Genomic DNA, 72,089 nt, shown 5'->3' with positions numbered 1-72,089 from the left:
TTTAATCAAACACACAATATTCAATAAAATTATGACATAAACTATCGAATTTTGATGCGTTTATACTAAGTCAAGGGCAATAACTCAAATTCCGTTCATCGAGAGATCATCAAATTTGAACTTGTCCAAGAATTCATTATTATAAATGATCACACCGAATTTCATTAAAATCAGATAAAAAGCCAATTGTGGACCGACGGACTGACAGAGGTTACGACAATATATAAAAACCGTCCAACGAAACATCATGAATATCGAACTTGTCCAAAATCGCATCAATGTATAAATGATCACACCAAATTTCATTCGAATCAGATGAAAACTGTGGTCTATATCGCGCTCACAAGCCAATTTTGACGCATTTTGGCTAAGTCAAGGGCAATGACTCAAAAACCGTTATCGAAAAATCGCGAATATCGAACTTGTCCAAGATCTCATCGACATAAAGTGAAAAAAAACTTGGAAGTCGGAAGTGAAAAAAAAAAACTTGGAAGTCGGAAGTTGGAAGTCCTGACCCGGCTTTCGTAGGTTTATTATCTTATCAAAATGAACGAAAATATTTTTGAAACTTACTGTAGCAGGGCTCTAGGAAAGATTACCTGCGTTCCAAGAGTCTGTAGGCCAACTGCAATCCATCCATCTGAATAATGATCTGTGATGGAACGACATTTACTCCATTCTTCAACAAGCGAGTAGCATCTCAGTACAAATACTAATGCCTAGTTCACACCAACGGCGAATGCTGCGCTTTAAATCGGCGAGCAAAGCGCCATCATTTTTTGTTTACTTTTCCAAAAATATCACGATCTCCGAAGTAATGCTACGCTCTGATAAGCTCTGATACGAATTGGTTACGCTTTGGGGACGAATTATTTCCCGATTTGATCAGGCCTTGTTACGCTTTAAATCACGCTTTGATAAGCTTTATTAAGCTTTGATGCGGTTATGACGCTTTAAATCACGCTCTGATACGATTATCAAGCTCTGTTGTGCATTGCTAAGCTCTGTTACGCATTGGAAAATTTCGAAATGGCCGATTTCATGCCGCTTTTGATCAAGTGATGACAGACCGTGAAGACTGGGGTCCCCGCTTTGAATACAGCTATGTTAAGCTTTCCTATGCTTTGAGTCAAGCTTTGCTGAACTTTGTTACGCTTTGTTAAGCTTTGATACGTTCTCGGCGCTTTAATCAATTCGTGACAGAGCGCCCAAAATTTTTAAACAGTTTAAAATTTTTTGGCGCTCTTGCCGAATATCCAGCTTTGCTCAAAGCTTTCCAACGATCTATTAAGACCCTGGCGCTTTAGTCGAGCTTTGTTACGCTTTGGTCCCGCTTTTTACGCCGCTTTAAAGCGCGATCAAAGCGCCGTTGGTGTGAACTAAGCATAAGCAACATCTACTGCAATTTAATTCATACCTTATTTCTCTATCTGAATACAAAACTATAACCATCAAAGTACATTTGTAATTGATTGTTATACGCCCACATGAAATAGGGGGCGTATATTGTCGTCACCCATTTCCGTCCGTCGGTCTGTCGGTCCGTCCACAATTGCTCGTAAACACTCTAGAAAGGAAATTTCTTGACTGATTTTAACAAAACTTGGTATGATTGTTTGTAATCACCCAAGGATGAACCCTATTGAAAATCAGAAAAATCGAAAAATACTTTGTATATTTTATTGCCCTTGTTCTTGAAATGCTCATAAACACCCAAGAAGGTGGAAATCTTGACGGATTTTGGTGAAACTTGGTGTGAGTGATTGTTATCACCCAAGGATGAACCTAATCAAAACATCGAAAAATATTTCCCTTGTTCTTGAAAACACGTTCAATTTCCGCCTGTAATCACTCTAGAAGGTTAAATTATTGACAAATTTTGACAAAACTTGGTAATATTATACAGTATCGCTCCCAAAAGTTCAAAAGAAGTGTAAAGGAGGTTGAATATTTAATACTGGTGATTGTTACTGTATTGCAAAATACAGGGAACTTGATCTGTATTTACATCAGGGTGTCAATTCCCATATCACCGTCAAAGATAGGCGACTATGCTTGGGAGATTCCAGACACATGTAATAACATATTTTACGATTTAAGTATTGCTGAACTGTCTAAAACACAACAGTTGCATTGGAGATGAGAAACATCTGAACCATCTTGAATATAAAAACTATGGACTTTTTTCTTCTTATAAAACACGTCAATCAATCATCCCAGGACCACTTAAATTAACTTAAAGCAAGGACAATTATACTGTTATTTAGTCTATTTCCACAGAGTTACAAAAAAATCATGATAATACGAAGTGAGATAATAGACCGATCGTTCTAATTTAATGATATCCTACTACCACAATTTCCAATCTTCAATCAGCTAACCAGGTACAGAAATTGAGTCATTCGAGGATGATTGTAGATGGATGGGTTTGACTCCTTTTACCTACAAATATGCCAACTATTAACATTGAGATGACAGACTATTTTATTGAATATTTATGTATATTATGAATTGTAAATACTTCTTGTGTATTGTACTTCTTTTCTATGTGATGTAAACTAGTTACGAATAAATTGTATTATTATTATTATTATTATTATTATTGTTATTGTTTACAGTAAAAAAGATGATTGTTCATTGTCATTTGACCAATAAAACTTTTGAGTATTCTTTAAATTGATCTTGCTTTCATACTACCTCCTTCCACTCCGCAGTCTAAAATAGGACTTGCAATAACTACAATTACCACCACTATTGAAAGTACGTACAATAATTGTTCATCTCCAACACATCAACAAAAGTATCAATTTGCTGGACACAGAACAATAACCTATTTCCGTGTTACATTGACATTAAAGAAAATTATCGCGACAGAATGGATGAAGAAAAAGAGATAATATAAGATCTAAGATGGCAGCCAACTTATTCGAACCTTAAAATAAAATTTCAATTTTCTTGTACTTAATATGTTCATTTAATAAAGACATCTGTATGCAGAAGTACATATTTCTTAGTTACTTGCTGAAATGCAGCAAAACATTCCTTGATAGTCCAGTTATGGTGACCCTGTATGATAATTAAGAAGATAAGAACATAGCTTTTATTCTTATCTTACAGTCGTGAGAGATGTTTTAATACCTTATAGATTGAGTCTGCAACATTCTGATTTATATAAAGATCTTTTCTAACCAAATGTATGTAAATTACCAGGCCAGAGATACAAAATCCTGTTCATAGAAAGGTAACATATTCATATATTCTCAACATTAAAATCTAAACCTAGTGAAAGAAGAATTTTTATTAGTCTACTCGAACCGGTTAGTGTAATCTGTCGATCTGTCATGACGGGTTTCCGGTGTATTCAATCAAAATAAAACGAAAACAGAATCACCTTATGGAAGTGTGCTCTAGTAACTGATATAGATTAAAACACATACAAGATAGATTGTAATTCTGAGCTCTTAAATTAAAAGACAGATAGAGTAAACATAGCCATCTATTTCCATTAAAAGCAAGCGGGCGTTGACGGTTTGGGGTCAACTATGCATCTTTCACACGAAGGGTTAAAAATGAATGAAGATTTAGTTAGGGTATACGATGGAAAAGACTGACGATAACATTAAAATTGTTATGTGAAGTTCGAAAATGTAAAACTCAACCTGCGAATAACGACAGTGTAGGTCGGCAAATTCAAACATTCAAGCTCAACTCGATGACTTTTTAAACAAGAGAAAGTATTAAAAAGAAGAGCTATATAAAGATTCTTAAAGCTTATAACAGATTCACTCTTTATATTTAACAACTCAAATCTTTAAATAAATCACCGGTAAAGTCGTGAAAATACTGATACGTTTCGCTTCCTCCATAATAATGGTTCTCTTTGAGCGATTACATAAATATCCATCCTAATATCACTTTTATTCAAATATTTATATGCACTTTATTTGTCATACAATATATCTGCGCCCTTTTCTTAGTTAAAAAACATGCTTTACAAAACATACTCATGGTGTAGTACTAACAGACTGAACAGACTAACAGACTCAATGAAACGACCAGTCCTTCTCATAATTTTCAGTTCACATGATGCCACTTAGTTAGTTTGGTGGGTGGGACTTTGTGAATGTTGTTAGTCCTTCGATAGTCTAAGATGGCAACAAACTCCACTTTTTTATTAGGCTAGGGCGATGAATTATCAGATGATGCCAATCCGAGCTTGAAATTCGCCCCCACCAGTAAGACGAGTATGGTTCGGGGCTTTGTCGGTGACACTGGCTTTACGAAGCTTTCGTCAGTCATGGCTCTTTCAATCTGGTCTAGCATTGTACCTTGTTGGATGTGGCTGTGCCAGCTAGGGCGGTCTGCTGCAAGTGTCTCTCACTGTGTCTAAGCTGAAGTCTTTGAAAGACATTTTCAGACTGTCCTTGAAACGCTTTCTCTGTCCGCCAACTAGACGTTTACCTTGGCATAGTTCTCCATAGAGAGGATGCAAGAGTCTAGAATGCGAGTGATGTGGTTTGCCCAGCTATCTGTGCCTGGTAAATGGTGGTGATGACACTCAAAAACCGAGCCTGATTTAGAACCTCCATGTCGGATCTCGTCTTGACAGCGAATGTGTAACAGATTGCAGATTTCATGATCGTCAAGGGTCGCTCCCCTCTGATTATGTCAAAAGCCTTGGTCAGGTCAACCAAGGTGATATATAAATCTTGATGTTGCCCCATACACCTTTCTTTAAGTTTCCCGGTGGAAAAATCCGAGTAGAACACGGACCAAGATCTTTCCAGCTTTTGATGGAGAGAAGATTCCACGGTGGTTATCACATGATTGCTCATTGCCTTTGCGTTGGTAGCTATAGACTATAATGGCATCTGTAAACTCCTTTAGAAACTGTTCTTTATGCCACAATGTTTGGTAAGGATCTATGAGATGCAAGAAGAGTTGGGCCGCCAGAATTGAATACTTCATCCACTCAGATGGTTGTCAATCGTTAACAAGATTCCACTTACCAATAGCCATTAGGTGATGGTCTGATTGGTCTTTATCAATTCGGTTTTGTTTGAATTAAAAATTGTAGTGTCCCCGAATAATAACAAACAAATGGCACACTGAAGACTTAGGCTGTATGTGATATTTTAAATAATCGAATTCTTACCTTTGTTGAGCGCCCCGATGTGGAAGTTCAGAGTTAACAGATTTGAGAAGAAATCCAGCTATTCTTCTAAAATTATATCCAGAAAATATACAGTCATGTTTCTGAAACTTGGTGACTTTATTCTAAAAACATTGTACATATAAACTTCTATAGTATACTTGGTTAAACTTCCTATGACAACCTCGACATAAATATCCTGGCTATGTCACTTTTATAATGCATATTACTCGGGTTGTATATTAGTGAAAGGTATAATCTAATAAAGAGTATATTGTACTCAATAGTGTAAAGATTATATATATATATATATATATATATATAGATCTCGAACAATAATCAAACAATAGATATATATGTCAATTTTCCTTTCTACCAAGATTAAACCATTTATTCATGGCTTATTACTGGAGATTTGTAAGAAAACGCCCATGGTTTTAAACGTACAAGAAAAAAGTAAACATCTTAGCATGTTTAGAATGCAGACGACAAGTGTGGTAAAACTTTAACTTTTAAAAAACAGTTTTAAATTAACGCGCAGAGAGTGACATTTAGTTGAAGATATAAATAGCAAACGAATGTAAGAAAACACTAGACTGTACATAAAGTTAAATGAAAAAAGCTTGCCAATCATGATTACATACGCACGCTATATCAATTGCCAAATTTTAGTATATTTTCACAGCTAAATACAATATTTTATTAAAGGCAAGTCTGACATCTGTGTACAGGATTCTTTTAAAACGAGAATAAATTCTTACCTCAGATATTAGGGTAATAAGTCTCAGACTCGACTTGGATCCCATATAAACAAAATCACATTAAAACGTAACCCTTTATTGTACTAATAATTCTGTCTTCAACTATTATAATTTCAAACTTTTCATTGAATTGACGGAAACGAATATTCTTAGGATAATAACTTTATCCTAAAATTGGTTCACCAAAGAAGCTTATTTGTAGGTATGCAGACTTCCGTGAGTATGGTTGATCCTTGTTATTTTTAGATAATAAAATTGAAGTTATATATAACAGAGTAAAAGGATAGTATTAAACTTCTCCACAATGATGCACATGGCGACGTTAAATAATACATGCATTCAAAGGCATAGAAAGTCATTTGATATTATCATAACAATGGTATCAAAAATGTTCAATAGAACTTGCATCTAAAATCAGTTTTATGAGAACACTATTTGGAGAGAAATCTTTTATTAGAGCTCTCACACAATTTTGTAAAGAGAGGCATATATATTTAAGATGCCTTTACACCATTCTGAACTCCATTAGCTCGTCTAGAATGCTGTTAATTCCAAATAAATAAAATCGGATATAATTGGTTACATCGTGGTGTCTGAAACATGGTGTGAAGCAGATATTATCCATTCCATGAGAACACTTTTGTCAAGTTAATGCCATATTTGTCGTAAAAAAGAAAGAGAATCCGTTGTTTTGCCGTTCCAAACCGTATCAGATAAATATTACTAGGTAGATTTCTAGTCAAATCACACACCCATAAGTTTAGAGAGGATTTGATAATTGATTCAATAGAACTAAGTGATTGTGTTAATTATACAGATCTAACAGAACATTGTCGATTGATAAATCTCTAAAATATATGTTGTAGTATATCTGAAGAAGATAAAGTCGTAAACAGGTGTTCAATTTTGTTCATTTGTAGATCTCTCTGATACTGAAATTTCTATGGATCGAGAAGCGGGACTGATAATGGTATTCATCATCATCTGAACTTGAAAATTCTTTATATGTTTGTTTTTTCCATATATAATGACAGTCCCGAGATGCCAACAAGACGAAACCCCATTACATACTAGCAAGATAGCCCAAGCATGTATCAGAAGTGATCGTAAATATGTAAATCGATTCTAAATTAAGTAATTTTGTTATTATCACGACTTAAAATAGCTATAATATGAGCATTAACTATAACCTATACTAATTTCTGAAATTAAACGCTATTTCAAGTTATATAATAACGTCATTAAAAGAAGTCGATTCAATTCAAGGCGTAAGATTCTTTTTGATTTTATTTGGAAAATTCGAACCAAACATGAGTCGCTTCAAATGTTGTACCGGTTTCACAAATCAGTTTCATCTTAAGTCTATAAATCAAATCTTCTTTATTATAAAATTGTTTCAAATCTATCTGGGTCCATTAAAGAAATAATTCAGCAGTTCTGTTTCAGTTGACAAACCTTGAAAAAAATACAATGAGATATCCTACTTCTTTAGTACTCAACCGAAAACCCCCCAAGTATCTTTCTAGCATTCCTTACATTTTCTGAAAGGAATCTCGGAAATGTTAAGGAAATACCAAATCTACAATTTGCTACCAAGAAGGGATTTAAAGTTGATCGAGATCCAGAAATATTGACGCTTATAGATATTTGATGGTGGTCATTCTGAATTCATTGTATTCCTTGACCCCCAATTAGCTACCTAGACCGGGTTTATAGCTAACAGATTCATAAATATCGACAATTATATTATAATTTCCCTCGTTCATTAAATCAAGTTGTAATTGGATTAGTTGGACCGAAAACACAGGGACGTCAACCAGATCTACCAGATCAATTTAGATTTCCACAACCTATCAGACTATATATTACCATCTATTCTATAAGTCATTTAAGAATAGATCCTTGACACAAAAGATATCTTCCTCAATATACTATATAATTACCAGAAAATATTATCCTTCAAATCTAGTTTCCTACTCCTGTTTTGAAACATCAGTTCCTAATGACCACGTAGTACTAACCAGACTTCTGCTCTGCTACTATCATTGACTGGTAAATTACTAGTATTCACCGTCATTCCTTATCAGATAAAATTCTATATCCAGTATCTCGTTCTTCGTTTCCTTTACTCTATAAGTATTATTCATTGCTCATAAAAGATTTGTATTCTTACAGTTCGGTTAAATTTGAGCTCTGAAGATGCCAAATTCTGTAAAGAATGCATGAAATATCTTCGCTTATACTTTACTATTCTTTTAATCCTGTAACACAATATTGTTACTATTTATATAAGCCAAGTAATTTCAGTTTTTTTCAATATCTTTAAATATTAGCCCAAGAAGTTCTTTCTGTTGAACACAGTACTGTAGTTGGTAAGGGATTATGTGTTATAGTGTAAATAATCTATTGGTTTGGAGTACTAGAAGATACTACTAGATCAGTGTAATCTAAAGTTGAATGAATGAAGATATGCCTCTATTCTATACCATATCAAACCACTGATAACTATTGTTCAGATCAATGGCAACTACAGTATTTCGTATATTACTATTCATTACATTCTCCGTCTGAAGTTTTGTTTTCATCTAACAATTAATATAAACATCGCAATTATTTGTCAGACATGTCAAAATGCAGCATGTCAAAAGCCATTGCAGTTATCCGTAAACTGACAACGTTATTATCCTTTCATTACTCGTACTATACTTATTTTTTATTCACGTCAGAAGAGCAGCAATATACGTATCGCAATAATTAAGAATGCCAAGAAGTCAGCATGAAACAGAGAAGAGTAATAATCGTCAACAGATCTATGTCAATGCTTCATCATGTTTTATTCATCACCTACCAGACCAGACCCACCAGACAAGTCTTTACATGCAATGGTAACTATAACATTCTGTCCATCATTTATAAATTACGGTTCTACCATAGTTAATGCCCATCAAACGGTGCAATGATATGATAAAAAGTTATAATTGCTTTTTTCCGTATGATTTTCTCTTTCTATCATTCACGGTTTTGTCTCGTTTCTGATTATCATCAGTAGAGCATAGGCGGTCCTTATCCGTCAACTATAATATAAGCTTTTTTCTCTCTTAATAATGTGCAAAAAGATTTGATCAATTCACTAAAAATATTTTCGTATTCATCCTTTACTACAAGTGTTAATATATTTTGTTCAGAGAGAACCACATCTACATTACTTGGTGCGTGTTTCTTGCATGTAATTCATACATAATACTTCTCTCAGAACATATTCTAATTAATTTGGATCCTGATAATTTTATTTCTTACGGAAAATAACATAATCAATCTTCACAATAATCACTTAGTATATTATCATCTCCGTTAGTTCTGCTTTGTGAGTCTAATAGGATACGTATTGATCCGACCTCTATAATCTGTTGTACAACCTTAATTTCATTGTAAAGAAAACAACAACAACACGATCAGTTTATCCTCTTACTTCTTCGTCGGTTCGTCCGTCGGTTCACATTTCTATCCGATCTTGATGAAACTTGGCATACATGCATATAATGATGAGACCCCAGCCAAGTTCGAAATTGGTAACAATTAGATGAACCGTTTCAGAGTTATTGATCTTGACGTAAAAACGCGTCAAATTTGCCTTGTAGACACAATAGAGACTATATTTTTATCGGATCTTCATGAAACTTGGTATGCATGTATGTATTGAAGAGATCTCAGTCAAGTTCGAAATTGGTAATGATTTGATTAACGGTTTGAGAGTTACTGCCTTTGACTTAGTAAAAACATGTCAAATTTGGCTTGTATGTACGATATTGTATGGCTACAATTTTTATTTGATCATGATTAAACTTGTTATGCATGTAAATATTGACGAGATCTCAGTCGAGTTCGTAATTGGTAACAATCGGATGATTTGTTTCATAGTTATTTCCCTTGACTCAATAAAAACGAATCAAATTTCGATTGTAGGCACGATAGAGACTACATTTTTTATCCAACCTACATGAAACTTGGTATGCATGTATGTATTGATGAGATCTCACTCGAGTTCGTAATTGGTAACAATCGGATGAAGGATTTCGGAATTATTGACTTAGTTAAAACTTGTCAAATTCGACTTGCAGGCACAATAGAAACTACAGTTTTTATCCAATCTTGATGAAACTATAGATATGCATGATGTGATTTCGGTCAAGTTAGAAATGGGTAAAAATTGGATGAACAGTTTCCGAGTTATTGCAATTGTGTGTACGGCGACGAGAAATTGTTCATCTTTGAATTAGATGATAATTTTATGAACTGTTTCAGGTTTTTGCTTATAGATGACTTTAAGATTATTTGAAAATTCATTATTAAGCCACTAAAGATTTTCTTATCATTTCTGACAGATGGTAGTGGGCGTATGTTACCTTTTCTGGCAAGCTTTGATGTATACGTCTGATAGTGTTTGGTTCACGCCATTCTATTTCAATTGGTTTTCATATATCGTACTTGCTTTTATTAAAAAAAATATTTAATGTATTTTTAATTTGCCAACTGAAAAACATGAATCAATGGTTACCTCTGAAAACTTGATATTGTACCCAGTACTAATTGGAAAGGATATTATATTAACGATACAAAACATTTTCTGAAATCGATGAGTAGCTCTCATTAATATGGTATCTGGTATCCCTTTCAAATCTTCACACAAAGCGCTTAGTCTTATGCAAAGTGCTCAAAAAAATTAAAATAATAACATTGAAAATAAATGCTGCAACTCTGCATACTATATTATGTTTACCTAATATTATTTGTCACTTGGAACTATACAAGATATTAGAAGGCATGGTTAAAACCATGCGCCTATTACCAAATGTGATAAAAAAAAACCTTGTTTGAAGCTCCAGGCCTTTCATGAATATGTTAGAAAGATGGTTAAAATACTGGATTTGTCAAAAAAGATGGTAGAATATTGGCTGGAGTCGATCATATAATACACTTGATCACGGTAGATATTGATATTTAACCTTTACAGAATCATTTTATACGGTAGGTAGGTAGATGACAAGTTAACGTTCGCTTCCAGCGGATGCTGATATCGCAAACTAGGTAGTTGTTGGTAGTCGTAGTAGTTGGTAGTTGGATTGGATCAAATTGGATGATTCGGTGTTGTTGGTTTGGTTGTTGATCATTTTATACGAGACCGGATCTTGTATTGTATCAGAAGTGATATGATTGGCTAAACCTTAATCCGAAATATGTAGCTTAAATCGATTCTAAATTAAGTAATTTTGTTATTATCACGACTTAAAATAGCTATAATATGAACATTAACTATAACCTATACTAATTTCTGAAATTAAACGCTATTTCAAGTTATATAATAATGTCATTAAAGATGTCGATTCAATTAAAGATTCTTTTTGATTTTATTTGGAAAATTCAAACCAAAAATGAGTCGCTTCAAATAATTGTACCGGTTTCACAAATCAGTTTCATCTTAAGTCTATAAATAAGTCTTCTTTATTATAAAATTGTTTCAAATCTATCTGGGTCCATTAAAGAAATAATTCAGCAGTTCTGTTTCAGTTGACAAACCTTGAAAAAAAAACAATGAGAAATCCTACTTTTTTAGTACCTAACAGAAAATCCCCAAGTAGCTTTCTGGCATTCAGTATTCCTTACAGAACTGAATTATTTACACTTTCTGAAAGGAATCTCGGAAATGTTAAGGAAATACCACATAATGAGTTATGATTATAGAAATTTGTTCTGAACCTCTTTTAAACAATTTGTTCATTTTTTAACGCGAAAATTTTGAAACTAATCGATAGGTCTGTCATAAATACGTTTAGCATGATAGAAACTGATATTACCACCAATTTCTTCCTTAATCATTGGTAGAAACTTGTATGAATGTGAAATGATAAAAACACATGTACATAAATATATATTCATTATTTTACACGTCTTTAAACAAACTCAAGAACTAATCAGATCACAATATAAATCCTTGGGATTTATACAGGGATATGGAAAATAAATTATGGAATCACTTTTCTTACCTTTTTAAATATATAAATTATCCCTCGTTCATTAAATCAAGTTGTAATTGGTAATTGGATTGGTATGACCGCGAACACAGGGACGTGAATACAAGTCTCCAATATCAATTTAGATTTCCACAATATGTCTATAAATTACCATCTATTATTCTATTAGTCATTTAAGAATAGATCCTTGACACAAAAGATATCTTCCTCAATATACTATATAATTACCAGAAAATATTATCCTTCAAATCTAGTTTCCTACTCCTGTTTTAAAACATCAGTTCCTAATGACCACGTAGTACTAACCAGACTTCTGCTCTGCTACTATCATTGACTGGTAAATTACTAGTATTCACCGTCATTCCTTATCAGATAAAATTCTATATCCAATATCTCGTTCTTCGTTCCCTTTACTCTATAAGTATTATTCATTGCTCATAAAAGATTTGTATTCTTACAGTTCGGTTAAATTTGAGCTCTGAAGATGCCAAATTCTGTAAAGAATGCATAAAATATCTTCGCTTATACTTTACTATTCTTTTAATCCTGTAACACAATATTGTTACTGGTTATATTACCCGAGTAATTTCAGTTCTTTTTTCCTTATCACTCCTTATACTGTCTTTTTCAATATCTTTAAATATTAGCCCAGGAAGTTCCTTCCATTTCTGACAGACGAATATAGGCCTAGTAAAGATTAAGTCTTCAGTTCTGAAGCTGTAAAAATCCATATATCAGATCGTTTCGTATACTCTTCTATTAACAGGAGTAATCCCTGTATGTTATTCATTCCAGTATCGCTCCTCTTTTATTATCAGTCCAGAAAATTCCTTTGTTTCCGACAAACGAACACAGTATGGTAGTTGGTAAGGGATTATGTGTTATAGTGTAAATAATCTATTGGTTTGGAGTACTAGAAGATACTACTAGATCAGTGTAATCTAAAGTTGAATGAATGAAGATATGCCTCTATTCTATACCATATCAAACCACTGATAACTATTGTTCAGATCAATGGCAACTACAGTATTTCGTATATTACTATTCATTACATTCTCCGTCTGAAGTTTTGTTTTCATCTAACAAATAATATAAACATCGCAATTATTTGTCAGACATGTCAAAAATCAGCATGTCAAAAGTCAGTGCAGTTATCCGTAATCTGACACCGTTAGGCCCCTACTATCGTTTCATTACTCGTACTATACTTATTTTTTATTCACGTCAGAAGAGCAGCAATATACGTATCGCAATAATTAAGAATCGTGCAGATCTATGACAACTACAGTATGTCGATTTGAAGTTTTCACTTCAAAAATCGTTGTACTAAAAGCAAAAAAGCCGGTACAGGTTTGAACCCCAGCAGCAAGCATTTGCTTAAATGCAACGTAATCATAACCACAACGCAGCTTTCCAAATCGTGCATGCATAAAAACGTGCTAAACGCGATTTTGCGATATTGGTCCAAATGCACGTGCACGATTTCGGCATAAATACCGAAGTTGGACAGAACAGGCATTCAGAAAGGAAAAAACCACCAAAAGTATGCCAAGACGTACGCAAGCGCAACGAGATAGAGCGATCGGTACGTTCAATATGGGGGCTTCTCAACGACAGATAGCTAGAACATTCAACTGCTCCCAGTCCACCATCAGCAATTTGATAATCCGGCTCCAACAGAAAGGAAAGACCCAAGACCGACCCAGATCGGGAAGACCGAGGGTGACAACACCGGCCGACGACCGCTACCGTCGGGTGACGGACGCGTCGACGGCAGCAACAGCACTAGGTCATGTCATCAGCAGACGAACAGTCCTACAAAGACTTCGTTCAATTGGTATACGAGCCTACCGACCCTTCCGTGGAATGGCATTGACCCGTCTACATCGTCAACGCAGACTGCAATGGGCACGAACTGTACGTCGGTGGCAGCGACGTCACTGGGCGAGGGTGCTCTTTACAGATGAAAGTCGGTTCTGTCTGTTCAGGAACGATGGCAGGGTTCGAGTTTTTCGACGAAGGGGAGGGCGACTGGCGCCAAACTGCATCACAGAAGTTCACCCGTTTTGAGATGGAGGCGTCATGGTATGGGGTGGCATTTGTGGCCAGATTACAACACGGCTGGTTATCATCTGAGGGAATCTGAATGCTCAGCGATATATTGATGAAGTGTTGAGACCTGTTGACAACGCAAGGCCTCATACTGCCAGAATTGTTCAAGACTATCTGAACAATACCAACGTCGAAGTATTGCCCTGGCCACCTTGTTCCCCTGACATGAACCACATTGAACATCTCTGGGATATTCTTGGTCTTCAGCTGAGACAACATGTACCGCCTCCAGTGAACCGACAGTAACTTGGACAGACTCTATTGACCTAATGGAACAGGATTCCTGTTGACTTTATCCGCCGCCTGACGACGTCAATGAGGAGGCATGTGTTTGCGTTATTGATGACGTTTTGCCTGATTACTGTCATGGAATAAACTCTTTATGCACTTTTGCAATGAACTATGGTTTGTGTAATTTTTATTTTGACCCCTTGACTCTTCCCTGGTGTATTGCGGAGAATTGAATATCGGTATTACAATGCATTTTCATTCTTATTCCATGGAAATTAATTTCTGTTTATAAATCAATCATCATATATCTCACATATGCCTTTGCCTTTGATGTGTGGTCAAATGAAGTCGGTGAAAACTTTCTTTTGCCTGTCAGTTTAGTATATTTCTTTCAGAGAGAACCACATCTAAATTACTTGGTTCGTGTTTCTTGCATGTAATTCATACATAATACTTCTCTCAGAACATATCCTAATTAATTTGGATCCTGACAATCTGTTTTGTGAGCCTAATAGGATACGTATTGATCTCTAATCTGTTGTACCACCCTAATTTCATTAGAAAATAACAACACGATCAGTTCATTCTCTTCCTAATGTACCTCCGTTTTGATCATACTTATGCATACTAATGAGAACGTCTGATTGAGTTCTGGTTACAGTGCTTTATAAGATCTCTTTTATTTAATATTTTAATTAACATTATTGCAAAAAACTGCTAAACGTGAACCTATAGTAACCTCCCATAACCTGTCATTGAACCAAGTTCTAAACAATTGGGAAACGATAAGATACATCAACGATACAATTTTCTGAAATTATGAATTTAGGTCTTTTAAAACTTCTAATATTCCTTTTCATGTCTTCTCACAAAGCTTTCGGGTACTGAAATTATGCAGAGAAGGCCTTTTTATGGTGTAATATCTCCAAGAATGGTGCATTTTTCAGGCTCAGTGTGTTAGACGCTTGCTCGCCAACCTGAAGGTCAAGTGTTTAATCCCGCAATATGTACTTTGGATTTTTCAATCCGGTTTTCCTTGTCAGTGATGCAGAACGGAGGCAATAAGCGTCTAGTCGTGCGGACGGGACAATAAACTTAAGACCCCGTGTCCTACAGGCTGTGCACGTTAAGAGCTGCCAGCTGTCATGGCAAAATTTCCCTCATTGTACACTGCATGGTGTTCTCCGTCTACCATTAAGATGCAGAAAAGCAGAGCCAGAATAGGGTCGTTTTGTATGAGTTTTCTTTGAAGTTAGTTATGTCTTTCAACACTCTATACTATACTTATACGGAGACAACCTTTACCATAGACATCATAATGAACGATTTAGCGGATATTATATTAATATTTTAAATTTTTGTTATCGAAATTTCTTCTTTTTGAAGTGGAGGGGGGCGGGGCAGATTTGGTATTTGTCATTTGCCTTACGGCCCTGTTTTTAATTTATCGATTGTTTATTATCTTATGTAGAATTAATCAGACAACTACTTTATTTCGTCATTTTTGATTCAACCGAATATAGAATCAACTCTATGCACTATTGTATAAGGTTTCCAGCTATTCGTTTGTTAATTTTGCTTTCCAAAGAAAGATCTAGTTCGTTTATAAATTTTCACAATGTTATTTGAGGATTCCATTATACTTAAAAGCATCTTTCTCAAAATAGTTTACTTGTGTATATGTATTTTAAGTTGCCTCTAGCAAGTTGTAGAACACTATCTTGATAATGAAATGTTTCTTTGTTATAGAACAGTTTTTTTCTTTAAATAATCATGAAATTTGCTGTGAAGAAAATGTTTTTCTTTTGTAGCAGTAGAGATAAAATTTTTAGGCAAAGTAACATACGCCTACGTCAACAAATCATAATTTTGTATATAAAAAAGTTTGAAACTTAGTGATATCTCATCAATCCAGTAAACACAGACACAGTTACATTCCAATAAGAAGAACACTCTAGTTTGTACTACTTACAATCTAATATTGATGTGTTCTGTATCAGAATTAGGTGATTTATTAATTATTCTCGACAAGTAATCCCACAGACTGCGTCAACTAGAGTATACCGCGTTGTTGATGGATGAACGGGTCGAAATGCTAAAATGAAGATCATTAAACGTCCTAATCTATATACAGTAAAGAGGGTTGTATTTACGATATTATATATCTAGGTTTAGAGTAAATAAACAATATATTCATATAATGAAAGAGAAAGTTTGTTGAATCTAGTAGATCATGTAATAAATATAGTCTCGCTATTAATAACAAAATCACTATCCAAATCAGGGCAGGACATAACTATCACAGATGGATACAATTACAAATATCACCTTAAACGTACATGATGAGTATGAAATGACACTCACCGCCATTGAATGAACACCAATACCTGGGATTACGGGATGGACAAAAAGAATTTCCATTAGATTTATTTTTGTTGTTGTTCTTATGGGGTGCTAAATGAATAGTTTGCAAGATTAAGATAAAGTTTTCTTCTGAAACCGCTTTATAAACCTGGTAAACATACAAGACGTAGATCCACCATCTTTAAGAGTCCTCAATTCAATTCTATGGCGATTCTTGATAGATCTAATGTTTACTTGTGTCTGTAGAAACAAACTTAGAATACAGTTCTTCATTTACTCAGTAAACACATTAATCAAAGCAAACCTATCAAAAAGTTATAAATGAAGTTAAGTCGGTGACAGTGGTATAAAATTACATTAATGGCCTATTCGTCATGCCTAACAACTGTTCTTTCCCGAGTCTGATTCTAATAATGTTAATACCATGGGGATGTTCCTTAATTACCTGTGGTTATTTACAGATGAAGGGATTAGTAGATCTTCAGCGCATCGAAAGGGAAAATGTTGCCATTACTTTCCCATATTCTTCTTTTCAGCAAAAAACCACTACATATCTCAACCAACAAGATGTCGTCAAAATATTATATATAGTTTTCTTAAGAAAATTAAATTATGACTGAATGAAATATTCTATTACTCTTGATCACAAACCTTGGGAAAGACTAAGTCTTCTTCAACTTTAGACAGAAATTTGCGCTTTTAAGCCGATTTGAAGTTGTTGATATCCTGTGACTGGTATATTTTATCATCATTATAGACTAGAGAAAATAACGAGCTATTTATCAAGTGATGGTTAACGGAAGTGACAGGTTTGTGCCGATTTGTAAATATAATGTAGTCAAATCACGAACATAGCGTCAATATTGTTATCTTTATTTCATCGCATATTATTAACTTTATGTCTCCAGACACTGTACTGTAATAAAGCTGCTCAATCGAACATAAAAGATGAATACCAGCAAAATATACGGTTAATGAAACTTAAAATATAAGGATACATGACTTACAATGAAGTCGCACTATAAAGATTGAATCCAGCAATAGGGTAGTGGGAACCACAAACCATAAAATATAAACGTGGCGTATTTATCACTGATTATCTCTCGTCAGGTTGCACAGCGAGCTTAAGAGTAAACGAACGAATGAACATTAATGATCATTGTTTCTGTTTGGTGTGTGAGAACAGCTCAATTTGAGATTTGAAGGATTCGCACATCAGCTATGTTTACTGTCCATCTACATACCGCAATCGCTCATGTTGGAAGAAGGCTCGTTGCTGCAAGCTGATTTGATGCAAATGCCGAGATTTATAATTAAAGTTTGTCGTGAGTTATTAGAATAATTATCGAGTAAGGTCTAGACTAGGTTATTCTTGGAACTCTTATCGATGTAAATCTATCTATACTTGCTTTATCAGTTTCTTCCAAGCCATGAACATTGGTCATGATCAACACTATAAATTTCAATATACATGTAAATATTTATAATAATAATAATGGTTTGATAAAGCATAATAATTTAACCCTGCACGAAAGCGTGGAATGCGCTTACTTGTTACAAATAAAACGTATACTGTCAGCAGAGGGGACCAAACATCGACAAATGATTGTTATGCTGGATGAAGAGTAGGTTTTAAGATTTATTAGCACACATCGTAAAGATTACAGAGAGGTAATATTATAAGATTTAAACATTAGAAAGGAAAAGTAAGACTGACGTAATCAACAAGTCTATCTCTTTCAATTAGAGAGATAATCAAGGGAATCAACTAAGTTAAGTTGTCTCACTCCTCTCCATATTATTATGCACTTTGGAAATGAACACTAATAATCTGTCACAAAGTCTTTGAATCTAATTGGTTTCCTAATTCATCTTCTATAACTACTAGTTCTGTGATCTCTCTTCTTTTGAACTGGAACTGGATCTGGCGGATAACGTTCAATTTCATTCAAGAGCGCTGGCTTCGTGATCTTGCTGAGTTTGAATATTACGTTGAGGAATATAATGACCTCCACCTCCCCTTTTCCCTAAAGGGAAAGGCATCAGAGTGTACAGTTTAAGCTGTCGTCGGTTGCGCTGAAATCTGGCTACTGGACTAAGTTTTGGCGATCTTCCCATTAACTGTCCATCGTTTTGATGAATGATGCTGGATTCGTACGTGACTACCAAGATTCAATTGACGTTAAGGATATGCTCTTTTGTTGCATCCATGGACTTTTCATTGGCTCGATTCTTGCAACGGTTAATTTGTTTGTCCGGCATCATCCATTTTTTTGTTGAAATGAGATCGGATGGCGAGGAAGAGAATCGTTGAAACGACGACAGGAAAACGTCCCGCAGATGACCTTCCTCCTAATAATATGGAATTACGAAAGGCTATCTATCCTTTACAATGTTTGACCATATCCAACTTTTTATCCTTGCGACACTTTCGGACAATGTTTTTCATGGCTTTAACAGCTGCTTTGCCATTGGACTGTGGGTATATTGGACTGGAAGTGTTGTGTCTGAATTCCCATTGGTCTGCAAACTGTTTGAAAGCTTTGGAAGTAAAATGAGTCACGTTGTCGGAAAATACTTCATCAGGAATGCCAAATTCAGAGAAAGATTCCTGTAAGGCATAAATGACTGATTTAGCAGTAGTGTCCTTTGACTGTCATGATGAGGTTGACGAAGGATTCGGAATCTTCTTGATCAACTGTGTCATCATCATTTGGATGGTCTATTGGAGATAATGCATCGGCGGCTTGATGAGATTCCCCACTTTAACTTCATTCTAAGACGTTGCAGCCTTGGATTGTCGATTTCATTGATCCTGTACTGATTAAAGATGGGTACCAAGGGTTTATGATCTATAATGAGATCAATTATGTGACATGTCATCACTGCCCAGACAGAACCGAAGACTTCAATCTCAATCATGGCAAACCGGGATTCTGTTGGTGTAAGCAATCTCGAAGGAGCTTGAATCAGGCGACACGTACCATCATCACGAGTCTGTGTGAGAGCTAGGCCTAAACCATTGAGACGAGAAGCGTCTACTCTCAATTGGATTGGTTTTGATTGGTCGAAATAAGCTAAAACAGGAGTTGACGTTAGCAGTTCTTTGGTAGCTGTAAATGCGTCCTCTTGTTCCTGATTCTAAGCGAATTCGTTCTGGGGTTTCAGCAAGGGACGTAGTCGTTTCATAGCATCAGCTATATCAGAACTGGACTGATTTCATATCCGTTGGATCTCGAGATGTAACCACAAAATGGTACTAATTGTACACCAAATTGACATTTGGACAAGTTGAAGTTTACACCATAGTCTTGACATCGATTGAGGAATGATTGTGTTGTTAAACATCTTGGCCATAACTGACAATATCATCAACTATTTTGACGACTGTTGTTCCGATATGTTACCATTGCCATAAGATGCCTTGAGACATTTATACCGATCAAAGGGATTTAAATGCAAGCCTTGCTTAGAGAGTTTTATTTACCAATAGCCAGTCAATGTATCTACTTTGCTAAATACACAAGGGTGGAATAGATGAGACAGGCTGTGCATCGTGAAGGGTAACTGATTGGTAACGCTCACGCACTATGAACTTGTTGAGCTTGGTAAGTTCTATGCACATGCGAATATCTGTGGAATTCTTTTTTGGTATGACAACAATTGGGTGGCACCCTTTAGAAGGATTGATGACACTTTGTTGCGCGTCACATCTAGATTCGCGAATAATTAATAAAAAATAACTCCAAACTTAAAAATTTGAACGGTGGAATATCTTTATTTTATCTATAGCAAGGTGTATAAAAAAATCACAAAACAATTTATTGTCCTTTAAGCTGATTATCAAAACACTTGGATATATGCCCATGCGAATTTACAGATTTCATCAAATTTTCTGGGATGAGTACTAACATGCGTAATGCTAGTCGCACCAATATAACATCAACTATACTTACGATGACAAATTCTCTGTTGTATGGTTTAGTTGTAGACTGTTATGCTGGTATCGAAGTATCCTTCACACTGTAGATTTTCACTATTTGCTCCAACTAAGGGTCGAGCTTGTGGAGATAGTTGTGAAGTGTGACCAGCAGATCGAAACGTATCTGTTCCCATAGCCAGACCCAGTTTCCAGACAGGCATCAGCTGATCTTAGCATATGAGATTTCGTCTTGGAAGGTTGTAGGTGTCACTTTAGTCTTGACTTCCTGATAGCGCGAGACACGATTTAATACCATTGCATCCTTCAATCTCGGAAACTTGCTGAGCTGACGACCGCTGTGAACGATTGCTTTTGTTAGAGTTAATCCGGAATAATTGGCTAGAAGACGTTTACGAACATCACTGCTGTTTATGCCTACGATTATTCCATCACGTATGTGAAGATCCTCAGGAAAATTGAAACAAAATCATCAAAAGGTTCATTCACTGCTAGTACGTTCACGAGTGTTAAATTGGAATGTTTCTACAACTTCGTTAAGGTTTCCTTGGTCATAAATTTCTAAAGCATGCAGTATCTCGTTTGGTTGTATTCTTTGAGCATTTGTGAATGACAAATTTTCTAAGAATTTTCATAACTAGTGTTGTGACTTCAGATAAAGCTGCTTTTAATCTCACGAATGCAGATTATTGGATGCATCCCTATTTCCATGTATTATCTTGTCGGGTACGTGATCTCAGTGGTTCAGTTATTGTTGAGTATGCAGGTATGAAACGGGCACTGTACTGAGCCATTCCTAACAGCGATCGGACTTCTGATGGATTCTGTGGTGGCTTGGCATCATGGAGAGCTTGGACCTTTCTTTGGATCTGGTGAAATACCATTTGATGAAAATATGTATCCAAAGAACTCAACTTTATCTCGATGGAATTCACACTTCTGCTCATTGACAGTAAGTCCGGCTTTATGAAGTCTTTTGAGAGTTTGGTGAAGGGCTCAGTCATGGTCTTTCGGAGATTTTCCAAATATTATGATGTCATCATTGACGTTCTTCATCCCTTGAATTCTTTCAATGTCTGTCTGTATAGTGTGTTGAAATACTTCAGCTGCTGAGCTGAGACCAAATATCAATCGTTTGTAGCGGAAGAGACCAACGTGTGTAGAAAACGTTGTTATGTATCGGCATTGTGGTGCTATTACTAAATGATGATAGCCAGAGCGGAGTTCAATCTTGCTGAATGTAGATGAACCATTTAAATCAGTTATCAGCTCTTCGACAGTAGGTGTAACGTGTCGAGTCCGTATGACAGCTTGGTTAGCATCTCTAATGTCAATACAGAGTCTATTTATTTTAGATTCTTCGGCTTTGGTGTCGCAACTATCAGTGATATCCATTCTGTCGGTCCGGTAACTCGTTCAATGATGTCGGCATTTTCAAGTCTTTTCAGTTTGGATTCGGCTGCTGGTCGTAGATGAAACGCTACTCATCGGTGATTCCTGCCTAAGATTTTTCCAGATGACTCGGAATCAATTTGTGTCATGCTTTTACTTTTACCCTTCGATGCTGTAGACGTGAAGCAGCGTTTGTCGTTATGATGTTCGGTGCAGCGCCAGAGTCTATTAGCATTTTAACTGGTTCAGCTTCCAAAAATATCATTGTTTCGGCAATTAAGTCGACAAAAGAAAATGTCATATTCATCAGAATAGCTTGAATCTGAGTAACCAGTTTCTTCAACAAAGTGTATGTTTTCTCTCTTGTGTATTGTTCGGTGTGGCGTGCGGTTATGTTTTCGACTTTTGCTCCGAAATCTTACATTATCACGACTTCGGCTAGCAGATGAATGTGAAGTTATACTTCCGCTTCTACACGCTGACGAAAAATATCCTACTTTACCAAATTTATAGCACCGAAAGTTTCTGGAGCAACGGCAATCTACGGATCTGTGTCCACGGATTCCACATTTGAACAAACACCAGCAGTCTTCTCACTTTCAAATAGATCTGTATTTCTGTTACGATGATGAAACTAGAGTTTATGACGTAGATCATCAGATTGTAATCTTCGGTGATGTCTGGGTTGTTGGACTGCATTCACTGGATAAGGTCCTCGGCGTTCATTTTCAGAGGCTATCTTGATTCTCCGAAGCTTCTCTCACAAGTGCTATTTCCAATAGAGTTAAATTTCGTTCAGCTACACCTTTTGTTTTGAGGTGTTTCGAACGGCATTCGTCAATCGCTTAATCTTTGATAAAATCCTCCAAATTATCGCCAAAATCACATGTAGCAGCAAATGTTCTGAGTTTCGTGACGAATTTTGCAATATTTTCTCCTTCATTTTGTTCCTGCTGACGAAACTGATGTCTTTGGAATGTCAAATTTACCAGCGGCGTAAAGTGGGCTGTGAGAGCATCAATAGCTGTTTTGCATGATTCTCCAGTATCAGCAAGTGTCATGAAAATATCCTAGACATCGGGACCGGCTGTATATAGAAAAAGTTGACGTTTTTGTTTATCGTCCGGTTGCGGCGGCAAAAATATCAAACCTATTACAGGGATACTACGTCTTAGGATGAACATAAAATTTTAATTTTGCTCAAATTAACTCTCAAGTGGGGTTTCCCGCGTCCTTGACCTCTACTCTTGAATTGACCTCGACATTGTCATATTTTGAAGACGGAATAATGATGCCTCGTAGGAGATTAAGCGACTCCGCGAAAAAGCAATTCATATAATTTAGAATGAATACTCCACCACTGACAATTTTCTACGAATATTAATCATTGGCAAAGTTTTTTTGTGTACAGCGGAAGATGATTGTTTCCTGTTTTAGCGTTGATTACCCAGACTCTTTTTCTCAAACAGATCGGATTCATGGCTTGCTCACTTTTTTTAAATTATGATTATAGTTTTATTGTCGCTTTTTCAAACTTGATAAAGTGTGGGATGCATACTTATTTAACCAATGGTCACTATTTAACATAAATATTAGCCACAGGGCGAGTGTATTCTAAGACGTAGTATCACTTTAAGCTTCTGGTTGATAGATTTGCATCTGCATGCGGTTCAAATGTCGGCGGTGGTGTTACTGCAATTGGTATCGACATCTGTGATGGGTTTCAATATCCTCGTCGCCAATGTAATGTTGCTCGGGAAAGGAATGAGCCATGCGGTTTCATAGATAGACTTTTATTATTTCTCAATGCAAGAGACCCCTCTCAGACCTATTGACATCATGACGTCACCGAGGGCAATAACACCTGTAAACTAGTTTTTGACAAATTAAGGGAGAGGGGTTATTCCAAAAGGTTTCTTCGAAAAATTAAGAATGACACGCTTTCAGACATTTTGAGAAAAGAAGACCCCCCTCCACCTTTTATTGGATTCGGTTCACTTCCCTGTGGAGGTCCTACTTGTCGCATATGCGAACACATACGTTTTACCCATTTTTTCAAAAATAACAAGAACGGAAAATTGTTTGCGATGAATAACCTAATTTCTTGCGGAGATCAAAATATCATATACCTAATTTCTTGTAAAAAAAATGCGATGTAAAATATGTTGGCGAGACTCAATATGCGCTTCGAACGCGATTCAATGGCCATCACTATGATATATCACTACAACGCGAAAGTTATTGGATCGATCAACTGCAGACTGTGAGGCCAAATGGACTCAACATTCAACATGATAACCAGATAATACCCTTTATAACTACATTTGATTCTACAGCTACCAAAGCCTCCATAATAGTCAAACGCCATTACTCGGAACTTCAGAACAAATGTATACACAAAACGTTTGGTTGTAGCTTACAAAAGAAATCAAAATCTTAGCAATTTCCTCTTTCACGGTAGACTTGAACCATTGAACAATGTCCATTCATCCTAGGAGCATAGATTTCTTAATATAAATGTATCATGTTCTATCAATAAATTAATCGATTTCTAAGTTAGATTTCAGGGAATACTTATCTCAGGACTGGTGCCATGGCTATATACAGTATATTATATAACATGCAGTGTATGTTTGTGTGTGTGTCTTTTCAACTAAAATCATACTAACGACTAACTAATTTTCACATAATTAATAGACTTATCTATTGCTCTGTGACATAGGCCAGTGCTTTCATTGAGACTTGTCTCAATACACCCTAACACTGATATATCATAGTTATATTTAAGGGAGATCACCCATGACAAATGCTACGGACCACAGATATTCTAGATAATCTAAACGAGCCAAGTGGGAATATAATGCATACAGTTTTCATGGTATGAAAAACCATGCTTTTATGCTTTGCTGAGATGCAAATAATCAAAATTAGATATGTAACAGTTTCATGGTATGCAATGCAAAGAATGACGAGCGGATTTTCATGGTTTGAAATAATCAAATTTCTGAAGTATAGTGGTGTAACCTATTTTCGTGGATATAAGGATTCAACACCGAATTTGATTGCCGAATTTCGTTGAAGTTAAAAAAACGATTTTTTTTTATGTCGCATGATTTCTGCAGAAAAGTCTGAAGACATAATAGACCAAAACATCTGTCTATTCCAGCCTCTGATAACTATTTGGACAGATGTCAGCTGGTGTGGAGACAGACATATTAAGCCCTGTTAAATGGAGACATTCCGAACCTCGGCAGGTGAGGGGTTTTTAACCATATTAAGATACTTTGGATCTTCAAAACCAAGGTATATTTGGAGAGATGAATATTTTTGTGGTTCTGTCATATCATTATTTTCTCCCTACACCATTTATGTCATGTCTCCGGTTGCCGCAACTGATCTAGCATCGCCCATTTAAAACTGCGTGCGCAGTCAACAGTTCAAAGGTCACAGTGTCACGTGATACTTGCAAAACGAAAGTTACGGTGATGCCCCACACTAATTTACAATCGTCTTAAAGGTAATTCAATATTATGCGAAAACGCATCTTTGGAGGTATGCAAAATTCCCATGTAACAGAGTCTTTTCCTCCGGACTCCAGCTGACAACTGTCAAAATATCCATCACAGGCTGGAATAGAGTCAGATGTTTCAGACTAAAAAAGATGCAAATACTTGTCAATTTTTTGTTCAATTGCGTTGTGTCATATGAATGCAGTCAGTTCCCCTTCACAGATTCCTTGGAAGTATTTTGTAGGTTTGTTATACCCACCTAAAGGAATATTCTGCAGAATGAGAGGTAGAATTTGGACCTTTCCCTACAAAATATCACACAAAATTCAATCCATTTTTTATTAATTTTGTCATATAAAAATGTATTTCTCCCAAGATTATGAAACATTTAAAAAGTGGAGAAATTGTATGTAGACATTTTCCATTCATGATCCTCACTGCACAATATATCACTAATTTGAACACATACATACAATATACAGCCATATGATGTATATTTACAATGATACAATTTATATTCAGGATCCATCTCACAAAATCTTTACATAGTGATCATCATTTCAAATAATACACCCCTCTAATTGGTTAAAATCAATTCACTAACTGACCAATCAGATGGTTTGATTTCAAAATAAAGTTCTGTTTTTGCAAAATAGTGCCAAGTTTATATACATACAATATAAAATTGAATATTTTAATCTGGTTGATTTGTGTGTGTTAGGGTCCGTGGTTAACATGTATCAATCATATCATGTATTTAACAATTAAATTTCTTTCCAATTAATTTTTCACTAAATTTTGAAATATCATTATAATACTTTAAGCTATTTCTTACTCCATAACATTTCTTAAATAAGTCAAATATTCAATTTCTATATTTGATGAATATAAATACTTCTATGTTTGATTTGAGAATATGTACAATATTGTGCGTTGTGTATATACTAATAAAACTGGAAACGAACAAATTATCACATTCATTAGATATTTTTTTAAAGTGGAAAATATCACAGGCTAGAATTGAAGTTTTAGCAGGTTATTTCTATTAGTTCTGCTTAAAATGACACTAGGCTCTGTACAGTGTGGATCCTTGATCAACTTCTTTAATGGCTTAATGACCTATTACATTAACCACAGGCTGTATTAGACAAATGATGATAGATGAATTAGCTCATCAAACATTTACCATAACTTCCACATTCCATACCTAACAGTATACCCACTCAAAATAATTTTTATTTTGAAAATTGAGTCAAATATATTCCATGATCAAAGAGTCCAGAGTATAATTAATAATTTTTCATCATAATATCTAGCCATATTAATATTTTCCAGTTAAAACAATATTTTCTATCAAACTGCACTCGAAATCTATCACAATATATCACCACATAAATAATAAGTCTCTGATTCTGACACCTTTTTATCTTTGAGAAATTCAACAAATATAGTACCCTTTTTAGGGTAAAAAATAGGTAAATGTACCCTATATAGAACATAGTGTCATATCAAAATCTTTCTTTCATTTTATATGGAACTCCAGGTTGCAAGCTATAAGCTAAGAATTCAAATTTTTCAATTCAATTATGTTATATTATTTTTTCAATAAGTTCCAACTAGTTCATTTTAAAGTCAAAATGTTGGAGCCAGAGTTAGAATTAAAGACTTATTAATAATATAAAGTCACTAAGATTATCACTAAATGTGAAGTTAAAATACTTCTTGTCACTAACTTGAAATCTTGAAAATAAAAATAAATATGTTAATATCACAAAACAATTGTAAGTATGCTACTGATGTTTAGGGCTTTATTTAATATATCTACAATGTAAGTGGTGAGTAATGATTAAATAAAACATTAATTGTTTATAACTTTGAATTAAAAGTAATCACTCCATCAATAGTTGATCTCTGTTATTTAATTTAATGAATTTCAAAATTGTTTGGCCAACTGTTCTTTACCATTAATTTCAGTCCAATTCCTAAACTTTATCTACGTTAACAAATATCAGTAGCCCATAATTTACTTTAACTTCCCTGTTACTGATCTGTCCAGCGGTCAATTATCATAAATAATACTAATAAATATATATTTAATAAAAAATAAAAAATTAATAATACATAAAATAATTTGAGACCAAAAGTGTATTGCACTAGAATGGATATAAATAAATCAAATAATTGATTGAGTAGATCATACTTGTCATTTTATTTGACATATCTTTTGTAAACCTTGAAAATCTTACGAGTAAACTGACTTGAATACTTTATAGATAACAAAAAATAAAACTAAATAAATAAATGAAATTACGAACTAAGAGAGCCTATTACGTATTATAGTTTGTATAAATAACATTGATATATTATAAGCAATATACATGCTTTGCAAGAGAAGCTAGCTATCGGTAAGTTATCTGAAGGAAGCTACAGTTTTAGTTTACATAACTATCCTGGATAATGAAGTAATATTTTAAAACTAGTAATTTATTACAGCATTTACCCTTTATCAGTGGATCACAAAATAAAGTTGTTTTAAAGCTATTAATATACACAATGCATACATGAGAAAGGCATCAGGTGAGAAAAGATACAGACAACATTCAGTTTGCAGATTAAAACAAAGTAATAGTAATGTTGGTAATAAAAGGTAACAATTACCGTACTTCAGTTATAATATACTCATAATGTTGAACTAACTGACCAAATTATTTAACTTTTCATTAAAACTACATGAAGATTTTTATATGTGTTATTGAATTTATGAAATATGCACTGTAGTAGTAAACATTAATAATTCAATAAATATCACCTGGTGTGCTAAGAATACAATTTCAAAATTAATGTTGGAAACGCTTGTCATCTGGTATTTTGGTAGTATCACTCATTCAATGATCATTTCACAATTAGGTAAGTGAGGATAGGAAGGTGTGGAAAGGAGAATGAAATATATACATAAAGTTTGTGGAAGGATCATTTAGGTGGTGCATAAGGCTTGATAAAATCACATTTATTTTCTCTAGGCTATTTATAGTAAATATATTCATAATATGTACATAGAATATGTTAATTATGAATTTCTTATTACAAATGCATAATAAGATAATAATTTTATTTACAATTTGCATACAACACAATGGAATATAATCATAAATGATTTTTATTACAAGAAGATGTTTTTGATTTTTGGCTACTGGTAGACAATACGTTTCTTACCAAAGTCTACAGTAATGGAAAACTACAAGATTTTCTATTCTCTATATTAAAAGATAGGTGGAAGCTTACAAACTTAAAACAACACAGTTATAGTGAAATTATTAAATCATTAATGAGGGCTAGAAGGTGTTCCTCAACCAACACAGACTGAGCAGAAAGAAAACTGAAACTGCATAATACCTTGTTAGTGTAATATTATATAAATATTAAATATACCTGTAACACTAGGTTATATTTCAGACTTATATTTTTATGTAATTATGTCATCTGTTCAGTCAGGAAGGAAAGACTCAATTCTTATTCAATAAATTTCCATCACATTGCATTATTATCTGTAACAAATTATCACACATCAACTTACTCCAAGTATCACATAAAATAAAATCACATAACTCACTCACAGTTCTCATTAAAAAAACAACAATAAATAAAAATCTTTGTACAAATAAATATCAAATTAAAACAGCATACATTACAAACATGCAGCTCTTGCAGGCGTTTGTATGATCCATTTCATCCAATCAGATCACTTGTTATATACAATATACTAAAATAGCGAGGTAAACAGCATCCTATTGGCTGCTCAGCATTCACTTCTTCAAACATATCCTTTAAGAGATTCATAGTACATTGAACCTTAACAAGCCACATATTAGACCATTTCAGTTCACTCTCTCTGTTGAAACATCAATTGAGTAATTGAAACTAATTGTTACATGAAAATGACATATCAAAGCTTGTTATAATTAAAAGTTTAAAATATATCATGTATTAATCAGGCTATCTGTTAAATGTTATGAGATCTAAGCCAAGAAACTTACTTTCAATTTCATATTGAAAATAGTAAACACAGTACATAACAAAATTAAAATATGAAATCTTCGTCAGACATATTCCTGATGGTCATCCTGATCTGAGTCCACATGGTCTATTAATGAATGAGAAGTCCGAGATATTGTATTCACTTCAAAATGTTTTGGAATATTAGGAGATTCTGAAGCACTTTTAGCAGAATCAGCATTAAACTGAGCACTGTCGTTTTCACCTTGATGTTCTCCCAAATCAAAACTAGAGTTGTCTATCCCTGGCATGGATAATGGATGCCCAGAATCGGAAGTGTTTGTTGTAATCGGAAGTTTGGCACTGGTTTGAAAAAATGAACTAGTGTTTTCCTCCGTTAAGCTACACGGAAGTTGTGAAGAGTCATCAAGGGAATCACTTTTGAAATTTGAGCTGGAGTTGGATGACACTAAAGGTTGATCCTCTGAATTGTCAGACATTAAAGTTGGTTTGACATCATCTTCTTCTTCATCACCCATAATCTTTTTTACCTCGAGATCACATACAGCTTCTTCAGCTGACCAATCATTAGTAAGAGAATCTTCTACATCTGATATTGTATCACCACTACTTTGATTTAACTTCATGATTTCTGCTGATCTACACTGTTTACTCTTCGAATCTCTTCCTAAACTTGACGTATCTGTGCTAGATTTAGATTTTGTAATATTGTTATCACGGAAACGACTATATTTAGCACCATTACTTCTTGTCCGTAATAATTTACGTCTTAACCTTTCACGTGGTGGAATACTTTCCTCATCCCGAGATGATCTTGTTGACTCGTTTGACTGTCTCAAAGAAGGTTGAGATTTAAAAACACTTTTTGATTTTTTTGAGGAATTCATTTTTGACTCTTCAGTCTCCACCTCAAAATTTTGCCACACTGATGGAACACTTTTATGATGCTCACCTTGTGCACCTTTTATATCCTGCTCAGGCGTACAGTCAACCTGTTCATCCACAATGCAGGGAGTTCGTTCACATGCTGGAGAATAATGCTCTGAACGGGATGGTTGTTCTGGAGATCCAATATCGACATGGGGTTGTTTTAAAAGAGGTTTACGGCAAGTAGAATGCGGACGTGAAGGGGAATGAGGTGATCTCGATGAACGACTTTTTAATGAGGATTTTCTTGACATTGATGAATTTTTGGAACTGCTTCGTCTTGCAAGAGGTGGCTCTTCTGATTTAGGTCTTTCTATCTTGATGTCAATCACACATGGTGAGGATCTCCTACCTAAAATAGATTTATACCAGACACATGAGACACAGTCTTTATTTCATAACATTTATTAGCAACATTTGAAGTTTTTGAATGATTTTAATCAACATGATCTATCATCAGTTCTCAAACAATGTAAACTCAATATCTAGCCCATGAAGGCAATGTTTAATTATATAATAAGAAAAAATAAAAAATAATGGTGAAAACAAAGCAACTGATGCTTTATTGCAATAATTCAATCTTATATTCAGAAAAACTAGCCAGTCAAATATCTGACATATCTGAAGACTCGCAAAAATTACTGAACAACTTAAATAATTTGTATAAAGAATTTTGAAATTTCAACTTACTACGAGATTTGCCATCAAGATGATCATGGAATGGTTCTTCACTAGGTGGGCGTATATTAAAGGTAAAACTTGGAGCACCCTGAGAGTCTTCTTGACTTTTACTGCTGCTTTCATTGTCATTACCAGTGGAACTACTGTCTTCTTCTCCTGTTTGACTCATCTAGAAACAAACCCTCAGTTCAATTAAATGAATTGAAATTAATCTTTCTGGGTGGAATTAAAAAATCTTATCAATATACCATCCCCCATATCAACCAACTTCTAGCCTACCATCTCTTTCTTGTGATGATAGTTATTGGTGATTCTGGTTTTGAATAACACAAATGTTATATTCAACATACTATGATTGAATAGACATTGGAATAGGATTGGTTTCAATATTTCACCCAATGCGAATCAGAATTCAAAACCCAATTATCTTCTCTTCAATAATGCATAATAAGTAACAAATTTGTTAATTTTAGTGATTTTACTTTGCTCTGTCTTCGATCTAGTTGAGCTGCCTTTTCATTTTCTTCTGCTGTTTGTTCTTCAATGATTTGTTCTGCTGCTCTAGCTAGGGCTGCTTCAAAAGCTAAATCTTCCTCATTGATACGATTAGATTCCTAAAACAACATAACTCATCATGTATATTTACGTTACATAAGTGAGCTAAAAAATGCTTATTTTGCACAATTGCAGTGTTTACTTATTAAGAAAATCAAAAAGTTTTAATTTTTCTGTTGATAAAAAGACACAAAAATAGTTCCTTGGAATCCCTTATCTGTAAATACAATAATTACCTGTAGATTTTTCTATTAGACTCTCATTTTAGGTAAGCAAATGTTATGAACAAATTTATGCAGGGTTGTATAAAAAAAATATGATGGGGCAAAGACAGAAGAGGGTAAAATTAGAGAGCCAAGTTCAATGGGGAAAGTGGGATGAGTAAAACAATTTGAAGAAAAAATTTATGATAAACTCCATTGCAATAGACAAGTAGGAAAACACCAGAGAAGTTTGTTATAAATATATCTGTGTTCCATCATTTCTTAATTCACTATTCAATATCATACATAATTACAATATATCTTTAATATCATCCGCTGATAAGTATATCAAGGTTATCTCCCTTGAACTAAGGGAAATAACTCTTCATCAATCAAACAGTGTGAGTCAAGTGCAAAATATTAGTGCAAGAGATAAGGGTAATATCAGTGCAAAGATGCATTACTAAAACAATTCGCTTGCGCTTTGAGCATTAAAGCCACCAATAGATAGAAAATGAAAAAAACACTTTGATTCAACTGCCTCAAAAAAAAATGGCTCACAGTTGAGAGTCTTTCAAAATGGTACTGATATGTCAGTTGTCCATGAGTATAGATCATGTAACATTTCAAAATTATAACATTGTTTTTAATTCTTTTTTAACTAAGCAGAGGTGGTTGTTGTATTTCTATTCTGAAACCTGATACACAATAATAGTTAGTAAAGAAAATAAATTTTGTACGACTAGATACCCATTCAAGGTTCATTTTAAAAGTTATAAGGTTTTTATTAACTAGATTATTACTTGTGGGGTTTTGTAAACAAATCCTGATGCAGTTGAAACCTAGGTTATTTTACCACCAACTATCTGCAGATTAATATAATAGCATGCTCACACATTGAGTGTGTTTTACCTTCATTTCAATGATCTCAGCTTTCTCTGATGCCCTGATAGCTTCCATTTCTAACCTGAGCTCCTCCTCCACTTCATCATCAAGTTCTTTATATTTATACGTTTCCTATGAGGTTATGTACATGCATGTTAGAAAGCTCATACATTATTATGATATACACCACAATGTCAGGCATAATATTGTTAGTATTGGGGTATAGTGGTTAAAGGATTAAAATAAAATATGATGTCAATCACATAAAAAGGTTTTAATACTTGTTCAAAACAGATATTTTCTCATATTGAATATATTTTAGTTAATAAATATACTGGTATGTAATATTGTATATATCTTAATATTTAATATAAATAATTATATTCAAAATAGATAGCTTGCCAGGCAAGGTAACAAACGCCCACTACCAGGTATCAGAAATGATATCAAAGTCGTACGTGGCTTAATAATTAATTTTTATATAATCTTATTAATATTTTTAAGTCAAGACAAATCTCAAAAACAGTATATTATCATTAAATTTAAAAAATGAACGAGGTCTCATTTACAGACACAACAGCAATAACTCTGAAACCATTCATCTGATTGTTTTGTTACCATTTTCAAACTTGACTCAGATCTTAATCTTATCAATATATCCATACGCACCAAGATTCATCTAGATCAGATAAAAACTGTAGACTCTATCATGCCTACAAGGTTAATTTGACGTGTTTTTAATAATTCTGAAACCTTGCCCCCAATTAATACCAATTTTTTGTACTTAAACTTAGATCCCAATATATATATATTTATATATATATACACGCATACAAGGTTTCATCAAGATAACATAAAAACTGTAGTCTACAAGCCCAATTTGACACATTTTTTCTTTTCTAAGTCAAGAGCAATAACTCTGAAACAGTTCAAACTGTATCGAACTTTAACAAGATTTCATTAATGATGGACGGATAAGGGTGACAGTAATATATATCCACATTTCCATTTGGGTGTATAAAAACAAGTAATGTCTTTTAGGACACAAATTTTGTTAAGAATAATCTGATTTACTTATGTAGATGACTATGTCGCGACTCACTGGGCATAGGAGAAAACCTTACAAACAAATAAAACCTTTTTATGAAAATATGGAAAAATAGTTGCAACAAAATTAATGCAAAACGATAACAACAATTACAAAATAAATCTCATAACAACAATTACTAAATTAATCTGAATACAACAATTACTAATTAATCTGATAACAACAATTACTAATTAATCTGATAACAACAATTACTAAATAAATTTGTAGTCCATAAAAACACATTACAAAAAATGACTTAAAATAATTTGATGGAACACAAAATATTTAAAACAAAATTTAGTATCTATTTCTATTTAAAGAACATAATATATTCACAAAAACAATGCTGGCAGCACTGCTAATAATTGGAGAAAAATATGTAAATTTGACTAAATTCATATAAGACTGAATGAAATCAATTCAAAATCAAATTTGCGAACTAAATTATGACAAAGAAAAGTGAAGTTTTATTTTAAAAGGAACAAAATGAACAGAGTTTGAAATGAGAAAACATAGAAGAACAATGAAAGATTTTCATCTACAACCTTTCTTTAAGAAATCTCTTAGTTATACAGTGATAAATAAGTGGTATATTGGTGTAATAATATAATATTATTATGTATCAGATTGAAAGTACTTTCATCATATTCATTCTAATCCAAAACTTTCAAAACCTTATAAGGTAGCATTAATTTTATATAGTTATGGTCAAACATCTAATGCTTATATTTCAAAATCATATCTTATGTTAAATAATCCCATACCATGAATGACTCAGGAATTATGCCAATTATTGTTTAAACTAGTTGTTCGTGAACAAGCTTAGTGAACATGGGCAATAAATTAAAAGTCTTTTCAATCTGAACACTATACAAGTACATTATAAAAAGACAGGCCAAAATTGCTGCTATGTGCATTAGTTAGTAAAAGCTCTGTTCAGTTGTTAGTATAGTACTGCTAGTTCATTGATTGCATAAATTATTCAAAAAATATGACATTGAACAAATCTAATGTCAGTTTGATTTCTGGTTAAAAAAAATAATTTGGGTAGAAAATTCTAGCTTTTTAAGATTTTAACCAAAAAGGCTAAAAAGAAATTTGGAGGAATTTTATGAAAGTGAAGGAAATTTCAGGTTATAAAAATAACTTTGATTTGTTCAATGTCTTATTAAGAATGGAATGATGCTGTAATAGAGATAAAATTACTAAAAACAACAATACCTCTAGGTGTTTCATGAGTACAGCAACCACCACATTTACTAGCACAAACTGAGCCATCAACACAAACACCACAAAATATACTGGAGAAATGAATGGACTGACACAGCAATTGACCAAACAGTTGTCACTAGCATTACAATCACCACGTAATGTATCCTGAAATAGATAAAGTTAAGAATGAATGCAAGCTAATATATACATGCAAGATATAACAACTTTATATCTGTTGCTTACTATTATTACACTTATTTCCATTTCTGCGGTTGGAATAAAATGAACATGAGGTGTGGTGACTATCATATTTTGTGGCAGAGAAATAGCTCCATCGATAGTGAATTTTGATTGTTGTATGCAAGGTGAATAGGTGCCGAGGTTTCACTGTTTGCCTAATATTTGCATGTGTATTTTTTTCTTACCTTCATTATACCATTCCAGTTGTCACCAGTAGCAACACGGAACAATGTTAAGAATGCCATACCAAAATCTCGGAAATGAGCGTGTTCACCCAAACCTTCACATGGATGTTCTTGGGAGCATTCTAAAAAGTCAGGTTATATTTATCAGAAACTTATAAACAAGGTCAAGACGGAATAAAATATTATTTTATTGCACTGCAAAAGCAAAGTTGAAATGACATTTCTCAGAGATTTTTATTACTCATTTCAATATTCATTGTTGTCATGCAATGGAAGTGCTAGTTCCTGGAAGGGTGGTCACAAATAGAGAACAAATGTCAGAATTAGATTCCAGAAATGCTGTAGAAGCAACATAGACACAAGCCTTCATTTTCAAAATAAAAATTGATTTGGTATATTCATATTTTTTGGCAAAATCTTATAATAATCATATTTTGAAATTGCACTGGGGGATGTTCAGGTAGTTATTAATACTTGTCACTCAGTTTAGCCTTTAACTTACCCAATCTGCCAAACAATTCAACTCCCAGAGCAGCAAATATGAAGAATAGTAGAAAGAAGAGGAGGCCAAGATTACCAACTTGTGGTAAGGCTTGTATCACAGTATCTAGCAATGCTCTAATACCTTTAGCCATCTTTAATAACTTTAACACTGAAATCACAAAGATAGCTTGCCAGACAAGGTAATATACGCCCACTGGCAGTTTTGATTTTGAATAAAAATATTTAGCAGTACAATAACAATCACTAGTATGAAATATTCAACCTTCAGTCATACACTCTTTTTAAACTCTTTAGGGCGATACTAAATAATATTGAGTATGAGTTATTGCCCTTGTTCTTGTAAACATGTTCAATCTTTAGCTTGTGAAAACTCTAGAAGGCAAATATTCAATCTTCAGGACTGAATAATAAAACAAGGTTTTTTTTCTGGTCAAAATCCAGAAAGAATCATGCCTTTTAGTGTTTAAGAGCTAAATTTGAAAGCGGTTTCAAGAACAAGGGCAATAACTCATACTAAATATTTTTCAATTCTTCTGATTTTCAATAGGGTTCATCCTTGGGTGATAACCAAAACTCAAGCCAAATTTCGTTAAAATCTGTCAAGAATTGTCCCTTCTAGAGTGTTTACAAGCTAAAATTTGAACGCGTTTTCAAGAACAAGAGCAATAACTCATACTAAATATTTTTCAATTTGTCTGATTTTCAATATAGTTTATCCATGGGTGATAACTAACACTCATGCCAAGTTTTGTCAAAATCCGTCAAGAATTGTGCCTTCTAGAGTGTTTACGAACTAAAAATTGAACGCGTTTTCAAGAACAAGGGCAATAACTAATACTAAATATTTTTCAAATTTTCTGATTACAACCACTCACACCAAGTTTCGTCAAAATACATCAAGAATTGTGCCTTCTAGAGTGTTTACAAGCTAAAATTGAAAATCACGAAAATTGAAAAATAGTGAGTATGAGTTATTGCCCTTGTTCTTGAAAGCGTTTTCAATTATTACATCATGAAAACTTTGGAAGGCAAATATTCGATCTTCAGCGCGGGACTGAATAATAAAACCAAGTTCTGTCAAAATCCAGCAAGAATCATGCCTTTTAGTGTTTAAGAGCTAAATTTGAAAGCGTTTTCAAGAACAAGGGCAATAACTACATATGTTTCAATTCTTCTGATTTTCAATAGGGTTCATCCTTGGGTGATTACGAACATTCATACCAAGTTTCATTAAAATCCATCACGAATTGTTTCTTCTAGAATGATTACGAGCTAAAAATTGAACAAGTTTTCAAGAGTAAGGGCAATAACTCATACCAAATATTTTTCAATTCTTCTGATTTTCAATAGGGTTCATCCTTGGGTGATTACGAACATTCATACCAAGTTTCATTAAAATCCATCACGAATTGTTTCTTCTAGAGTGTTTACGAGCTAAAAATTGAACAAGTTTTCAAGAGTAAGGGCAATAACTCATACTAAATATTTTTCGATTTTTCTGATTTTCAATAGGGTTTATCCATGGATAACAAAAACTCATGCCAAGTTTCGTTAAAATTCGTCACGAATTGTCCCTTCTAGAGTGTTTACAAGCTAAAAATTCAATGCGTTTTCAAGAACAAGGGCAATAACTCATACTAAATATTTTTCAATTCTTCTGATTTTCAATAGGGTTCATCCTTGGGTGATTGCAAACAATCATACCAAGTTTTGTCAAAATCCTTCAAGAATTGTGTCTTGCAGAATTGTGGACAGACGGACGGACTGACATGGGTGACGGCAATATATGCCCCCCATTTCATGTGGGCGTATAAAAATCATATTTAAATTTAGTATAGTTTCTAAAACTATTGGAAATAAAATAGAGGCAACACTTTAAAGTTTAGCTGTCATTAATTTGTCTATACAAAAAGTTGTGTGAAACGTACCTCTAGCAATACGTAGAACTCTCATAACCCTAATAATAGTAGGATTAATAGGTATGACATTGGTTTCCATTTCTTCTAGTATAATACCCACTATAGATAAAATAACTATAAATATATCTAACTGATTCCACCGATCTTTTATATATCGTATAAAACCTAATGCTATTATTTTCATTGCAGCTTCCAGAATAAATACACTGGTGAAAAAATAGTTGAATATCTTCAGAGCAAATTTCAGTTCCTGGAAAAGATATCATTAATTATGATGAGAAATAATGACCGACCAACTTTTTTTTCCATTTTCAACTGTAGAAGGATCTCTATGTTTCCTAACATGAGGTCATTATGATATTTGCTTTTTCAGTATCAACAAAAATGTTTTTCAGAGAACCATGAATGGTTCAAGTCATTTAAATAGGTGATTAAGTTATTCAGATAGGAATAATGTTATCAACAGGTTCAGAATATTTGAAATATTAACAACATAATATATAAGTTAGTTTCAACAAATAAACTGTCAAAATAGCAAAAAAATTCTTAAATGGTAAAACTTACAGGAGGCATCATGTAATATTCCATTGCCATGGAGATGACATTGAGACCTATGACCCCAGCTATAGCAAGGTCAAAATATTTACTATTTATAACTGTATGGATAAGAAGACGACATTTGGAATATTCTGCCCAATAAGGTGGTTCTCGTAACCCTAAAAATGCAAAAGAATTTAAACTATAATTAACAAGGAATTATAACAAATAAACATTGAGGATCCAAACAAATTTTCTCATTTCATTTCAATCAAAATGTACCTTTCTTCCCAAAATATCCAAGGGCAAGATGAATTTCAGTATCTGAGTATTTTTTGTCTAAAAAATCAAAAAGGCGAACTAAATAATCAAACAGTTGAATGTTAATTGAAGTTCATTCATTTGATATCATTGAGAAACAAAGCCATCAGGGGAATATGAAAATGGACAATGACAACACGCCTCCAGATCAAATCAAAATCTAAAAAATAGAGTAAATAAATAGATAAGAGATTAATCATATAATATATATCATACATACATCTACAGATTATATCATAAAAAACCCAAATATATTTTAACACAAATATAGATATTGCTCATTTTGATCCAAAAGATTATATGATATGATCTTCACCAAGTGAAGTAATTTTTCCCAAACGAATAACATATCATTCCAAGACATTACCACAATCATATGTATTAAGTATGCTTGATCTCTAAATTCATCTGCTTTCGGAAGCTAGTATGCTGCACTCTCTCCACTCACAAGCTATGCTCTTCATGCATTAAGGAACTTCAAATCACCGAGACAAGGTAATCATGACCATAATGCAGTGCTAATAGGGTATGATGTCATGTGTAATGTCACTATAACAATATCTAGAAATAATACAAGGTCTGTAAAATACTGAGTCTGGTAAAAGTTATATACTGGTAGAGATAATTTGCCATGCCACATTGCATTATGTTTTATAACATTTACTAATACTACACATTGTACAACATCAATAAGGTCCTGCAAAAAAAAAATCATGACTGCATATAAACCTGCTAGTTATTTACAAATGTCTCTATTTGTTGCATCTCATTTATAATGTCACAATCAGAACAAAGAAAGTATGAAAAGTGGTTTACTAACTATCTCCAGTGTGAAAACTCCATAGCTAGTTGGCTATTATCTTAAAAAAAAAATTTAAGACTGAGAGTTGCTCTGAAATTGTGCTTGAATGTATGTGAGGATGCATATGAAATTAATCACTTGCTCATCTATTTACATCCCATATTCATGCCAAATGAAAAAATACTTTAAAAGGTAATTAACTCTTTAGAGCCACTCTTATATAAAAGCCCCAAAACCAAAATAATCCTATAAATGCATGGTGTAGCATAATCTATTTGTTCAAGACAATCTTTATATGAAATCTACAACCAGTGGTGGATTCTATATGCATGCATAACTTTCACATAATATTGTTACCATGTTTCTTGCAAAGATAGTTTCACATTCAGTTTTATGGTATGATGTTCAACCAATCTTGATAAAATGATTACCAAAAATCAAATTCAATTACCAGTGCACATATATAAATTGAATCAGATGTTTTGAATTATGAATTGTGATTAGATAGCGCATGTTAATATCTTATTATGGTAGGCCAAAAATATTAGATTGGGATTTAAGACATGCTTCAACAAGAATGAGGAGGAATTAATAATGTGTATTAGTATCAACTAATTAAACAGAAAAACTATAGCCTGTGACAAATAACACCCCAATACCATCTAGGTGTGCAAGACTACAAATAGCCTTGATTAACAAGCCAGACTCAGTATATTACAAACCAGCTTTCTTAGTGGAAATTCCCTCACTCTTGCGCTTCTTCTCTAACTTTTCTTGTCTTTTGGCAAATCTGGCAGCCCGTTCTTCAATTTCTTGTGATTCTCGACATTTGTGAAAATTTTCCACTACAACTCCCACGAACATGTTCAATACAAAGAAGCCAACCAATAGGAGAAATGATATGAAATAAAGCAGACGCCATTCACTGTAGTTTTCTTGCGGCTGGAAAAAGTGGAATATAGAAATAAAAACAGTATGTTAAAAGTAAACATTTTGTTGAAATTTGAATTATTTTATCAACTTATATACAAGCTTAACTCTAGTTGATTCTCTATTGCAGGTGTCCATAACATGGGTCTATTTGCATACTTAAAGAACATGGATACTGTTTTAAAATTTTTCCATGCAGATTTCGCTATTGAGTACAGTTGTCAAATTATTATAATGGGCTAAAAATCCATAAATAGTGACTCTTAAGATTCAAAAGTCTTCAGGCATCAGGATGAACATGAGAACATGACGTCACTAGCTTTGTTTCAAAAGTAACAGAATAGCATACCTGTTGATCAACACCTACAGCATCTAAACCAGTATACATAATACTGACCCAACCATCTTTAGATGCTAACACAAACAGGGCCATTAACGCCATACCAATATTATCAAAGTTATATTTCTGGTTGATCCAGATATTACGTTTATCTGCTAGACATTGTGTTTTATTTTGGATATGTGTTACATCTGGTCCTTTACAGTAGTAGAATGAGCCTTTAAATAACTGAAACAAAAGGTTAGATTGATAGTTTTATGATATTTTATAATCACTATATAAGTCTTCCTATTGGCAGTTAAAAATCTCTTTAAACTCAATGAAAAAGGTTAGGGTTATCACAGCACCTCTTCAGTAAGTATGCAGTTCATCTGAGTAATTGTAGATCAAACCCCTTGCACACCAAAACTCCTTGTGAAGCATTGGCTGGCTCAATTACATTCAAACCTGTTGACTGAATTACTATTTTGTTTCCTCTATCCTGATCAATTGATTCATTAACCCTCTAAAACACAAGCGCCAAATTTACCTCCACCATCATTAGATTAATAATATTAGTATATAGACTTACCTGAACACCAAGAATACCAAATATAATAAAGAATGTACAACAGATAAAAACAATATTTCCAATAGGACGTAATGATGATAATAATGTTTGTACAACCAATTTTAATCCTGGAGCTCGACTTATCACTCTGAAAAAAATATTTAGTAATTAGTAATCTTCATAACAAATATTTAGTAATTTGTCTTGTAACTAATTGATTATAAGGATTATTTCTAGTATGCATCCTCAAGTGGAACAAAAATAAACCAGCACATTAGCCTTAATAGCAAACAAAAGTGCTCTTTTGATATATCAGTTGTTGATTAAATTCAACCATTCATAAAATTGTTTTCACAAAATGACTTATTGTATTGATATGATAGGACTCATTCAGGACACTTCAAAATGTCCAGCTTTAATTAACACAGATCTAAACTATCCAAAAAATAGTATAAAGGATATTGGTCCTGATAGAAAACACCTCGAAAAAGATTTCATTATCATCCATATTAATTTACCTGAGAGGTCGTAAAGTTCTCAATAATCGGAAAACACGGAGAATGCCGAAGATTTTAGGAGAACTGGAGGCACTGAGGGAAATAATCATATCTACCAATGATATAACAACTAGAAATCCATCCATTACATTCCATCCACTTTTTAAATATGCATGTTTCCCTACTACTACACCTTTAGCTATGATCTGAAATAACATCAAATTTATTTTAACTTAACATTGTACAGTACTAAAACCTATTCTTAACACATAGCCCTTCACATAAACTTGATTTTTTGTAAACAACCAAATTTATAATTTGAATGTAAATAGATATAGGTATAAAGATCCAAGGTGCCTGATTTCGTCACTTAATCATAAGTATTTTCTTATTTACCTTTATAACCATTTCAGCTGAGAAGATAGTCGTAAACATGTAGTTAGCATAGATTAAAAACTGTCTTTCCTGGAAAAAATAATATAAATTAGTTTCCTTCTAATGATTTCCATTTCCTGTATCACACATAGTGTAGCTTATCTTCCAACATAGCATAGCTTGTTTTCCAACATAGCATAGCTTGTCTTCCAACATAGCATAGCTTGTCCTTGTCTTCCAACATAGTGTAGCTTGCCTTCCAACATAGTGTAGCTTGCCTTCCAACATAGTGTAGCTTGCCTTCCAACATAACATAGCTTGTCTTACATCATAGCATAGTTTATCTTTCAAAATGGCTTAGATTGTCTTCAAACATAGCATTACTTCAAAACTAATTAGATAATGTGGGTTTGAAACCTCCCTAAAAATTTTCTCATAAAAGGAAACAGAAAACTCATGTATCAGAATTCTCTCCAATAACTACCAATGTTTCATAGCTTTCTGGACATCATTAAAAATCCAACAACACCACCATGATCAGTGGCAGGACAGAATTCATTCACTATTTCTTGTGCTGTGTTCTCATGTGAAACACCATTCAAAACAGGGAAAAGGAACTGGTTTGGGAATTGAACCGCATTCAAAATCAAGCATTTGATGTCAAACAATATTGGGCAAATCTATTCTATAGGAAGCTGAAACCACACCTCTGAAACATCAAACTGTGGTCTTGTTATTTGTGTATCTAGTCAAAACAACCTGAGGGGTAGGCTTATTGCTTTATCAAGGTTGTAGGGAGTGCAACACAATACCCCTACCAAGCTAAGTGATCGGAATAGAAAAACTGTTGTTTTTTTCATTCACTTTTGTATTGATTGCAATTTTTGTTTTGGTTTTGAAAATACATGTGTAGTCAAAAACACAGATGTTGACCTTTTTATGAATTTTATCAGTGACCAAACCTCCCAGTGAAATGGTATTTGATTTCTGACGAAATAATATTGGAAAAATATTAAGAATATCTTTCATATTTTTTTCAAAAGTGAATAAGAGCACCAACAGTTCTTTCTTTTGTCATAGTTCAATTTCATTCATTCATTCATGTAATAATTACCCCTTCTGATTTCTGTAATAAAATCATAAGTTTCAATATCAATTAAGATTTAATTTTATCTAAGGTGGTACGATATAGTAAATTGTACCACCACAAATGTCTACCTCAGATTCAGAGACAAGCTTTTCTCCTATTTATTTCCCAATCTGAATGAGCTACATTAATGTCAATCCCTTTTGCAACATAATGTAAATACACCCACACCAAGAACTAAGATTTGATTATAAAACTCGGCCATAAGTTAACCAATCACCATATAAATTTGTTAAAGTAGCGTTGAATAAAAAGTAGAAAAGACTCACCACACTATCTGGAGGAATATCTGGTCTTTCCATGGCTAATGTGATACAATTTAACGCAATAAAAAATAACACACCATTATCAAACCATTGTCGTGATATCAAATGATGACAGAATTTCCTTAACCTGGAATATACAAAATGGTGATTGAATTATGCTAGATATTCTCCATTATGAGATTCTCGATAGTGGTACTTAACAAGGCTAACAGTTATCCAAAACATGTTTCTAGTAGCATTAGTCTAAGTGTACTCTTTTTCCATTTAAAACAGGTTTGTTAAGGTGTAGAGACATTTCACATGGGTTTCCCATTGCATTATCTGAATAACTACAAGACTTTCTCCATTTCAGCCCATCCAACAGGTGTCACATGGGAAAACAATAGATAACAACACATGAAATGGTCTATCAAATAACTATATCTATATCTAACCTGTTATTATGTGAGAGTAAATATAATGAATGTTCATGTCGAGTTTTAAAACAGCCAGTTGGTTCAGGACAACAAGTACAATTCCAATCCTAAAAATATATATAATAAAACTTATCACAGCATATATTTATAATGACAAATATTACCAGTAGAGTTCTGTATCAGGGCTAGAATCAACAATTGTAAATGTTCCTATCTAGCTGTTTTAAGCCCAACGCAGACGAGGAACATTTCTGTCGACGAACAAAAACATCAAACAAATATATTTGTTTTCCGTTATCCGCAGACGACAAACATAATTCCGCAGACGACGAACATTTACCTCGAACAATAAGCCAGTGCCACGGAAAATCACATGACCTCAAAATGGCGACGTCCAGAAGAAAATGTAAAATTGCGTTAACTATTTCATTAATTTTAAAAAGACGCCAACATAGACGGCGAAATAGGAGCATTAGGATCCGTACCTGGATTCAATGTCGTAAAGAGCAGGGTGTGTTCGGCAACCTTGTAAATTTACCGGTTGTTTCCAGGGATTGTGCTTTTCTTGCATCGCAGCGTACTTCTTGTTCCTGTCTGAATAGTCGGGCGAGGAAATCATAAACAAACAGGCAGATTGCGACCACATATCTTCTAAAATCTACTCCTTCTCCACAGTCCAAAATTTTGTGTTGGTAGATTCACTGGACGTCGCCATTTTGAGTGTCATGTGGTCTGGCTTCAATCGCTGATTGGTCTTTCGTCGATGAATGTTCGGCGCTAATGTTCATCGTTAACGCAGACGGCGAACAAAGAATTGTTCGGGAGGCAAACAATTTTAAAAAATCAAACATGTTTGATTTCACGAACAATTCTCACGAACATCTTTGTTCGTGTTTCTGTAATCCACAGACGGTGAAAAAAATGATCAAAACAAAATTTTTACGATTGTTCACTAAAAATGTTCCTTGTCTGCGTTGGGCTTTAATGTGTAACAAGACAATGTGAATATCAACTTACTGTTTCATCCATAGCATCTGGATCAGGTTCATCTGCTGGACTTTCAGACCCTGATGGTGGATCATTTAAATTATTTGGTTTATACTCTTCTTTTGATGTGCCACTCCCCACTGAGGTCAATGTCCGATGACTGGTGAAAGAATTTTGGCGACTTAATTCAAATGAATTGCACACACTTCTATTACTAGTCACAGAGTTATTCCTACTCCAACTATGATTGGATTTAATTGAGTTTTTTGGCGTAAGAGTTTGTGGTCTGTGACCTTTTATGGAATTTTGAGGACTCAATGTTCGTTGATTGTTGAGAGGTGGATGACCATTACAGTCCCTGCTGAAAAACATACACCAGAAACATTGTTGTTAAAATGTGGAGATCAATATGAGCATAAATAACGATTGGTGAATAAAATAGAAGATTTGAGTTCTAAACAACAGATATATCAAATTCCTCTTCAAGCACTATCAATTTCAAGTATTCTATTTTAATATCAAAACTTCTCTTGATTTCAGGTTTTCATTTCAGAATTTTAGAATAAAAATGTTTGATATACTTCATCACATCAAGTTTTGACTACTTTCTACCCAAACCCACTACAATTATCTTCATTCAACACATCAAACAATTTCAAGCAGATTTTTAGAACTCATAAAGACATTAATTATAACATTGAGTTACTGTTTTGGAGTTTATATTTGGAATTAATGCAATATCACAAACAGTTTATCTTTTTATCATGCATTGAAAATGATTTCTCAAACCCAAAACACTACAAGACGTTCACCCTGTATATCAATACTATCCTAAAGGTTATTACATGCTTCCATTCAGACATTTCTTAGATATCATATCCAAAAAATGCAAGCCAAACTGAGCATCACAAAACAGTTGGAAATTTCCATCTTCTGATCCAGTCAAAACTAATAATGAACTTGATTTTGACCTTTTTATTTTGTATTATATCATTGTATGTACAACATCAAGGACACAACATTTTCCATCTTATTTTGAAGTAATTTTGGAATAATATTCACAACTTTTCATGTATGGAGCATAGTTTTATTTTTACCCAATAAAAGCAGTTGTCAAAATGGGGATGAGCATTATAGACAATAACCAAATTATGGAATCTTTTAAAAGATATTCCAGTCAAAAGTAATTTTATAACTGATCACTAAAATGGAAGACAGCATCTCGCAGGACAAAGTATATTTAATGACAGTAAGACACAAAATTGGAAAAAGGATTTCATCTTAAGTAAGAAGTGAATCTAGCATCACACTGAAAAAACATCAAAATAACCCATCACAAGAAAAACACAGATATGGGGTAGACTAAAACAATATGAAGGACACATTGGAATATGTAAAATGAACAAATCAACAAGCAATATGCTTGTATAAAATGGTGAAATATATTGGTTAAAATAAAGAAACAATACATTGACACATTCTCATTGGTTGAAATATATACCTGAAGACATATGTAACAGAATAGCTGTATGGTTGAAAAAGATATAAATGAATTAGCCGAAAAAAAAACAAGTAAATATTCATAAATTGAAACATATTACAGACAACAGTAAATTCATCTGTGATTCAAACAGAACGGCTAATCCAAATATTAAATTTCTTGATAAACTTTAAACTAAAAAAACATATAGTCATCTGAATATTTTCTCAATCACCTGCCAGAGCTCATGTCCACATATCTGTCGAACATTCGAAGACAGTCCAAGTTTCTTATATCAAAATTCAGATATAATTATTAAAACTACAAGTAATTCTATTTCAAAAACATTACTTCTGAAAACAATATCCCTTCAAAACATTTTGTTAAAATCTGAGTGAGATTTTGCATTATTTATAAGAAAAATACCATAGTTTAAGTGTTTTTTATTTTGGATGTTTAATTTTGTATCACAGACAAGTTTATACATGATAAGTAACATAACATAAACAGTGAAAATTGAAAGAATGGAGAAAAGCCCTTGTATAAAAGCAGTTTGTGATTATATTAACAAATCATTTAACTTGCATCACATATTTAGAGCAGCCATGCTTTAAATTAGATTCAAATAATTAAAACCAATTCAGAATTGCTATTATATAATGATTTGAAAGATTTTATAAAATATCAAGCAGTATTTATATCAATGAATGATTCACATATAAAAGTACATTTATAAAAAGATAATTTGACAGACAAAACAAGAAACTGATGAAAACATACCTGTGATTATTAGGAGTTCTAGGCGTACCAGCGCTATAATTTGATGATTGGGAATTTGGACTCGATAAAAATACGTCATCTTCAACATCTTCACAAGAATCTGATTGGCTATCTACAACTAGGCTTGTTTTATCACCATCTCTTTTCCGACTTTTCATTCGCCAACTACTGCTTCGCTGACTGCCCTTACTGGAAGTTCTACGTAATCTAGGGGACGGTCTTGGAGAACCTCGAAAACTGAGGCTTGTCTGCAAAAATTTATCATAAAGTTTATGGACTATTTATGTGTAAAACACTTTATTAAGAAATTTTTGAGGATTATTGAGCATAAACAAAGTTCAAAATGACATAGGCTACAAATTGTGGAAAACGATCCAAAAAAAATTCATGCATGTTTCCACATGAAAACTGAAGAGTATCTTTTTAAAAATATCTTTATCATTTCATAATATATATTACTTAGCATATTTTTTTTACAAATATTAAATAAGAGTTTTCTTTGCTTTTTGATGATAAATTATACATGCTTTATTTTTTCTAATTTTTCTACCAATAATACTAAATGGTTTGCATTTCTAACCAATGATATTAGTGTGAGACTATTCTATGGTGCATAATCAGCTATGTTGACTATATTTGAAGTATGTACATGGAAACGATAATTAGGAGATGAAAGCACAATGAAATGAAATATTTCAAATGGGCCAAAAATTGTCCACTGGAACTTTATCTTGAAAAATCTTTCCATTGTACTTTAATCAGTGTTAATGTAATGTAACATAATTATTATCTACATGATGATTATATATTCTAGGTACAATTTCAACCTTTATGTTCTTTATTAAAACTAATACTACCTTTTAGAATGAACATAAATGTTTAAGTCTCTACTAACGATATATCCATTAAACTAAATAATTATGCTAAATTAAACATGCTTAGAAGCGTGTTTCAAAATTACTTAGTTTTATGGATTTATTGGATTATAAAGGGATTCTTTTGTATAGTAATGACACCAGATCAGTCCACTGATGAACACAGATAAATTTTGGCCAAGTTTGAAAATTTCAATATTTTGGTGATCGTAAGAGGTAGTATACCTTTAACAAAATCTCATGTATGTACCAGTGCTGGCATACTTCAGTCTGACATATCTACTGGTCATTTAAGTTATCAACAATTTTTGTTGTCTTTAAGATCAAAATTATTTCTTTCCATTTTAGGTCTTCAATTAGGCATGGCTGATAAATACAACAACACTCCTGGTACATACATGGTGATATATTATAAGCTTTCTAGTTATAATTATAGAAGCTGCATGTGAATTGTGTAACCTTCATCACAAGATGATCAAGAATCAAGGTGAGATTCAAGATTCAGGCTTCTATAAAAAAGCCTTTGAAGAATCAAATATCTGTAGAATATTTAATAAATGATGAAGATTACACAATGAAACTAAAACTTTGGTGAAATAAGCCATACCACTGATCTATGTGAATCTACTGATAATGAACTGCGTTGATACGGGCGATTAACGCTTACTGCAAGTTTATTGTTGATATCTTTTGCTGCACTCTCATTGGGTGAACCTTGTGGTGTTGCCATGGGAGTAGCAGCAGTATGAGTTATGATTGGTGGGTTTAATGGACCATCAGGAACAGTAACTGCCAACACTTGACCTGTATTTTCTTCTTTGGTAACAGCTACTGCAGGTGGAAGAGCTAACATTTTTTTCTCTGAATAGAATATAAGTTTGGTTTGAATTTTAATTAATATTTTTAAAAATTTTATACTCAGTGTAAAAAGTACTTTTTTCTTTAATATCCATCACTTTCTGATAGAATTAAAAAAATAATTTGTAATTTTTATTCATTTAAGTGATAAAAACCATTTGAATTCTTCAATAAATATTGAGAGCAAGTTTTCTGGTATCTACTGTATTTATGTGCTCTTTATTCAAACAACAATCGAACAACATACCTTTTTCTTTATTATTTTTAACATCTAATTCATCTGTATTTATTTTCTGTACATCATCAATATTATTATTTTCAGCTAATCTTTGTTTTTCCTTTTCTTCTTTTTCCAATTCTTCCATTTCTTTGGCCTTTTCTTTCTTTTTCTCATCCTCCTATTGTTCAAAATAGACATTGATGTAGCAGATTTTTTTTTTAAAAACATGATAATATATTTCATATCTTGAAGACTATACCAGTATTTGTTTGATTATTTGATTTATCAGCTGATAAAGTTTAATTTCACAAAACCTGTCAAAATTAAATTCCAATTGCACCACATTGAACAACATGTACAGTGGAACATCATTTACATAGAGATTGTAATCAACATACAATTCTTAAAACATTGTGTCAGATTTTCCTTCTGAAAAGTGATATACATAGCTGAAATATTGAGACAATTGTCTTTCTTTGAATTAACAAATTACAATAGATTTGTTTGCCACTTCTAATCCAACCATTCATTGAAACCATTTTTAATCTATTCATTTTCACTATGAAATTATATACTCACATCAGTAGCAAATCCTTCAACCAGGATAGCAACCAGTAGATTGAAGAGGACATAGTTTCCAAATGTCATCAATGCAATAAAATACAGAGATGCCCAGGGAGATGTTTTAGACATACCATTATACAACACAGTATTCCAATCTTCTTGGGTTAATACCTACAGAAAATAAACAATATTTTATATTTCAGACTGTAACAATGTTATCTAATATTAAATTTGATTATAGTCATTACTTTGAACATTTAAAACATTTAAAGTTGAATTCGATAAAGGTAGAAAATTTAAGAATATTTTTTCAAAATATAAGTGATGGTGGGTAAAAAGTGAAATTGTGAAAAAATAAATTGAAAATTGAAAATAAAAAGATCATTTTGAATAAGACAAAGACATTACAGGACACACAGATTAAAATTTACAACAAATTTTACAAGGTCATAGGTACAAAACAGTGCAGGTATAATGAAAGCTGCAGGAGGAGCAACAATGAAGGAATGGATTTTATTTGGTTCTGAGATTTGTCAACAGGTGAAAAATTAGAAAATATTTACTGGATAGGATTGAAAATGGAGGATACATTTCCATGGAAAGTTTTCATTTTGTTTTAACGCAGACAGCTTTTTTACATCCAATTTAACAACTGTTCTTTCATATTATAATGAGTGACCTTCATCTGTGATTTTATTTTCTGGTTAGAATTAGAATTGAAATATTATTCAATTTATGATGTTTTTGAAATAAAAGTAAATTTTCCCAAAGATCTTAAACACAACTTTTTAAAAAAACAATACGATAGCAAATCTATTTAAAAAATCTATCCAATGATCCCGATGATTTATTTGATAAATTATAGAAAGTATTGTTCTTGTGTTATAAAAATACCCCCCTCCCCTTACTTATGGGAAAGTTTTAAGGTTATAAAATGTACAAAATAAAAGAATTAATCATAACAGCCAATGAATCAAAAATTAAAAAGTGAGGTAAAAGTTGATAAAAAGCATTGACCAGGCACCAAGCATGAAAATTAGAAAAAAATGGTCATGAAAGCAGGCAGTGTTACCTGGAAGACTGTGACTAGTGACCAGAGCAAGGTATCAAAGTTTGCTCTGTCACAAATACATACAATTGTTGCATTGTTCAAATCTTCACATGAACATTGTGTACCATCCAATCTTTCACAAAATTGACCTCCAAAAACACTCATCCCCAAAATACTGTATGATGAAACATTGGGGAAAAGAAAACAAACTAGAATAACTACAACATAATGAAACATATAATCTATAATACTGGAAACATTCCCTTGTGATTTAGGCAAGAATTCCTATTTATAAAAATTAGGTAATGTAAAATGTAAAAGTATTAAGAGATTTTTTTTCTCGTAAAACAACATCCATGTTATTCGCTTCTGATGCATTTGTAGAAAGATTGAATACTATAATTATTGATGAGTTTTGGTTGTCAAATGACTTTTGAGACATTGTCATTGGAAGGAAATGAGGGAAGAATGAATATGACCTACACAGTAAGGAATGTTTCCAGTTGCCCTACAACTATTGAAAACATACATTCTGTCAATGAATCATGATAACAATAAGGATGATTTCTCTACATTATAGAAGTTACAAATAGAATTTGTACAAATCAAAGCTTTTGTTATGTGTCTTGCTGTGTTGTCTGTCTAGAGTATAATACACTCTTGTCAAAAATTATATAAGTTTTCATGTTGTTTTATGAAAGGGAACAAGGCATATTTCTAACTTCTATATTGGTTAACAAACTTGTAACACTGTAAGGAGAGATGTTATGTTAGTAAATGAGAACATAATATAAGCTCAGGGTCAACTGAGGTTTTAACAAATGAACAGCTAATTGGAGGCTATTGGTTCAAACTAAAACTGAGAATACAATTTGCTATTTTTGGAATATTTCTATTGGTACTGCTTTAAATTTTTAAGTAGTGTAATGCTAAAAATAAAATAGATTATCATTTGACAAGAATCAAAAAAATGCAAGCAGACTAGTTTGGTTTTTAGTAGCTTATTATTTCAGATTGTGATATCAGTCAGAACAAATAGCCACTCTACAAATATTAACTATAGACACACATTGATATTAGGGCACACAAACTGCAACTATATTGGTCTGCCCTTTTCAAATACCTGAAAAACCGTTATCAATGCCCAAAGTAGGGAGTCAAAATTTTTGCGATCACATTTGAAAACTCCTTTCTTCATTCCACAAAATTTACAACCAAACAGATTCATACCAAGAATGCTAGGAAGGGGAAACAAAATTATTTTTAAAGATTAATCAACTGCAATCAAACCTTGGAAAAAAATAAATTTTATTAATTTGTTAAAATTAAAATATAAAAAAGTAACTTGAGGTAGTAAATTGTATTTGAATGTTCATATAAAGACATATAGATATATGGAGACATATTTGATAATTAGATGTGGCGTCTGATAGACTACTAATAACTACTAATAAATTATATAAACTATATATCATGATATAATATAAACCAAAATGTCTTTGCACCAGTTTAGATAATAAAATAAATTAGTGTGGGAGGGAATACATTACAATGTTAAAAATGGTGGCCCACATTTCAAGGGTGTATAAAGAGACCAGAGAGACCTATATGTTAATATCTTTATGAAACTCATTATGATACTCTTTACATTTCTCTGTCTTCATTAGCCCATAAGATGCAGAAAAGTAGTTCATAAAACTCCATTAATTACATTTCTTGATAATATATAAATCAAATAATTGACTCACCTGAATATGAACATAAATAAAATAAGGAGAGCAAAAAATGTTGCTACATTATCCATTGTTCGTAACATAACAACAAGTTGCCGTCGTAAAGCAGGCAGAAAGCGGACAAGTTTCAATATTCGTAGTAATCGGAATGTACGTAAAACTGATAATCCACTAGTCCCACCCTGAGCAAGTTCAATAATGCTGAAATATCAAAAAAAATTAAAGATAATTTATAAAGTACAAAATAACAATGTCAATGGAGTTCAAAACAAAAATTAATGTGAAGACAACAGCATAGTTTTTCAATCGGTACTGCATGCATCCCTCTTATACCAAACGTTTCAGATATTGAAGAAAAAACCCTTTTATGTTCTGCTTGTTCCCTCTGTTTCCAGCATCTATTGAAGAGTCCAGTGATGTTCAAAATTTCAGAAGGAGCAAGTAAATAAGAATGACAAAAAATGTCTTCATACCTGAGAATAACAATAAATGCATCAAACACATTAAAACCATCACTTATATAACCAAACAAGCCTTCTGATACAGCTTTCAGCACCATTTCAATAGTAAATAAAGCACAAAATACTATATTACTATATTCCAACACTTCTGTCAATGCTTTAGGCTGAAAAACAATTTTGATATTCAGTATCAGTTGCATAATAACATCAAGTCTAAATTTTCCCCATAATGTATTAAGATAAAGTTTGGCAGCAAATCTGAATTGCTCCTTCTTCAATATAAAATCATGTAAACAAAATAAAATCAGATTAGTATTGGGTTTCATAGAAGATACTCCTATTGAAGCACTGGTCAAGTACAATACTTGTTTTCAATTTGCCATAAAACAAATGATATTGGTCATATTATTGCGTTTTATGAAATGAAATGATTATAAGTGCTCACCTGATTATGATGTTCAACAGCCATACTTAATGTATTCAATAATATACACACTAAAATACCTCGTTGAAAAAACTGAGTTTCTACAAATTGTTTGGTTTTATCTTGTACAAACTGAATAGAAGCTATAAGAATAATAAAATGTATCATTGACAATTAACGATAGATTTCAGATATCAAATATAGAAGATGAAATCTGAGGATGATATGATCAAATGAGTCAAGAATAAGAAGGCAAAGGAAAAATGAAGTATAAGTAAAATGTATTGAGTAGTCGATGTGCAATTTTAAGAAAGATTTAAATATAAAAGGAATGAACTGATCCTTTTGTTTCAAAAATAATTTCTTTGAAAACAATAACAAATTTTAGTTTCATGACTGCGATTTCCAATTAACTGATTGTCAAAAACTGATTAACAGGAATATATATATTGATACCAATAATAACCAATTAGTAAGTTATTTATTAATAACTGTTCAGGAATAATAACTACACCAAAATTATAAAAAGATGAGTTTTAAGAGGATGCAAATGATAAAGAGAAAATTTGAAAGCACTTTCATCAATGTCATATTTTTCAAATTGTGTCAACAGAATTCATCATAGTTCAATCATGACATTCTGTAATATGTAAACTGATAATAGATGAAAGTGCTTTCTATAATGATGTTAAAAATGGCACATCTAGAAAATTAATTAAATAAACATTACCAAAGAAGAAAGAGTCCAATATAAAACAACTCAACTAAGGAGGGGAAAAGAATATAATTACCATTACCACAAAAACAGTTTTTGTTTTTCTTTTTTTCTTCCTTCCAATCGTCCTCAGAATCACTGTCATAATCTTTATCACTGTCACTATTATCGTATTCAGAATGGCTATTAGCAGTCTCGCAGTCGCTATGAGTGCGGGACAGTTGATGCGATAATGAAACACGTTTATTTTCAGCAACAATATGATCGACCAATAATGTGTCAGCAAACAGTCCTGAAGTAACAAGAGCTAATGAAAATAAAATATAATAACACAAACCCAAACCACTTCTTTAACTGAATAATTTCATTTCTTTTGACATGTTCACACAGTCATTTGGCAATATAGAATAAATAAGACTGATTAAAGAATCTCAAATCAACGGCTTTGGAAAATCGCTATGGTATAGGTTGTGATAAGTCTGTAACTGTGTATAATGGAAATCCTCTGTCTTAACAAGAAACCATTCTCAGATTAATAGCATGTAACACAAACACAAAAGTGTTTAGGATTCACAATTATTGTAGAATATTTAAAAGGGATACTGATCACCATGCTTACTTCTTTTGGCACTACAAGGACTGTTGTTATTTGAAGTTGAATTCTAGAAGTTAGTTTCAGTGTAATTAAAAGTGCCACATTTAGCTACAAATAACTTTCCCAATTGTTAAATCTAATGATAATGAAAGATATTCATCAATAGAATGTATGATGCATGTATGAATACTGATAACAATACAAGTTTTTTAAGATGATAGAAAAATATAAAGATAATGGGATGAACAGTTAACAATGAAGATGGAACACAAAAGAAAACTGTTGCATAAATGAATGAATTAAAACAGAAAGGATTTAGGGTTGTATTGGATTTACCAAAAACATTGTTGATAGTGTAATATGTTCATTTCAAATATCATCAGAAGTTGTAACCTGCACAAGGTTTATTTTTTCTACTCTAATACTACAAATGACACTTGCCTCACATAATATAGTCCAAAGAAAATCTAAAAATATTTTTGTAATGAAATTCAATTATTATGCATACTATTTCTGCCTAGTAATTACCACCCAAAAATATGAAATAATTCATGGCATTACCATGTTTTAGATAGGTAAACTAATAACCAAACTGAACAAATTATTTCATCCAATATGAATACAATAATTAAATCTATCATTTGAGTAGAAACCAAAGTAATATTCATATTCAATATTATCAGTTATTAACTATGGGAGACAACTGTCATTGATATAATGAAACATAATGCCCAATATGGTGATGTGACTCAGTAAAGCGTCTATGTTAAGCAGTGTTTGTCCAGCCCTTACAAAACATGCTTTGTGCTAATAAAGGTGTACAGTTACTAAGAAATAAGCACCCACTGAATGTGTTTTGACTAAAATCTCTAACTGAGGTAAGACCAACAGTTAATCATATAGATCTAAAGCTAAAGCTAAATACAGACTCAGTAAAGAAAGCTGCAGTATCTGCTTAAATATAAGCATGAACTTAGCAACATTGAACTTAATAATCATAAACAAAAATTATGCTAAAAAGAGTTGCCCATCATCTATATTGCTTTTCTAGCCTACAAATTACCAAGCAGAATCCTGGAGCAGTTTATATGGAAGATACTAAGGTTTACAAGCTAGAAGATCAGAGAGTTTAAGCTACTAATAGTCAGAAATCAGACAGAACATTTCAGAACACAGTAAAACAAGGATTGTTTCCCTTACGTTTGCAATAACACTGAGGCCATCACCATAAAGTTGACATTCATGTAAATTATGCCCAAAAAATTTCAATTATATAAAATATTACACTCACAAAATATTATGAAGAATTTAAAATGGGAACAACAAATTTGGGAGAAAAATGACATGTGACACTTAAATTGAAAAAAATTATAGAAAAAACTGTGTTATGAAGTGCTAAGGGGTTAAGAAGATACAATCACCATCTTGGAAGTTTGAAACTGGTTACATTTTTCAAAATTTCAAGATTGTCAGAATAACAAAAACATCCATTTATCACCTGCATCATTAATGTTTCAACTCTAATTTGAAATTTACATCTGAACACTTTGAAACAAAGTTTATTGTGTCTCCCATTAATATTTTCTTTGAAAAAGATTCTGTCATTCAACATGCTAGGATAAATGGTTTGTTTTAAAATCTACCACAAGCAGAGCTAGTATCACAAAAAGGTCAACCACGGTGCTGAAAATCTTCAATATCAATTTCCAAACAAAATGTTTGAGTTAGATTTATTTAATATCAAACTAGAATAATAAGTGATTTTCAGCACAGAAACGAAAAGGTGGTAACTACTGGGTGAACTCAAGGGGAGACTACTCACCTTTATCAGCTAAGGATTGCAGTTTTGAGGGCTGTGTGTCGGCATTCAGTAGCAAATTAGAGGCAGCTAGTGCAGCATTCTTAGCACCTTGTGCAGCTAAAACTTCTGGCAAAGAAACTAAATGTTTGACACTCCTTTGGCTGTTAATGGACGGAGTGCGACTCAAAGCTACGTGTGGAGTGAGGTGATTCGGGGAGTGCTGACATGACTTAAAATATGATGGGGTCAAAACGTCAAGACCACTGCCACCACATGTATTAATAGACTCAGTTGAAGGATTCAAACTATTATTGTTGCTAGGCAACATCAAAAAATTTGGTCGTCTAGGAGAGGACAGTGGATCTACGTCAGAAAACTCGGGACTGGCTGTTGGTGCCACTGGACTTCCATCAGCACGTAAACAAATATCTGGATTCATCACATTAAGATGATGATGATGATGATAATTAGGATGTGGATTAAGATAAACTGTTGGTTTATTTATACCTTTCCGTCGATGTCTTTTCCTCCGTAGAGATATTGCTTTCTCTGGATTTATTTTTCTCTGTCTTTTTGCACTACTTTGACAATATCTACTAATAACTTTTCGTTTAGCACGCCGAAATAAATGCACGATAAGTTTCAAAATTTCTGTATAGCAACCAGCTGGTTCAGAATTGCTTGCAATTGTACTGGTCGATTGATATCGTTTTCTTTCTTGTAACATTCTTTCAGTTTCACGTTTTTTAGTTTCAGAAAATTGTGTTGCTATGACAACTAAACACAAATTAATCATAAAAAATGAGCCAATCTGAAAAAAATAAAATCATAAATTGTAACATCATTAAAATATTCCCATTTGATAAAGATCATTTAGATATTGAACATTTATCAAAATAGTTTAGAATAGCTCCATTTAGTCATAAATGTTACTGTACAGCCCTTGTAAGTAAAGTTTTGTGCTTTTCTATTGAACAGATAATATCAAATCAATAAGATACGGCAGGCCTGGAAAGACAATTTTTTGAACAGAAAGAAATCAAAAGTAATGATATATGACTATTATGATTCTTAATAAGCAAATATCCTATCATTACAAATTTCTAAAATTGTTATGATGAAGGCCCTTTTAAACATGTTTATGTTTTTCTTAACATATTCAAACTCCATTTGAACAAACAACATTGAATCATTTTATCAAAGTTACTTACAACTATAAGAGCAACAAAATAAGCCCAGTCCCAGAATGAATGAGCATCTTGAACATAATACATAATATTCACCCAACTTTCTAAACTTATCACCTGAAACATATTACAATACCTTTTACAGTAAATCATACTTCACTCAAAAGAACATCAATAAAATCCAAGTAATAATTTATGAGGAATGTTATAAACATACAGGAAAAGGTTCCAATTGACTAATCTCTAATCTTTATCTGTGAATAAAGGTATAAGAGCTTAAAGGGGCATCATAATCTGTATTTTCCAGAGAGACAAGATCAACAGACACATTGTGAAACTAGAAAACCTGATTTCAATCCCTTAAGTTTAATCCTAATTACTCATACCTGTACTTAATATTATTGAAATATATATGAATATTGCATGATGTTGTCTTATGACAGAGATAAATTTCTTGTAAAACGAAGAAAACAAGTATAATTGATAAAATAACACTTGTGTTAGATTTTTTCCATATCACTTGAAAATGAAGTATCATCAAAAAATAACTGTCATATTATCTGATGTACACTCAAGATTTAAATTTTTAATTCCATTGAAATTCTATAAAAAATAACTTTTAATGTCAAAAAAAAAAGTCAAAATTTGGAAAGAAAATTAACCCCAGTTTTCCTCTTCATTTTTTACTCAAGAGTCAATAATTTCATTTGGTAAATGTCAGAATGGTGGAAAAATTAAGATTAAAACCTTTGTCTGCGTCATATATTTACGTACATTATTTCCAAAAGAAATGTATGACGTATTCTAATAAGTTATAATGTATTTTTAATTTGTTTCATATAACCAGACATTATGACACCGTATGTCATGGATTGACATGTCATCAGTGGGCATAATGGCTTCCTGAGTAGCGATAGTAGGTGGAATTGGTAATTATAATTATTAAATTTTCAGTAACATTATAATCACTAAAGAATGATCTATGAATTTATAGGAAGCAAATCAAATCTTTTCTTACTTGAAAGATAGCCACCCAGGCAAATCCTATATTATCAAATGATATAGATCCTAGAAAAGGGTTTCTGTCGCCTGCATCACATTTCGTATAATATTGATTCCAATTCACACATGAATATGGTGTTGGCGTATTGTTACTAAATTCTTGAGCACTTGCATTACACAGTCTTCCCTCATATTGAAATAATGGTAAATTTTTACAAGTTCGTATTCCTGATTCACTTTCTTTACTACAAATATAGTCTCCTTTTAATGGCTTATAAAATGTTGGTAGTGTCCCCCTGAAATATCAAAACAGCAATGATCTATGTGTCAAATGCTTTCTCTACATTCCTGTTTATAATCCTTTAGCGACATTTAAGGGTAGAGATCACATTAAATAACGCAAAACAATTTTTGCTACTCCTTAGTCCTTAGTCACTCCACCTGAAGATGACAATGTAGATTGTTGAAACTTAGTGTGTAATAAAACTAAGGAGTAGTATACCATAAAATTGTGTTCCGTTATTTAATACATTCGTGTTAGATCATTGCATTCTACAAAAGATGCTCATAAAAGGCACAAGGCTTTGTTCAGGCTGCCATTTCGTTAACCTCCAATAGTCAAATTTTATGTAACTTTTTGACACTGACAAAGTGATTGAAGTGCAATGTCCCAATATACGGCACTCAATTATTTTGCCTTCTCAATTACTTTTCCTTCTAAATTACTTTGCCTTCTCAATTACTTTTCCTCCTAAATTACTTTGAAATCAATGTAAAGTAATATATTCTATACTTACACATAAGATATATTATCACTGATATCTATAAAACATCGATTTCGTAACACCCCAGCCCATAGTTGTACCCCAATAATCCCAAATATAAAAAACACAAAAAAACATAATAACAAGACATTTCCTAACATAGGTAACGTGTCTAACAATAACATCACCAGTATACGCATACCTGAAATACAAAAATAAAAACATTTTTCCAAATAATCAAAATTCAATATCTGCAAATTCTATATAGGTTATAGGCCACTGAGATGATAAAAAATCTTTAACTGACATATTAAGTTAGTCTAAAAGAGAAAATGAAAAGTTGATTAACATAATAAGAATGTACCAATGTGCCTTTGACTCACATGGAGGATTTGTAACACAAAATGCTTTTAAGTTGTACAACCAAAAGTGTTTAAGTCTACAAGGTAACATTTCTTATTATTGTTTTTTACAATTTTTTTCATTCCACTCTAGTAATGGATTCACAGAGAAATAATAACCACTGCTGGACTTACTTGGAATTCGATTAATAGCACGAAGTGGACGTAAAACACGGATTGTTCTAATGGCAGATATACTTAAATTTTCTGTATCAATTCCATATTCTACAGCTCTGTAAGAAATGAAAATATTCAAATTAGTTTAAAATCACTCAATTACAACCCATCACCAACATTCCAGCATACAATTTCAAAACAAACATTATATCTACTCTCATGCAATTTAAGCACATGCAAAAGCACATCAATATCTCCAAACCATTCCAAATCAAAGTTTAAGTTCATGCATTAATTTTATATTTAGAACTTCCTGATTTTCAGAATTCTGGGTTAATTTGCCAGTCCTGTTGTTTGAAGTTGTACAATTTCCAAGTAACATAGTCATGTACCTTACTACTTTTGCAAAAGCTATACACCAAAATGCAGGGAAATGTGTACTTTTACATTTCTGAAAGTTTACAAAAATCCAGTTGTTAATTTTTTTAAAGCCAAAACTATTTAAAAGTTAATCTTATGTAAACTTTTTAAGTTTTAAAGCTGTTAAAACTTCTAATTGTAGAGAAATATGTCTTCTACGTATTCGAAAGATTTCAACTAATATTATCGAGTCATTATAAAGACAAACATCAAAACTAGGTCAAACAATTAACAAGTACTCCCCATTTTCAATTAACCCTTTTAAGCTAAATTTAGTGTATTCAAGAAAATACATATATAAATAGCATATTTTCAGGGAAAAGCGGAGTGTCCCTTTAAGAAAAGATTTAAGATGGCGTTTAGGTCTGTGTGTTATGCTTCAACCTGAATAAAATGATAGAATGTGGAAGTTCAATTCAAAACACTGATTTAACAAATGTTTACCACAGACACAGAAGTTTATTTAAAATAACCATAAAAGTACAGTGCCAGTCCTGGGTTCAAATTGACTGCTTTTGTTCTTATTGTCTATAAGTTTATTGTAAAGTTGGACTAGTGCCCGCTTTTCTTTCAATGTGATTACTTCTCTACATGTTATCTGTGTGACGTCCAGTCGCCCAATCAATACCCTTCTTTTGTTTGTTACAACAAAATCAATCCTAGTGCCATTAAGGTAGTCTGGTCATAGCAAATTACGGAAGTGGGTAACGTAAACATCATAGGAAAACATTTTCCAATTTTGACCTATGTTGAAGAATTAGATTTTAATGGTCTTGACAGCTAATTAACAATTCTGAGATGTCAACAATAAAAATAGTCTTGAACTAAAAGTCCATTCGGTTATAAGACATTTTCTTTAAAAAATCTTGATCAAGTTCTTAATACTTAACGCTATGTTTAAGGAAATTGACTTTTTTTTGTCCATTGTGTGGTCTGTTATTTGAAATGATCTTTTCAGATTAATTCTAGAAAACACAAAAATCATCAAACTAAATTAAAAACACTGTTTTTTTTTAAATTATATCTTTTTAACAAACAAGGCAAGAATCTTCAATATGACTAATACAGTCAAATTTCTGACCTCAACAAATTACTGAATGCTGTCTTTTAAAATTAAGAAAGATTAAGAACTCAATAATCAAGTCTATTGACGTCTGGATATTTTAATAATACAAACATCTTCAAGCCAATGAACCAAATAAACTCTGAGATTTTTTAATCGGAAATCATTCTATTCATCTTTTTGATCGTCCGAGACTGGAGACCAATAATTCTTTCTTTAATCATCTATCAAAGTTTTAAAATAATTCCGCCTTTCATCTTATATAAACGTAGATTTTATTTAAAATGTTCCCAAATCTGACAGACTTTGCATAAGATTAGTGGAAACGATACGAATAAATATTTCTTTATTTTTTCTTCCGATAGCTTTTACTATGAGTATGAGAAATGCCTTCATTTTACTTACAAAATGGTTAAATGGCTTCACATTAGCAAGAGTGGGCCAGTGATATATTGATATACATCCTGCACTCAAATATTAAAATATCATTGTGTGAATGCCCAGGAACAGAATATATACAGGAATGGGAAATCCTCTCTACATAAAATGTTAACAAATCAAGACATCAAGAGCTATTTCTTGACAGACAAAAATCATGAGAAACAATTCTTTTGTGTGATTTTTCATTTGAGACAGGAAGAGCTAAAAAGCTATGATAACAACAATGACACATGCAACAGCCTTCACACATAAAACTTTAAAAAATTTCAAAAAATCCAAACAACATGCATCAACAGCACAAAATTCATTGAGTTCACTTAACTTTGAAAAGCCTGATAATAATAAATGATTTTACAAGAGGGACAATTTACCAGAGTGAATGATGTTAAAGTGGAATTGAGAGAAAAAAAATTGGAAAGTTGACATTAAGCGTAATAATCTGTTAATTGAAGGCATTATTCGATCACCTAGTTTGATTTGTTAATAATGCTAGAGAATTAATTCAAAATCTGTTGCTATGGTAACCAGAGAAAATAATAATTAAGAGACTATTAATAAATTTAACTGGATAATAATGTCGTTAGTGATAGCTGTCCAGAGATAAATCGTGATGCGATGATAATATCATGTCATTTAGACGGTAAACAAAATATCACCTTGTTCAAAATATCATCAAATTCTGTTCACAACTGACTGTGGTTTTTAAATTATAGATATCCATAACAAAATCATGACTTTTATTCTCTTATTAGAGGGAGATAACCAACATTGAACTATAATATACACAAGTCTTCAGCAATAGAGATAAAATTTTGATTCATAAGAAATATGACATGGAAAAAGTTTGTGTCCAACATATTTGTTGTGCTTGATTAGAAGGATGAATATGTTATTAATGTATCTTCTTTTAAATCATAAAAAAGTTCTTTATTCATGCCATTTTGTTTTTAGTTCAAATTTAGATATCAAATAAGTTCATTCACTTGTACATTGAAATGAATCACTTGTTGGTTTTCACCTTGTTATAAGAGTTAATAATAGTATAAGCTTCCACTTGCACATTGAGATCTGTGAGAATTAACTCTGAGGTGTTCTCTTGAGATGTACATTTTTCAAACAGTGGATGAAACAATACCAGAAAGATTTAGGAATCATCACCATGATATGTTGGAAGGTTTGGTAACTTGACAGTGAATGAAATTCTGATTATGAATATGAAGTGATGATCTTTTGAACAAGAAACCTCACCTACACTGAAAAGAAGGATCATGTATTCAAAACACAACATGCAGAAATTCCATGCAAAAGTTTCAAACCATGCAGAAAACAATCAAGGTTGCATTTTCTCAAAACATAATTCATTTAAAATTAAATCAAATATAAAAATCACTTGAGATATCTAAAAAGTATTGTCTCCATGGAAACAACATGCTATAATATCATCTTTTAATTTTCAAATTTTCAAAGATTTAACACACACTAATTTGATTTATATTTTGAGAAAGCAACTGTGAAAGAATATAGTTTGTGTGCCATGTCGCTGATAGCTTGTGAGATTTGAACCACAAGAAATAGGCAAAGTCTTACTTGTATAGAAGTAATTCAGCAATTCTACAAATTATGGGGAATTTAAATAAAATAAAATTAAACAAAAATAATCATTTGTTAATCTAAAAAATTAAATAAAACGTTTTGATGGATGGAAAAGAGTTTATTGAAATTTTCTTTGTTAGTAGAAAATTAAATTACATTTACTTGTGTTTTGTGAAATGGTTTGTGAAGAACAGAAAAACAATATCAAAGCAGATTAATATTTTAGCCGTAGAAATTTGTAGATTAAGTACATCTTACAATTTAGTACAATTAGAAGATTAAAATATAATTTCTTCTTTTATAAGTGTCAGATTTTTTTATTCTGAGATTTTTGTTGTAGGAAATAACCCAAATTTGTCAGTTTCACTATCTAACCATGAATCATTTTCTTAATTTTCATTCATTTGACATAAGTACAACACCTAGAAGCATAATCATCAAAGAGGCCTATACATGGTATTTTTGAGAGAATATATCAAATTTTCAATTTTTCAATTTAATATACAATAATGATTTCACAACCAAAAGATTTTAATAATTTTTTGGGGTTTTACTTTTTTTTCAAATTTTTAATTTTTAACATAATTTTGAAGCCAGATAGAATATTGATGTTATGGTATATATTTGAAGACTATTTCAGCACAAGGCTAAAATATGTGTTATCAGTGATTTGCCTAGTTCTTGTATGTTCAAGTTGAAGAAGCACCTACCTAATTTTCTCATACAGATAAACAATAATATCAGACATAAAATATAACATAGATCAAACTAAATATGGAGAAAAATGTAAAGAAAACCAAAATAAAACTAATTCAAAGGGAGACAACACAATGATCTGAGAGCCAAAATGCAAACTAAAATATAAGCGTGTCTAACACAATGTATGGCCATAAAATCATATATATATAATACATGAATAATATCTGATGTTCAAAATAAAAATACATTTAGAGTTAATCAATTGCAAAACATTAAACCTTAGCTGTGAATCAGAATATAAATGGCATTAGGACATTTATGGCTGCTTAGGTAGTAGCAAGTTAAAGTTAGAAGTCAAAATATTTTGACCAAAATGTTCTGACAATTAAAGATAATCCAGTCATATGTAACTGCTTTAAAACCTATTATATATAGTTATTATAGAGTGATTGATCTTGACTAATATCAATTTAATACCACTATTTATTTCATGTTCCTTAAACAACAGTAGCATACATTCTTTATATTCTACTGTTGCTCTTGCAATCCCATATTCCCATATAAACCGAAAAAATGTTCAGGTCATTCCTTAATTATTTGAACGAATTATTTCCCCCTCCATTTCGCCATTACTGAAAAACTCCCACCTGAAAAGTTTGAAAATTGCTGTAATGTTAGAATGCTCTGAAATTTTTTGTATATATTAAGTATGCGAGTTAGTACCTTTCTGTCAAGTTTCACATCGATGGATAATCGAAAAGCGCGTAAATGCAAAACTGCAACATTTCCAAATAATTCAATGGAGGCCGCCATTTGCAATTACCATCCTTTTACACCAAATGGAGATTCCTGATTGGATAAATTAAAAAGTGACGTATGGTTTGCAAAGGAAGGTCTCTAATGACAAAAATATGGGATTGCAGGAGCAACAGTAGAATATAAACAATATATGCTACCGTTGCTTAAGGAACATGTATTTATTCATTACCTATTTATTTAGCAGATTGCTGTATGTATTTTTTTTCTTAAATGTTCCTTTTGATTCCTGAGACGAACTGCATTCTTTAAAAATCGAACTAATTTTTGAAAAGCGGATTAAGAAACTTAATTCAAACAAGTTTTGTGGCAAAATTAGGTATTTTATTGAAAGTGATTGATAATTGGGGTGCATTCATTACTAAGGAGTGACAAAAAATAAGGATGACAAATTCTACAAAACAGTGAACATCATACAATATAAACATATAGTGGTGGCTGTCATAGCAATCTTGAAGTGTCAATTTCTTTAGTTGTGACCACAGATAATGTGATCCTGCACTCCTTACTTGAATTTTAATTTAGAAATTATCTAGTAATTGACATTGGTGAAAAACAGGACAATGGATTGTACATGCAGAGGGAGCTGGGAAAACATTGGCATATATTGAATACTTTAAAAAAAAATAAGAAATAAAGTTAGGAATGGTATCGAATTCCTTGTACAACCATAAATAATATTGATCTATTGATGAATTCTATAAAATATAACCAGTAAAATTTTGGATATTTCTTACCATTCTCAAATTTTATAACCCTTTTACATTTTATTTCATTTGACCTTTGATTTTATAATTACACTTTAAAACATAGCAGATAAGAGCAATATATAACTTTCAATTTACATACGACTTATTACTTTCTCCTAACCTACATCTTCCTTCCTCTCCAGACAGTAATTGCTTTCTGGTATTAATTTGCAGCAAAATTTCCAAAATGGTTTTGAAAAAAAAAAATGCAAATTGACAGTAAATTGAGAAAATTGAGATAAAATATATATTTGGTGAATCATATACTTCCTGTGGGAATAATTTATATGCATATTATCCTTTATTATAAGTTTTTTTTTATAATAACATGAGATATATCACCAGTCCTATTCTAGTAGTTTTTATAAAGGCCTTCTATTATTAGCCTATATCTTAACAGATAATTTTCCTGTAGTGATTAATAACAGAGAAGGAATGTTTCCTGTTTGATTGAATATAGTTTAAAATTGAATATCAAAGTCAAAGCAAATTGACTTGACAAAGTCATAAATTTTTAAATAGTTTTGAAAGCTTTTGAATGATTTAACATTTTCTCTTAATAAACACCACAGTTTTCTCACATTATTATAAAAAATGTGTCTCCTTCCCTTCCTATTTCTATAAATATAATTGATTGGTACTGTGAACTGTAAAGTCTTTTTATGTGTTGAGATTGAGTAGAATACTTTGTTACAGACTACTGTCAGTGGAGCTACAGTGGTCCATGTAGTTTATCTGACCTTGTAGTTTGGAGGAAGAATTTTGACACAGTTCAAGAATATACTTGATTATTACAACTGGTTTTCAAGTCAGGGCTACACAAGGTATCCAGTCTTTATAAATGGACAAGGTCAAAATGTGTACTACCGATTGTGCATTATTTCAGAAAGTTGGAAATAAAAAAAACATAGAGTGAAATTTTTTTTTTAAAGTATTTGTAAATAAAAGCATGCACGGGGGCCATAAAACAAGATGAAGAAATGTTAAATAGAAAACAACATATAACTAACAATAAGACACAAAATAACATAATTTCAAGATGGCAAATTGATATGTGTTGACATATATCTAGACACAAATTTCAAATTTTCAAACCATATAGTCTATAAGATATTGACATGAACAGATACAATACAGATTACGTGCACTCAACAAGGCGTATGACAGTGGTATAGTGACTTATATAGTGAATATGTATCTCAATCTTCTAATTTTACATCTTTTTCTGTGAATGAAGCAGAAATAGGAATCTGACAGATAGTTCCAGGCATCATCAGAATCTAGGATTATTTCTATATTTATAAAATGTTTTCATTTTGATTGTTGGTGAATCATAAAGGGGCATCAATAAAACTTAGTGTATAGGAAACAATAAATTTGGGCTAAATCCTACATCTGATATAAAAATGTTTATTTTATATTGATTTTTATGACAGCTATAACAGAAAATTCAAGATTTACCAAAAAAATGAGGGAAATTAAGTTGAGTATGAGGTTTTTGAACAATTCATGATCATTAATTAATAAAAGATCAGATTCTACTATTTAAGTATTTAATATTTAATGAATGAGATATTTTAAACATAAAATTTACAAATTTAGAAGGAAAACAATATTTTCAGGATAAACTAAAGAAAAAAGACTAGCACTGCCACTGCCACTATAACTACAACTATCAAGGCTTTATTTAGTTCTATCTGACAAAAGTATATTTCTTCTCCTTATTTCTATCTCAATAAATGATATTAAAATTGCTTAAAAGTGGAAATAAAAAGGTGAAAATATAATTCAAAAATTTGGCAAAACTGTTCTCTTTGGAAAGATATATTATAATAACAGCTGATAAACTGCAATACTTAAATTTTGTAAAAAGCAAAATATTATACATGAATAATGTTGTACAAAATGGGTTTGAACAAATTTTCTGAGCCTCAGTTAGACTAATTGAAAAAATTACAAGAAATAAAACATCTTATTCATGGATACTGAAAGTCATTCAGAAAACCTTGCTTTCAATCATGGAAACAAATCAAAGTAGTCTCAAGCAAAGGAGAAAAATTATCTTTTTTTGCCAAAAAGAACAGTTGCTCCATTCAAACAAAATATATTATGATTATAAAATAATAACTTACCCAGCTATGACAATAAAACAGTCCAATTTATTCCAGGAATCGGCCATATATGCATCTTTACCAAACACTCCCATAGCTAGCATCTTGATTATCATCTCAATGGCAAAAAAGGCAAATATGAAATGGTCAAAGGCTTCGAGTACTTTGCATCTGTTGGAATCACAGATCTGGTCATTACATGGTTGATACATGCCCAGTGTAACACAGTTGAGTAGAATCACCATCATACTAGCTCTCTCCCACCATGTATACAAGTGGTTAAGGAAATATGTATATAAAAATATTAGTATATTTGTAAATAGTTAGTTGGGATTTATTGTTTGCACTTGTTAAAACTGAAATGCCCATTCCACTTGTTAGAAATGAAATGCCCATTCCCCCTGTTAAGCATGTTGGACCAAGTCAAATGTGGGGTTAAACCAGAATTGTAAACTTATTTGATTTGTTTTGAGTCAATTCAACAAACTCAATTCCATTTGAATCTGTTATTAAAATTAGGTGAAGTGATGTTTTAATAGAAACATAGTTTATTCAAGAAAAATTTTACTTTAAAACTAGTTCAAGGCTATGTATGAAGTGTTTTTCTGTTTGTATTAAAACTGTAAATAAACCAGTCAGAAACCTTAATAATAAATAATGTATATATACACACTGATTATTTGGGTGTTTCTGAAAGAATATAATGGTTCCTTCTTATACTAAATGATTTTTTGAGAGAAAAATTATGATTTAATTTGGTGGTTTTACAGTTCAAATTAAGTAATCAACAGTTCTCTATAATATATGACACCATCTCAATGTAATGTTTTCCCAACATATTTATCAATTTAAAAACAAACACTCACATTTGTTGACATAATCACACTATAAAGTTTCTGAAATTAACAGGAAGCCTTTGGTCATGATCTTTGATGAGATTGACTTACAGTTCTATCAAGACTCTGAAAAGTGTTTAGGGGGATATTTACATTGAGTGGATTTAAAAGGATTAAGGTCAGAAAAAAAATGACATGGGATAGAAACAGAAAATATAACAGCATCACAAAATATCTGATTTCTAAAATCAGGTATGGAAAGACATGTAACATGGTTTGGTGTATATCTTTGAAAGAACTTGACGAATGTGAGCAAATTATTGCTTTTTACCCATGAAAACACTGGCCAAGATATCTGATAACATGAAATAATGATAGTGTGAAAGGTTGAGAAGCAGAAAGCATGTGTAATATCTAATTATACCATATATAATATGAGTTGATCAGATGAAAAGAATATTGATTTAGCCAATAATACGTGATGTCTCTGTTTCCCACCTTCAGGTTATTTTAATAACCAGCTAGTTGCTGTTAACATACCATGATTTTATTATATCCTGTTCCTTTTCACAATCACATTTTAGCAGGTTGATGCTGAAATTTCAACAGGCCTTTATTTGTATTCAAGGGTATATTTCTGACAATTCATTTTCTCACTGAAACTTTCTTCATTGAATAAACAGATCTTCCTAAGAATCGTTGGTGTACCATGAGTTGATGATGACCTCAGGATTAGTGTAATTATACTGAAGAAAATTATTTCTGTTGAACATGTCAAAAATTTATACAAATTGACCAATCATAAAACAGTCACAGAACCATGAAATCAGCTCTCCCTTGATTTGTTTACGTTATTTTGATTAACTTTGTCCAGTACGCAATGTGTTCACATTTATGAATGAATGAATGATAAACAACAAAACCATGATATTGGATGACAATGAAATATTGTGATTTTGCCTCAATTTAATTTTTTTTTTATTTCAGTGGATAAGAATGAAGCCTTAGCAGATTTTGATGAAAGTTTTCTGTGTTCTGTAAATTTAGTCTTCCGAAGAGAGAAGGGTGACCTTTACAATATACAGTGGTCAGTGTTTCTGATAGACAGCCATGTCAAGTGCCAGCCTCACCTGCCTCTTTAAATCAACTATCAAATGATTTGGTTATCATTATACATGATTAGTTTGTGATAAAAAGTGTTGTTTTGTGAAAAGTTAGAGCAGAGTGAAGACTGGACGGGAGCCAAACCTGCCACAATGAATGTCAGACCTCCAAAATATATAGACAAGGTTTTGAGAAATTGGTAACATTACTGAAATATCTACAGATGTACAGAATATGATGAAATAGAAATATGCTGAAAATTTAAGAATTTAAAGAGAAAATGGGCTAGTTGGAAAGTTGTATTCAAATAAAAAGGAAAAAAAAAAGCAAACACACTTATCACTAATATGGCAGAGATTGTGGGACCATATTGAAGGAGTTTTATTTTAAGTTTCCATTATATCAGATTCACATTGATACAAATTTCAAAGACACCCTTAAATATTTTAAAGTATTTATAACTGCAGTTGTGACCAAACAGATATGATGACTGGTCTGCTTATAATTGTCACCATACAAGGCTATTTCCATCAAACAGGACATTTTTCTCTATGCCTGCTTCAGTACTAAAGTGTTTTATTCAATTCTATATTACTGTCTGAAACTTAATTGCAAATTGTGTAAATAAGTTACAAAATATATACTCAACAGAAGAGATTTTGTAAAGCATTGTGTTGCAATAAAAGCATATGTAATATTTATACTAGTCAAGAGGATGAAATTGTACTGATTAGAGACAAGAAATTGGTAAGTAAAGGTATAAAATGAAATAATATACAGGACACTATAAAATCATATTATAAACCACAACACCATACCTAATACAGTAATTATATAAAATCAATCACAGCTATATTTAACTATGTATTTTTCAGGATAAAAATAGACTATATGAACAATATCTCATCAAATACAGTCCCTATCGATTCCCGTTAAAAATACAACAATAACTATAGACATAAATATCACATGACTTGAAGTTGTAGGACAGGAATTTCAGCTTTTAATTGAAGTAACACAAAGTTCAACATCAAGGTGGATAAGATCTGCAAGACCAAACTTAAATTAAATGATAGCTCTGCAGGACAGGCATCAGTTTATGATGATATCAATTGCTATGTACAAAAAATGTTCCAAAGATCTCACACATGTTTGACTGCTAAAAATATTAAAATACAACCTGATCTATTATTGTACCTACTGAAGTTGGATGAGAAGCAGCGATTCTCAACATGTTCTGTGATGTATACAGTGGAGCCTCGTTTATCTGCACATTCCCGTTCACGATAAATTCGTGCGGTTTAACGAAAATCCGGATAGCTGAAACATGCCATTCCACAACTAGAGTTATATCCCTTCCCACAAGGACACCTGTCAAATGTCATGTACGCAACATGTGAAAGACATCTGTGTACTTTATAGGGCCAATACGTCGTGAAGAACCCCGATTGTTCATAATTTTTCATTTTATTTCACTATCATAGCATGATAATAACGATACCATTCCTTAAAATTAGGATTCACTAATTTATAAATTACCGTGCCGTATCATCGTAGCGATAATGTTTGATGTGTTCCGTAGCCATGATGGAATTCAGGTATGACTGAATGAAAAATTGAATTCAAGTATTATTGAACGAAAGATCATAAAAATAAACGCATATTCTCAAATAACAATTTATTAAACACCGATTAACGAATAATACTAATCGAGAAGCCAGTTTCGCTGATATATAAACACAAATTTCTGTGCCGTAACTTCGTAGGGCTAACATTTGATGCATTACGTATCAATAATAGAATTCAGGTATAACTGAACGAAAGATGACATTGAAGTAGAACTGAACGATAAATGGTATTCAGGTATGATTGAACGAAAGATAGCTTATACTTGATGATTAAATTATTTGCTTAATCTCATAATGAGGATTTATTAAACATCAAAAATACCGCTAATCCGGGAGCCAGTTAGAAGAACTCACAGTAACACGCGACTATTTCTATTTACTATAGAATTTGATAATTGGTTCCCAATCACAGCCCTGCGGAACCAGATTAACGGTTACTTTTACATAGTAAATATTCCGTTTCCAGTAAAAAGCCTGTTGATATCGGGGTATCCGGATTATCGGCAACCGTATAAACGCGGCTCCACT

General features: G+C 32.3%; 1 protein-coding gene across 1 annotated transcript; it reads right to left on the bottom strand.

Annotated features, from left to right (window-relative positions):
• Window positions 1-34,979: 34,979 nt before the first annotated feature.
• Window positions 34,980-68,259, bottom strand: LOTGIDRAFT_220094 (hypothetical protein; the record flags this gene model as incomplete). The annotated part of the gene is made up of 27 exons (XM_009063595.1): window positions 68,015-68,259; window positions 60,120-60,217; window positions 59,617-59,785; window positions 58,836-59,115; window positions 57,842-57,934; window positions 57,138-57,441; window positions 54,326-54,526; window positions 53,541-53,662; window positions 53,108-53,259; window positions 52,650-52,835; window positions 51,999-52,139; window positions 50,923-51,076; window positions 49,866-50,021; window positions 49,366-49,440; window positions 48,796-49,067; window positions 45,189-45,434; window positions 43,674-43,797; window positions 42,279-42,347; window positions 41,904-42,088; window positions 41,407-41,533; window positions 40,845-41,063; window positions 40,288-40,507; window positions 38,470-38,621; window positions 37,915-38,155; window positions 35,985-36,134; window positions 35,483-35,604; window positions 34,980-35,222 (listed from the first exon to the last, which is right to left on the bottom strand). The coding sequence occupies exons 1-27, from the start codon at window positions 68,239-68,241 to the stop codon at window positions 34,980-34,982; spliced, it is 4,728 nt and encodes a 1,575-aa protein (XP_009061843.1). The 5' UTR covers window positions 68,242-68,259.
• Between the last annotated feature and the right edge of the window lie 3,830 nt (window positions 68,260-72,089).

The sequence above is a fragment of the Lottia gigantea genome, assembly GCF_000327385.1.
Source record: "Lottia gigantea unplaced genomic scaffold LOTGIsca_59, whole genome shotgun sequence".
NCBI classification, from domain to species: Eukaryota; Metazoa; Mollusca; class Gastropoda; family Lottiidae; genus Lottia; species Lottia gigantea.
Note: the sequence above shows the minus strand (reverse complement) of the source record. Positions and strands in the feature narration are given on the sequence as shown.